Source organism: Chenopodium quinoa, unplaced genomic scaffold, assembly GCF_001683475.1.
Source record: "Chenopodium quinoa cultivar QQ74 unplaced genomic scaffold, ASM168347v1, whole genome shotgun sequence".
NCBI lineage: Eukaryota > Viridiplantae > Streptophyta > Magnoliopsida > Caryophyllales > Amaranthaceae > Chenopodium > Chenopodium quinoa.
The window spans coordinates 2,713,320-2,783,138 of NW_018744662.1; the positions used below are offsets into that span (position 1 = coordinate 2,713,320).

Genomic DNA, 69,819 nt, shown 5'->3' on the forward strand with positions numbered 1-69,819 from the left:
CATCCGTGTCAAGAATCATTTTTATATTGTAATTTAGAATATATGTATATCATGTAAGTTAAAATATATTTTGTTTAGTAAAGTTCTCTTATAATGTGTTCAACTCCTTTGATTTGCCAAAGGACAAGAGATCTTTGGAGATAACAAACACTTTGTATGTAGTTAGACTGTTAGAGCAAGTTTAGCCCCAAGTCTTAAAATTTAGATGTGACATCATTTTTGGTGGTCTCCATTGAAAATAATGTCATCAAATTCTTTTTATGACTCACTAAGACTTACACAAATTTATCACTTAAGCCCTAAGACTTAAATATTTGACATATTATATGTAAAAATGAAAAAAAAATAATAAAAATAAAAGTGAGGTGGGTGAAGTGGGTCCCAATTTTAAGTCTTAACTCGAGTCTTGAAATTCCAAGACTCAACTTGAGAATTGCTTGAGATTTTTGAAGAAAAATGGGAAAAGTCTTAAGCATATGTCTTAAGATTCAAATTGATGATGTTAGGGCTAAACTTGCTCTTAGTCAGCAATATCATTAATTGGAAAGTATAGGGAACGATAAAGAAATCTAACCCACTTTGAAAGTGGTTAGTATCATTAGATCAAGTACTACTTAGTTATATTTACGCTATTTTTTTAATCATATAATAAGGTAAATATGTTATATCAAATCAAAACCTTACACAGATCAACCTAACTCATAAGATACGCAACTTTTATGGTTGGATTGTTATATTGACAATTTGACAGGAATAATGGGAGGTTTTATTATATATTTACATGAATACATATATTTGTACTTGCATGTGCCATGGTACTCGTAGACCAACATGAGTTGCATGGTCCCAAGATCGAGATCAGGCATCGCACGAGGATGGTGCAGCAGCTTGTGAAAAGTGTGAATATTCATACACACACATTCTGCGCTTGGAGTATCCCCTTTATCATGACTTGCTTTACCTATTTTTGTTAGCTTCATGGGTACAATGGATCATAATATTTTTGATATTCATAAACTATACATTGAAATTATTTTAACAAGTTTTTTGAAATTTTTTCTACAATCATGTACATTATGATACAACATAATGTACATTCCGCAACGGATGTACCATACGGATCGTGCATCCGCCTGTAGGAACCACCCATTGTTTTCCATATAACCAAATTATGTTTCATATTCTATAAAAAGCATAAGGCAATCCTTAATTTTTTTTTTGGATATTTGGATTGCATATCTGTTATCCAATATTTGAAATCAGATGTCCCAAAATCCATAAATTGATATCTAGAATATTTGGATTAGATAAGAATTTGATCTTCGAATAGTTGTGTTCATCCCTAACACACTATACAAACATAAAATACAACTATAGTAACTATATTAACATGGATCAAATAATCATATGTACTAGCATGAGCAATTTAGGGTTGTTTAATTTCGGATATCCGAAATTTTCGAATAAAAGAAATTGTGATCCAATACTTTTTAGATATCTAGATATGATCTGATTTTCGTATTGGACCACCGAATTTTCGGATCGGTTAGTTAAAATTTTTTCGGACAAAATATGATCTGTATCTGATTCGAAAACCCAAATTTATTTTCGGAGATCCGATCCAAAATATCCGAAATCTTAAATCCGAAATATCTGAAATTCCAGGTCTGATCATTGGATTTTCGGATCGAATATTTCAAATTGGATATTTTTGAACCCCTGGTTTTTAAATTGGATATTTCAAGTCGGATCATCGAATTTTCTTAAATATAACACGCGTTAGCTCCTCTAGTTACTAAATAAAAATCTACTTGTACCTCTTAAACCTGGTACAATCATTTCCAAAAAAAAAATCAAGTAATCATGTAATATGATACACCCAAAAAAAATAATAAACCAATTTTATTTTTGTTTTTTTGTTTTAAAAATGACACATTGGCACCCACACCATAATAATATTTTATTTATTTATTTATTTTTGACACAAACCATAATAATTAACCAAAAGTCCAAAACTTTAATTTCTGATAATTACTTTATATTTCTGGTAATTACTTTATATTTCAACACACACTGACTCATTTTTCTCCACCATCTTCTCACTCTCTCATTTCCCTTCTCTCTCTCTCTACCGGTATACTCTCTCTCTTACTCTTCTTCTTCAACCCTTTTCATTGAATCTATGTTTCTTCTCATTTTCTTTTGATTTTGATTGCATTGTTTCTTGTTCTCTATTCATCTGCTGTTTTTTTTTTTCTTGATGATTTCTATGCGTTTTGCTTACTACATTTTGGATTTGTTTATTCAATTGAATTTTGTTTTCATGCCTAATTTGATCTGGTTTTCTCTCTGATTCTGTTTTTTTTTTTTTTGCATTTTGTTTTTGCATTTTTGTGCGGGGATATTCGAGTGTTTGTTGGCATTTTTTAGGGTTTAGATTAGATTGAATTTATAAGTACTATAATGGTTGCTTTTTGTGTACAGGATCATGGATCTATGATGTTTTTTGCATGCACATTTTATACTTTTCACATTAATTATATCATTACTTTTGTTTTTGAAGTCATGGGTACCTTTTTTCTTGTATTAATTACTTCTAGATTATTTTATTTTTATATTTGGGATTTTGGGTTGCTGCTTTTCCCCCTAATTATGTCCAGTTTTCAACGTGATTTGTAATCAACAGACAAAGACATTTTGATTACTACAATAAGGGGGTGTTTGGTTCGCAAACTGGTATGGGGTTGGAATCAGGAATGAAACCATAGTGGTATGGGTTTGGAACTTGATTCTTAATACCATATGTTTGGTATAATCATGAAATGCAATGTTTTTCTTTTATTTAAGCCTAAATGTATGGGAATGAGCCAAATCCACCTCCCCCCCAAGGTTTCTAAACCCCATACCTTGGGGGTTTGAGGTATGGGTTTGAAACTCATAAAATCATAAAACAAACATAAGGTATGGGTTTAAACCATTCTAAACCCATACCTTATACCTTAATTATGTGAACCAAACACCCCCTAAATTTGGGGACTTGTACTTTTGTTTGGTATAGCTATATTGTAATTTGGTAGGATATCTTAGGAGTATAGCCACATTATATTGGTGTATAGGGAGTCGCAAAGGATAGTGATGTACTGATGTTGACGAGATTTGATCTCAGGTTGCCACGATACCCTTAATCAATTAACCTAGTTGTCATTGTAGAGTAGTTTTCATTGGTGTTATGTCTTTGATTTGATTGAAAGAGATGTTAGGTCCTTGTAGGTGTAGCCTGGGAAATTTGGGCTAACAAGGTGAGAGGTTAAAAAGGGTTTATCTGGAAGATTTTGAATTAGATGTCATTGATTTGCTCCCTTTTCTTTGTGGATAAGTGATGCATGGTTGTGGTTTGATGTTCTTTTGGTTGAAGATTTATGGATTCAAATCACTGTATTATTCTTGTTATTATCATTTCCACATTCCTTAATCTCTTTTACTTGTGATTTGGGTTGTCCTCTTTGATTTTTTCACAAGATCCATCAGTCATTTGTGAATTATCTATGGTTTCATTGAAATTAATAAATGGTAATACTATAAAAGTAGGTCTTTGGTCAAACTAGCTCTGTAGTTTTGTTATCTGATGCCCAATGTAACTCATACTTGTAAAGATACAGTCAGCAGATCTGAAATTGTTGTAGAGTTGAGCTGATTTTATTTTTCTACTATAGTATGAAGGCAAAGAAAAAATTGTGTGTGTGTGTGTGTTTTTTTTCCTACTGGTTTGAGGTAAATTATGCTCCTTTGTAAACAAAATGTTCCGTTTGTGTTGGGCTGCTACATGGTTCAGTTTTTGCTATCCTTCTACATTCTTACCATTTTGGATAACACATATTTCGCCAATGCGGGATTGTTACGAATTGGATTTCTACTGTATAGAGTACTTTCATAGCTAGCAATTTAAAGTAGTGTTCTATACTTTGTTGCCTTTCAGTAGTGCTGCATATTCCTTGTATTGTCTGTTTTGGGTGTCAATGTTTCTCATATTTTAAGCCCTTTAAAGGTTAGGAAATAGAATTTTCATCCCTTTCTCTTATGTTCACTTCTTAATCTTAACATGACATTTTTCTTCACATGCACACTTATCCAAGAGGGAGGAATGGTTCTCGAAATAGGAGCAAATTTGGAGTAAACTTTTTATGGATCTTGGCATATTGTTTTCACGTTTCATTCTGTACATTTCTTTGGTGAAGTTTGTGTTACTTTTCTGGTAATAGATGTTTGATGAACTTAGTACAGGATAACTGGATAAGACATCCATATCCCGACCAAGTAGTTTTTACTGAAATTGAGCTGTAAATGTTGCATTATATACAAAGCAAGTACTATGAATTGACAGTTATGCTACACATGCACTCTGGGGAACTGTTTGACTAACAATTTGACTAACATTTTATCTGTATTATGTGCAGTTGAGAGGAGTACATCTTATTAAATATGTCCGAATTGGAGGTTCCTTTCCGCCCAAAGAGGAAGAAGACTTTGGTGGACTTCTTTGTCCAGTTCCGATGGATTATTGTTATATTTGTTGTCCTTCCAATCTCTTCCACCATCTATTTTCTTCTATATCTAGGCGATGTTAGATCTGAGTGGAAATCCTACAAAACACGCCAAAAAGAACATGATGAAAATGTCAAGAAAGTTGTTAAACGTCTCAAACAGAGAAACGCAGCCAAAGATGGTCTGGTTTGTACAGCCAGGAAGCCATATATTGCTGTGGGTATGAGAAATGTGGATTACAAAAGGGCTCGCCACTTTGAGGTTGATCTTTCAGCTTTTAGGAACATTATTGATATTGACACGGAGAATATGATAGCCAAAGTTGAGCCTCTGGTCAATATGGGGCAGATTTCAAGAGCAACTGTACCATTGAATGTTTCTCTGGCAGTAGTTGCTGAGTTGGATGATCTAACTGTTGGTGGCCTTATTAATGGTTATGGGATCGAAGGAAGCTCTCATATTTATGGCCTATTTGCTGACACAGTTGTGGCTTATGAGGTAGTTCTGGCTGATGGACGGGTTGTCAGAGCCACCAAGGACAATGAGTTTTCCGAGCTTTTTTACGCTATTCCATGGTCTCAGGGTACTCTAGGATTGCTTGTTTCTGCTGAAATTAAGCTTATACCAATCAAGGAGTACATGAGGCTGACATACACTCCTGTGAAAGGTAGTTTGAAAGATCTTGCCCAGGGCTATATTGATTCTTTTGCTCCAAAAGATGGAGATCAAGACAATCCCGAAAAGGTCCCTGATTTTGTGGAAGGCATGATATACAATCCTTCTGAAGGTGTGATGATGACAGGTAGATATGCTTCCAAAGAAGAGGCTAAGAAGAAGGGAAATGTGATCAATAGCTGTGGATGGTGGTTTAAACCCTGGTTCTATCAGCATGCTCAGACAGCCCTTGAACGAGGGGAGTTTGTGGAGTACATTCCTACCAGGGAATATTATCACCGGCATACAAGATCTCTTTACTGGGAAGGAAAGCTTATCATTCCATTTGGTGATCAAGCGTGGTTCAGATTCCTTCTTGGATGGTTGATGCCACCAAAGGTTTCCCTTCTTAAAGCTACTCAAGGTGAAGCCATCAGAAACTATTACCATGAGAACCATGTGATTCAGGATATGCTTGTTCCTCTTTACAAGGTTGGAGATGCTCTTGAATGGGTACATCGTGAAATGGAGGTAAAGTCACTTTGCCCTTTGCTATCATTTCTATTCCTTTGTTTATCCTGGAGATTTTCTAAACTTCTTTATAATCATCTGCTGACTGGAAATTTAATGCCTGCTTCTCTGTAGGTTTACCCTCTTTGGCTCTGCCCACACCGTCTGTTTAGGCTGCCCGTCAAAACTATGATATATCCTGAACCAGGCTTTGAGCAGCATAAGAGACAGGGTGACACTTCGTATGCTCAGATGTTCACTGATGTTGGTGTCTACTATGCACCAGGACCTATTCTGCGTGGTGAGGTGTTCGATGGTGCTGAGGCTGTCCGTAAGATGGAGAAGTGGTTGATTGAAAACCATGGATTCCAGCCACAATACGCTGTCTCTGAGCTAAATGAGAAGGACTTCTGGAGGATGTTTGATGCCTCACTTTATGAGAAAGCAAGAAGGAAATATGGAGCAGTTGGAACCTTCATGAGTGTATATTACAAATCCAAGAAGGGACGTAAGAGCGAGAAGGAGGTGGCTGAGGCTGAGAAAGAGCGAGCTGAAGTTGAGACACCCGATGCTGAGGTTGAATAGTTGTATTATTTGGCATGAGAGAAATTTATTCTGAGACACTTTATAGTTGGATTTGTTGCTTAACTTTTCAGATGGGCAGAAACACTTGTTTATCTTCCCCTTGTTTAATTTTTGTAGCTTGCATAATTTGGCTGTATCGACTCTATTGTGCTGCTAACTGGCTAGATTTGTGTTTGAATCATACTTCGTATATCGTTTGATTCATTTCCTGTTCTCGTTCAACTGATAGAAAAGTTCACATAGCTGCTATTGGGCACCCTGCACGAACTGCAGGTCTGCACCGGTACCCATACCCGTAGGACTGCAAACTAGTGAAGTCAAATTGTCAAAATGAAAAAATGTTTTAAGTTTAAATTCTATCACAGTACATTCTTTTTTGTTTCATCGTAGATGTCGTATGACTTTTTATTAGATTTCTTCAAAATTCATTTGATTGCAATTTCGTATTTTTTTTAGGCTAAGCTTGGATATTGAGCTAAAATACTCCCTCAGTTTTTTTTTTATAAGCTAAAGTTGAGATTTTTCACTATTCTTATGTCATCATTGACTTAATTTTTTTTACAAATATATAATATATAAATATAATCATATAATATGTTGTTGGATTTGTCATAATGTCTACTTTTATAAATTAAATTTTTTTTATAATTCTTACTAATCTTTCGTTAGAAAAATTAATGGTCAAAGTTGTGTGTTGTCGTGTTGATAAATGTGCAAATTTAACTCTTATCTTATTAAAAAAAAGGGTGTACAATTTAAGGGTGCCCAAACTTAACTTTTTCGGACCAATCTAATTGGGGACGTTTTAGGAAACTAAGCTTCGTTACGAAAGTAATTACAAAAATGGTTGCGTGGCAAAAGTATTTACAAAAATAAGCTTCTGGGGTAAACCGCTGCCTCGGGCAGCGTTTTACTTTCTATTTTTTTTAAAAAAAAAATTCTGCTACAAAAACGCTGCCCCAGGCAGCGTTTTTATAGTTTGACTTTTTTTTTTCCTCGTTTATTTTTTTTTAAAATTAATTAAAAAAAAGGCAACAGCATAAAACGCTGCCCCAGGCAGCGTCTTATGCTTGAACATAAGACGCTGCCTGGGGCAGCGTTTTATCTGTATATGTTTACAGGTAAAATGCTGCCCCAGGCAGCGTTTTACCTGGTTGGCAGCACCAAACCAGTTTCTTGCCCCAACCCTCAACATCCTTCCAACACCACCCCCAACCTCCTTCCACCACCTCCAACCCCTTTCCACTACCGCCCTCCACCACCACCGCCTTCCACCACCACCACCACCTTCCACCACCTCCAACCCCTTTCCACCACCGCCCTCCACCACCTCCAACCATCACCTCCACCACCTTCCACCTTCCACCACCACCGCCTTCCACCACCTCCAACCACCACCTTCCACCACCACCTCCAACCATCACCTTCCACCACCGCCTTCCACCGCCTTCCACCACCTTCCTCCACCGCCGTCCACCACCTTCCACCCCGACCTCCCACCACCACAACCACCTTCCAACAACCGTCCACCACCACCTCCAACAACCTTCCACCACCACCACCTCCAACAACCTTCCACCTCACACCACTACCTTCCACCACCACCGTTGACAAGTCAATATATACATAAATCAAAACATATTGGGAAACAAAGAACATAACACACAAATGTTGACCGAAAAACATTTATTATATTAGAAATGTAAATGTTATATACCTAATCTATACAAAAATTTTACTACATGAAATAACTAAGCTAACACTATCCCGATTCATCTATCCGGGGCAATTGATCTAGGTCAGGTTGCTCGGCCCTCTGTCTCCACCTCTCCGCGAGCGCAGTCACAAGCGCTCGGTCGATGGCCCTGAAGGCCATCCGTGAATTCCTCCAAAACCAGCGAGCTCGATGTACTCTAGGACGCGTGCCTCGACGGCCCACCCCACCATTACTCTGGCTGTGTGGTGCCTGCAAACAAGCGGCTTCGCGGGATCAACCTGCAAATGAAATACATAAACGTAAGTGTAAAACGATAATTTCAAGGAGCATTCTTAAGTATGTTGGCATAGGAATTAAATGTTACCGATTGATCCCATACGGCAGTGCTCCGGTGCGTGGCCTGGAGTGTAAGCACGGAAGGGTCAAGCGGTCCGGGCAAATGCACCTCTCTGTCCATGGTATATGTTCACTGACTACGGTATAGATTAAACACAAATATGATTTAACAAGTATTATCTGTTACAGCAAATGTTATTGTTTTATCTGTTACAGCAAACCAAATAACAACTCAAAAGTAATGTTCTGCCGTACTCGACGGCCCACCCCACCATTACTTGCGGCTGTGTGTTGTTACCGGAAATAAATGTAGAATGTGGTTCTGCCCTGGTACTTTGTTGGGTACAAATAGGCACCATCTCCACATAAATCTCGGTGGGAACACCCTTCAACGCTACAACGCTCCTTAAAGCTTTCAAATGCTTATTCGAGGACACAGGTAACACTTGAACCCCATTCCCGGTCTCAAACCTCATTTTAATGTTTAGTTCAACACTCCCCGGGTTTGAACTAACGCTACTATGAACCTCGTTCATGAAATCACTGAAGGTCATGTTCGGTTCAAGTGTCAGTGGTTCCATATTTCCACCATTATACTCGACACGAGGTCCGTCAAACAAAAATTCACCTCCCCACCGGCACAACAAAACTACATTATGTGCGGCCATATTCTACACAACAACCAAAACACATTACACTAAAACACACTAATCCATCTCTAAATCACATCCAACTAACCACTTTGGAACAACTAAGCATCACTAGGTCACCATTAACAAGCAATAATTCTAGAAATTCAAATACTTAACATCTTCAATATTTCAACACCAACAATTCTACATTATCCAAATTAATATTTAACAATCACAATTCATCAACTCAACCCTAAACCCCTAAATTCAACAAAAACCCCCAAAATTCAACATAAACCCTAGAAATTCAACAATTCAAGAAATTCAACAATAACCAATATTTCAACAACACTAACCAACAATTCAACAACACTAACCAACAATTCATGAATTCAACAACACTAACCAACAATTCAACAACAATATCCAACAATTCAATAATTCAACAACACTAACCAACAATTCAAGAATTCAACAAACATAACGAACAATTTGTAAATACTCAACTAATATTTAACCATACCTTGAATTGGATGTAATACGAAATTGGGTTGAAGAGGATTGAAGAGGAAATTTGGGAAGGGAAGGAAGAGGATTGCGAAGGAGGCGAAGGAATGAAGAGCAAACGTGATTGAAAACGAAGCTCGAGTTTCTGGTTTTACAACCAGACAGAAACGCTGCCTGGGGCAGCGTTTCATTAACAAGATAAGACGCTGCCTGGGGCAGCGTTTTATGCTGTTGCCTTTTTTTTTAATTAATTTTAAAAAAAAATAAACGAGGAAAAAAAGTCAAACTATAAAAACGCTGCCTGGGGCAGCGTTTTTGTAGCAGAATTTTTTTTTTTTAAAAAATAGAGGGTAAAATGCTGCCCGAGGCAGCGGTTTACCCCAGAAGCTTATTTTTGTAAATACTTTTGCCACGCAACCAAATTTGTAATTATTTTCTTCGGGAAGCTTAGTTTCCTAAAACGTCCTCTAATTGGGCCATTAAGTTGTACCATTGTTGATCACCTTTAACTTTTATCGACGGTCAAAGGATACTCGACTGATAATTCATTCTACATCTTAATAGAATTTATTATATACACTCGTTTGTACCGTACCCTCAAGATCATTTGCTCATTTAATCAACAAATTGAGCAAATAATACTTCTATTTATTTGTTGATTGAATGAGCAAATGACCCCGGGTGCACATAATAGGCTTTCACACCTCAAAAAGACTATATCACCCCTATTATCCATATTAAAATGTCAATTTAGCCCTTCGTAGCTCGTATGTCCGCCTAGTTTATCTAGATGATAAAACTTGAAATATCTCCAGAAAAACCCTTGATAAAACTCTAACACCTCACTCAATCCACTTCTCCTTGGATATCCTCTCTGTTCCTACTTCAAGTTTTCTTCTTTGATGTTCTTGCCATAATTATCTTACTGTAAGTTATATTCTCCTCCTTTTTAATCCTCAACTTTCTTCATTTATTATTGTTTTTGCTTCTTAATCATCAATTTTATCTAAATTTCAAATTTTTATGTTTTTCTGCTGAAATTTTTATCTGGGTATGTTGAATGAACTTGAAATTCTTAACTGAAACATGGGTTTGTGTTTTTTTTTTTATTGCTTACTTATTTGGGTATAGTTTCAAATTTCTTCTCAATTTTCATAGTTGTTTTATGTTTCCTTTAATGTTGGATGTTTTCATGTTTATTAGTGTTAACTTTGATTGTGAATAAGGTTTGTTCATGCTGTAAAATAAACCTTGACGGATGTTTGTAATGGAACCGTCTATTGGTAGTGCTAGTCAAAGAAAAACTCGAATTTTGGAGAAACTTATTATAGGTTAGTTTTCAATAATCTTTGATTAATACTAGATAGTTGTTGGATAATTTACTAAATTCACAATGTGAATTGTATTATTCTAAAATAAGTTGAAGGATTCATGGAAAATGTTTTCTTTACCTGTGAAATTTGAGTGTTATTGTGATGTGTTGTATTTGGAATCAATATAGTATGCCATGAATTTTTTTACAATTTTTTTTCTTGCTTTTTGTAGATTTATGCTCGCCATTGATCTTGCGTGTTCTTGATCAATTATTGCTTCATTTATCCAATTAGGAGGTGAATGATCAGATTTGTTCCAAATTATTTGAAGTTCGAGCATCTACGAAGATACCTTCTAATTTTTGTATGAGGTGTCTCATTAAGTAGATTAGTCCTCCCAGAATTAGCACCTGCCTACACCAATAAGCCAAACGGATCCGTTGGCCATATACTGCCTGTATAGAGCATTTTTCACTCTATCTGTGCTCTGATTTATTACAAAGATCTGGTGCAATGTCCCTTGTATACTCTATGTCCAGTGTAAATCCTATTACTAGTGGTCTTGCAAAAATCGGATTTCAGTTAAATAAATCCACTTTTCTTCGGCACCCTGAGTCTGGATTTATTCAATGTAGTTGTAAAATGTCAAGTGGTATTTATAATAGTTCTTGCTTTGGAAAGCCTTACAAATACGTTGTCCTAGCAACAAAGGCCTCGAAAATTGATGATGGCGAGTTATCATCATTAGATGATGATGAAAATGCAATTGAGTTTGATTGGGGTGATGAGGAAGATGATGGATCTCCATGGGAAGGGGCCATTGTCTATAGGCGAAACCCTTCAATATCTCACATGGAATACTGCACTACTTTAGAAAGACTTGGTTTAGGCAAAATTTCATCGGAATTGTCAAGGTCTAGTGCATCATCAATGGGATTACGAGTGACTAAAGCTGTAAAGGATTTTACGGATGGAACACCTGTACTTATTTCTGTTGATGTTACCCGAAAAAAGCATAAATTAAGGCTTGATGGCATCATCAGAACAGTTCTCTCCCTTGCTTGCAACAGGTACTTGATTCATCTATCTTTTTTATAATATATTGTTGTAGCTCTAATCTAGCAAACTTCTGTGAGTATTGTCTCATGTTATTCCCACCTGTTAAAATCTGACTACAATCAACATTGCTAAATAGATTTAAAGTAAAGAAAAAGAAAGGTCCTTATGCTGATCTGTAAGATTGAAAGCTTGTACTGCAGCAGTAATTCAGTAAGTAGCTGCATTATTAGATTTTGAGGTCCAATACATGGCCTCTCTCTTCCTGGGGCAAGGTTCATAGTGGGTATAAAAGCTGTATTCTGCATTGGAGTTTCAAGTGCTGCAACTGCTTACTAGGCATCATGAATGAGCTGAATTGTTTCAATGTCTGTGGACAGGCTATATGTCTTTCTGGTGACTGCTTTTGTTGGGGGGGGGGGTGTTTTGATATGCAAGAGCTGATAAACTGGCAGCTTTATTTGTTTTCAAGAGCATAGGTTGGCTATAAAGTGGATTCGTCTTTCAAATTCATAGTAAATGGAATATAATCACACTCAGTCACTATTGATTGCTTGGTTCCAATCACAAGTGTATACTTGGGCATGGATCTTTTGCATATCCACTCACACAATCATTTCAGAAGGTTAACATGTATTCATATTGTAAACTTTCAGCAAGTTCTTGGTAACCTAATCATATTTCTCAAATGATTTTTTTTAAGGTGTGGTGGACCAGCAGCTGAAAGTGTATTTTCCAACTTCTCTCTATTGTTAACTGAGGAACCTGTGGAGGAGCCGGAGGTCATAAACATGGGATTTATGTTTGGTGAAGATAAGTTGAAGAGTTCTGCTGGAAATGTAAATGAGGAAGAAGATGATGATGATGCATTGATTGATCTGGAGGATAGGCTTCATTTTCCACCAGAGAGAAAAGAAATTGACATTTCCAAGCACATCCGAGACATGGTACATCTAGAGATCACCATTAATGCAGTATGTGATCCCAAATGCAAAGGCCTGTGCCTAAATTGTGGTACGAATTTGAATACCGGTGTCTGCAGTTGCAGCAAACAGGAGACATATGGTGTGGGTTATGGGCCTCTTGGGGAATTAAGGAAGAAAATGCAGCAAACATGATTACTTCATTAGCTATAGAACTTATCCGAGGGAATACAACTGAAGTTATGAGTGTATGCTCTTTTTGTACCACCTGAAAACAGGGCCTTTTAGTTCCAAGAAATGAGAAAATAGTTTTATCTGTGAATATATGCTTGTTTATCTGCCACAAAATGAATAATTCTGGTTTTTCTTTTTCAACTTGAAAATTTACAAATTTTTCCATAATTAGCCTGGGTATATGTTTTTGTGTTATCAACTGAAATCGTCAATTCCATAATGCCTGTAAGTGTGCACTGAAACAAACGCTCTCCCTGACCTGCAAGTGTGCACAGAAGCATACGCTCCTGAAAAGAACAGCTGATGATCGTCAATTTCTTAATGCCTGCAAGTGTGCGCTGAAACATACTGTGCATTCCCTTGAAAAGAATGAGTGTCTTAGAGGCAATTTGAATTGAGTTGAAACAGAGTAGGCAGATTCAAAGCATTTCGTCTAACAGTGAACATGATGCAGTATACAATCATAGATGCACTTCAACTGATGTGATAATGGCAATCAAACACAAATCATAATAATTGGATTAAAGACATGTTCTCTTCAGCTTAATTTCATTTCAGTTCAATTCAGTTTAGCTCAGTTCAGTTCAGTTCAATTCCTAATTTTCTTCTCTCATAAACAGTTCAGTTCAGCTTAGCTCAGTTCAGTAAATCAGAACAAGCCCTATAGCTAAAAACTACAAGCCCCAGTATGTATCCAAAATTCCAATTATTAGGAAGCACACCTCGATGTTTCGTAAGCTAACTGCATTACCCATATCATATGTTGTCAACATAGTTCTCCTTTGACTCGTACATATGATAGCTTCATATCCTAGATAAGAATAGGAAAAACTGAATGATATCGATTCACATCCAGCATTCGAGATGCAATGAAAAAATGGGCCAACAATCCAAGTGACGAGCAACCTCTCTTACCTGCATAAGCTCATGCATATGGTACTCAGCATGATCAAGAGCAAGAATAGTGCAGTTTCTACACATCTGTGCAATGACCCTCAGTCATTTCCTTTTCCAAGACGTTCTTTCTTTAATGCCGTAACATATATGCAACTCTAAACATACAACTCGATATCAAGAATAATACTTTCTTACATCAATATTATTTGCACTCTTCTTGTTATCTTGATATATAGACAATTTAGGCTTAATCTATTCAACCCTTAGTTTCCATCAAACAAATACAGCATAAATGCACATTAAGCTAAATAAGCAATGTCTAAGCAAATTTCAACCAAAAAAAAAGGAAATTAAAGTCTCAATTCCACACCAATAGGCAATAGAGGTTCCTTAATGTCATAGTACAACTCTCTTTGTCTCTAAATGTCCTTATTTTGACGATAATTCTTTTACAAAATATAGACATTTTAGGCTTAATCTATTCACTAATAGGTAGTTTATTGAAGTTAAGTAGGGGTATGTTGGTAAATTCACACAAAAAAATTTACTATATTAGAAAATGTTGTACATAATGTGTAGTTTTCGTTTTGGAAAAATGTTGCAGATTTTATGAAATGGAGGTAGTATTTCAGATAATCGACTTTTACCATTTTTAAACAGTCTGGTAAATTTTTTTCAAAACAAGAGCCCACATCATGTGAATTTCACGTAAAGAACTTCTATTTCTATCCTTACTTCAAAAAGCCATAAAAATTGGTACTCGTATCAAATTGTCATCCAAATAATCAAATCCAAAGCTATAAAATCCAAATGCATGAAGAAATACAGTCCACAATTTGTTTGCCATGTGTTGGCATCTCTAAAGTGCCTTAAAATCTCAATAACAATTTGTCTTTGTGGACCCTTTCTTTATAGACTTTGGTGGTCCAACCAAACAAAGTCTAGCATGCGTAAATAGATCATTCTACATGTGCCTCATCTTGACTAAAGTAGGTGGATAATCGGTCGGGATTTTTAAGTGTTACAATTTGACTTATACGGAGTAGTGGAGACCACATATATAAGAAAGAAAAAAATTTATGTGAAAGTTTAAAAAACTTCACGATATATAATTTTAACAAAGAGTATCAACTTTCAATTCATACATATTATTACCTTAAAATCTACTCCGTAATAGATTAATAGGTCAAAGTTTCACATATAAACATACGTACGCACCCAATAACGAAATACGTTACATGATGAAACAAATGTCTACAAAAAAAACATAGTATGGAAATCCTGTCAAAAAAAAAAAAAAAAAAAAAAGAAAGTATGGAAAAGCTCCAAATGTATAACAAATATGAGAAAACCCTAGCCTCCTCTCTCTCTTCTCTCTCCTAAACTTTAGCCTCCATTATCAATTTTGAAGGGACTTCTATCGGATTTCACCGGTGGAAAGCCCCAATCTTTATTTTCTTTTAAGTTTTTAAATTTTTCTTAGGTTACAATAATGTCTCCCTCGAAAGAAAGGGTTTATCTCATTCGAAAGACAAGGTTTTTTCGATCTCCTTCAATTCGAAAGACAAGGTTTTTCGGACTCCTTCGAAAGACAAGGTGTTATTTGTGTTTAATTTGGTCTCTGGTTGTGTGGGGCTACTATTGATTATGGCTCGGATTTGGGTTACGGAATCAACACAAGAATTTTCTTTCTCACAAAATTGCGAAGCGGCAATGGATCCACTCAAAAAGTTGTATGAGACAACGAACCGAGAATGTGCCGAATTGTTATATTTATGTATTTGGATTCTTAGCCCTTCCCTGATTAATTCTTGTTTGATTTTGTTAAATTCGTTTTCATTATCGTTAATTGTCAATTGTAGATGTCGTATGACTATTATTAATGAAATTTAATGTCCTTTAGGACTTCTTTCAAAAAAAAAAATCCAAAATGTATCCATTTTATTGCTCGGAAAATCTTCGGAACAGTAGAACTTACTATAATTTGTCCCCACAAATCCAAAATCATGAATTTTTTGGTCGTCAACATGACAAAAGTTGCATGAATTAGTATGTGTTCCATAAACAACCACCAAAAAAATTGATCATTTTTCACGTGTTCCAAAGGGAGAAAACTATTAAGCTTTAGAGATCTTGCTAAACTTTTGGTACAATAATTAGTTGATAATTACATCCATTTTCGACATTATATATACCTTATTCCACTTAATTTGGAAAAAAATAGTTCAAATATGGATAAATAAATTCAAATAAGATGACTTCACTAAAAAAGAATTTCATTAAAAATTAATTAGGACTACCATGTTTGATTCACAATTATTTTTTTATACAGTCTAATAGCTAGGTTTAGATATGCTCACATACAATCAAATAACTAAAACAATCAGTTCAATACTTAAATAGAACACGCTTTTACTTATTTCAAATATCGAAATTATCAAGCACTAGTATTACAAAATGCTCACTAAATTCAATCTCTTTAACAATGTTGTATATTGAATATACTAGTTCCTCAATCTACCCAAAAAAAATTGCGTTGTATAACAATTTATCCATACACATACATACATGATACATGTACTTATATATGAATGTATGTACGTACGTTCTTTTCTCCGTACAAGAAAACCCAAATAAAACTCGTAAAAGATTAATCAATCAACAAAGAATTGTCCCAATATATCGAATAAATCGATCTCATTGCGCAAGGGCTCGTCGAAGGGATTGAGCCAAAAGGGCTGGGGCGCTAAGGTGAGGCAAATGACCTTCGGTATTAAGCATTAGGACAGTACTTTTACCACCAAGATGGTTTTTCATGTAGGTTGCTACGGATGCTGGTACTGACATATCTTTAGCTGTTTGGATGATGTAACAAGGGACTTCCACTAGTCCTAAAACACCTCTAAAATCACTATTAAAGACTGTCCTACAAACAAATAGGGATATATCTGGCCTCATGTTGAATAGTGTCCTACTAAACTCGCACACGGCTGTTGGCACGTCCGCTCCTACGGCTAGTGGTGCGAACCCGTTCACCCACGCTGTGTAATTTGCCTCCATTGCCGAGAACACAGTCTCTATCTCGCCTTCCTCGAATCCGCCGTGATAATCGTGGTCGTTCAAGAACCTACAAATTAAAATAGGTTTCTTTATTTTACTCCTTTCGTCTAATTTTAATAGTCACGTTACATATGTACGTGTTACTTTCATATATTATGAATTGAATAAGCAGTAATAAAAGTGGTTGCATTCCCTAAAATAATGGCGGAATATGATTAAATTTCTTGATACGCCACTAGTCAAAAGCAAGTACACAACTACTTGATAATAATATAAATGCAAGTACATCAATCTATAATATCGTAATGAAAAGTTGAGACAATGTAAAAATTGGACAGGCTTTCTAGGCATTGCATGTCAACTAGGTTGTTATAATAGTTTTAACCTAAAAATAAAAGTCACATTTGGTAAAATCAATTATACAAGGACAAGAAATATTACTCCATAAAAGATTGAGTTGAAGATTCACAAAATCTATATATTTTTGCCAAACCAAAAAAATGAAAAAAGGGCCAAAAAAAAAAAAAAAAAAAATTGGTTGTCAATCATTAAATGAGGTTTGACCAAGTCATTAAATATGCTTCATAAATGCATGAAAACAGTTGGTGGTATTGCATTGGCTAAGGTTTATTAGGTAGTTGTTTGATTTACCTTAAATATTAAATAATTCGAGCAATAAGCTCTATAAACCACAAGATTTGGAGGATTACACATTATATTGCCACTTCTATATCGTTTTATATACTTGTACAAGTACAATTCTTATAAATTTGTTTGGATTTTGATTGTTGCGTCTGTTTTCGAACTTGTGTAGTTTATTTGATCATCTCGTTCTTATTTTAAAGTTTATGTGGCTTATAAAATTTATTATTAAGATAAACAAATTTAACATATCACAAATACAAATATACCATATAATATACAGCTAAACTTGTTAAATACTAAATTTACAAAATAAAACCGTAATTCACAATTACTCAATAGTGATTAGACCTTAAGTCAACAAATAGTGAGCATGATTCACTAATCACTATACATCTAAATTGGTAAATTATTGTCGAAAAAGTTATGACACGAAAGTTGGGACAGTATTCTCTTAAGACTAAGTCACACTATGCAAATAAGTCTACCACGATGTTAGACAATCCTTCAACAAAGATTAAACTACTGGTAGAAAAGAAAGATAAGAGCTAATATACACTGTTACCTTTTTTTTTTGACCAAAAATAACATCATAAATAAAATAAAATGACTATAAATAAATAAATAAAATAGATAAATAAAGAATAATCTTTTTTTCTTTTTGATGCATTTTAATTTGTGAGGACCCAATAGAAGAATAGAGAGCATTTACCTAGGAGAAGCACCAATAAGAATGAGCTTAGAAAAAAGGTCACGACGACGTATGGAAGCAAGAATACCGATCATAGCCGAAACCGAATGACCAACATAAGCGCAACGGGTAACACCAAGCGCATCCAATATGTCGAGCAAGTCATCGACGTACGCGTCAAGCGTGGTGTATCGACAAAAGTCGAACAAGTCGGGGTTAACACTACCCGCACAAGCTAAGTCATAGAGTATCACACGGTAGTAAGGTGTAAAATAGGGTAGAATTCTTTGCCATGCGGATTGGTCCGTTCCGAACCCATGTGCTAATACCAAGTACTTCTCACCTGTTCCTTCAACTCGTACATTTAGTGCTTGTAATAGATTATGCCCCATATCGACCTAGGGAATAATTCACCAGATACCCTGAGTTTTTAAAGAATGCAAAATTTGATCGAGTTTTTGGATTGTTGTTATTTGTTGGACTAGTGGGGGAAGAGGGAGTGGTATATATATGGTGTGATGAAGGAAGATGAGGTGTATTGGATAAGATTAGTATGAATAAGAATTTAGTTTGTAATGGGAAAAGTAATGGTGGGTAGACAACTAAAAGGGGTGGGGGTGGGTGGGAATGTTATCTCATTTTTATTTAAACTTAAACTGTTGTGGATGTCAATTTTTGTAATTGCTGGCTATTCTTTGTCCTTTTTTTTACTCTCTCCGTTACTATTTGTTTTCCGTTCTGACTTTTATGGTCAAACTTTATAAATATGACTAAAATAATTTCATTAATGTGTAAAAATAAGGATCATGTGGAATATTATTAGATTTTATCCAATGGTTAACTATAAGTTTTGAAAATCGTGTAACATCAAATACAGTAAAAAAACAACAAAAAGAGATGAAGGGAGTATTTTTATCCTTAAAGTTTTCTAAACAAAATCTTTAAAAATATATACTTTGGAGACTAATAGGAATCTCTTGACTCTTCCATTCTTCTTTGGTTCTTTCTCCATGCTACAAATTAGTGAATATTAAATGATACATAGTGGGGGCAAAAGAATTGATGATATGACCAATAAGATTAAATATTTAAATTATACATTGGGTTGTATAATTGTACCTATTAGTGACATAGAATATTTACTCTTAGAAAAGTTATTCGTTCTTAGTTTCTACCATATTATATTAAAGCAACTCGAGCATCTCGAAATTATTATGTATTTTTAATACATTGCATGTATCCAAATGTGATAAGTAAGGCCCTGTGCCCCTATTTGATTCAAATTTTGGTATCGGATTCCAAGTTGGTTATTACTAATAAATCCATAAGATGACTTAACCTAAAATAATGGAACACTTGTATTTAAAAATAAAACTACATCCGTTATATGTTATGTGTAATTTTGAAATATTTTATCTCACAAATAATACCCCAAAATTGAACATAACAATTAACGGGGGTAGTAAACAAAATAATAAGAAAAGAAGAAAAAAAAACCAAAAAATCTGGTACAAATAATTAATTTTCCGTCATCTAACAATGACATTTAGGTGATTTAGGACATGCTTCGATTGAAGGTAATAATTTATATCATCCTACACTCCTTGGCTCTTCATGCCCTTGATGCATTACCCTGAGCATGTCACTAGAATTCGTGATTAATGGCACATATGGCCTGATGATCCATCTACAAACATAACAGCACTTTAGAATGATGAGAATAAAGACATACGTGGCACATTTTATAAATCACATGTACATTTCTTTTTCAGCTTTTTATTTTAATCATTTCCCAATACAAAAAAATAATGAAGTTTAACAATATTTCAACCTTTTTAGGATAGAAAGCATAATGGTCTACCACTCAAATTTTCATTAAATTAAAAAAAAAAAATACAAATGGACCCAAGAGGTTGTTCATAGTGTCCAAAATACAGAGGGGGGCGGGGTAAAGGGAGGTTCTCTTCTTTTTTTTACTGCCCTGCGCGTTGCAGAAGGCAGGAGATGCTGGCAGCAATGCTGCAACAGTAACTAAACTTCAAGAAACTACAATCAAAGAGAACCTCTAAAGTTTTGGAAGAAAAAACTCTGGTACATGGAAGCCAAAGACGAGCATAATTAACACAACACACTAGTGCTTCATTCCCAGAGTTGATTTTGGATGAAAGCTGTTCTCAGAGGTAGCAGACACATTCGAACGTTGACTAGAGGTATTCAGCAATTGTGATTCCTGTGCAGCACCCTCACCGTATTGAGCTCCAATGGCGCCGTCATTCGTGCATGCAAGCTTGTAACACCATGTAATTCAGCATACACAGCATCACAAGTACTTCACCATGCCCCGACCCTCCACACTGACTTTAGTTGCTTGAAGCTTCTTCTTTTTCATTTGCTTAAGTTGCTGCATCTTCTTGTTCATCTGTCATTAAAGAAATAATTTAGGTTAAGACTTAAAAGTTATAACCTTGACACTTCGTCCTTTTCACCTGAATTTTACTGAGCCCATATGGCTTCTCCAGTTCTTCCCTAATGCCACAAGTGTATACAGAATTATACACATTATGTATTGACAATTATTCTTAAACAGATACCACACAAAATGAGTTAACATATCAGAAAATCCTTATCTCGATCTCAACATTCTCCAGGAGGCAGTAGAACTATTTAGTGTCTCTAGAACATTTAACAAGCAAGCTTGCACAAAATAGACACTAAATCAGGATAGTTGTGCATTGGGATATCCTACTGATAAAACAAAACTCCACAAAATAAATTACCTTCAAACGACGTTCATCTACTTGGTGCTGTTTCGCTCGGGCTCTTATCTCATCTGGGTCAATCTTGGATTGAGGACGAATTATAAAGTCCATGGGAGTTGCTTCTGGCCTCGACGCATGTAGCCTAGAAGCAGATGGGCCAGCCTTCCGTGCCCTAAAACCAGGTTTGAGTTGCAAAATAATATTAGGTTTACACACATATAATAAGAGCATAGAAATTCGAATTTTAAAATAACTTACGATGAGAATTCATCAAGATCATCATCTCTAGATTCCATCCCTGAAGCTTTATTTGCTGGCCTGTAAAAATAGTTGTAGATATATATGAATGCAGCAAACAAAGTGGAAACCTAGATAGCTTAAAGCAAAGGATAAACACTAATGAATTCTTGGTTCTTAACATACTTCTTGACAGAAGGTCGCCTGAAAACTCTTTCATCCTCAACATTTCTCATATCCTCAAACCTTGTGCTCTTGTTAAAAATTGGACGACTCTGCAAGAGTCACATGAGCAGTTAGGAAGCATTTATATACATGAAAACCAAACTAAAGTCACAAAATTAATCAATAACCAGCAGTTGTCTTTCATAAATTCCTGAAGAATCTTAATGAACTCAGCTCACTATGGTGAAGCAAACCCCACAAAGGTAACAAACTTTAACAGAGTTCAAAAGTGAATGCCTGTTGTCTATCAGGGATCTAAAGAAGTAGCAATTGGAAACAATCTATAAAGTGTGCTCCTGTTTATTCATAAGAGATGAAATGATGTTGACTGAGGCACTCAGCCGAAATCACTCCCACCATAGATGAAGAGTTAATCAATTCACAACATAAACTTCTTGAAGTCTTTTAACTACCTCTCCTTCATCCCTTCCAAAATAAGAAAAATCTCTCCAATTGTTACTGCCCACTTATGTGCTGAGCTACTGGTTGACACAGTGATCAATGGATCATAGACTAAGTTGGCATCACGACTGATAACTCTTCTCTTTTGCTTGCACAGAGGGAAAAAAGGGGGGGGGGGGGGTAATGTCTTCACTTTTGCTTGCACAAAGGGGTAAAAAAAAGGTATGCGTGCGTGTTTGCGTGTGTGTGTGTGTGTGTGAGAGAGAGAGAGAGAGAGAGAGGGCTTCAGAAATATCAAAGTAAAAGGCCTTTAAGAGAATAAACAAAATTAAACCAAAGAGGGGCACATAAGCTAGTTGTGAAAGACCTTTATAACTCACTTTATAAGATGTAAAAATGGTGAAAGTAAAACAATGAAAAGCACAAAACTTCTGTACAGTGGTATGTCGAATAGGAAGATAAAAATATTGAACCAGTATCCGGATCAAAGAAAAAGGAAAGAAGATGAAAAGAGCAAGAGTGTGCATTGAAGAGTGTGAGAGAAGGCATAAGCCGTATAACTGCAGACAGAGTGATAGATAAGAGGTCAAAGAGAGAAAAAGACGGAACTCGCCACTTGCCATTGTCGGCTACCAGAGCTATGGTGCCAGTGATAACCAGAGATGGCTGGCCAGCGTTCTCTGTCATAGCCGGCAAGTTCAAGACCATCAATTGCAATTAAGTCGTGAAATTTAGGTTTTTCAAATAAGGGCTTTGAAATCGGGCTTCAAATTGATGCAATAATGCAAATTTAACCAGGGCTATAGGTTTAACTTGCAAGAAATGTAGGTTGGTTTCTCAACATTTTATGTCAGATCTACCCATTCAACCCAAAAGCGGTCAAAGTATGAGGTGTGCTTCGCCAAATGTGGCTGTGGGCACAGAGAGGTTGCTTGGCTTGATTTTGCAGAAGCAAATATTTTGTCTCCCCATTGCAATTCGCCTTTACAAACTAAGGCAGGTTAAGTCAAAGTTCTGGGTTCCACAGTCTACATGAAATGTCGTAATACTTTTAATTTGTACAATGAACCCCAACATAAATATTGCTGAAGTGCATAGGAAAATCTATCATTCAAAGGGAAAAACATGGGTGTAATCTTATCTTAGAAGGTTGTTTTGTTTTGGTAAAATTCCAAATATATCAGCAGAGGGCAAGGAGAGGAATTGTTCACTGTACCCAAATTAAATTGCCAAACACTAAAATCAACCTACCCATTTATCAACCAAATCCTTGGCAAGTTTCCTGTTTGATGTTGTCTCTTCTTCTGACCTTGATAGAAACATAATGACCTGCACAAAAAATGTCAAATATGTTACCCTTTTCCTCTGAAACTCCGTTTCTCAAGACACTATTACAGTCAAATAAGCAAGTTTAAGCTTTAGACCTTTCCAAGTCCGCTCTTCTTCAGTTGTTCTTTTCTATCATGTTGGTCTAAATCAATTGGATACTGAAATACACAAACACTAAGTGAGGATCTATATCAAAATTGAACCAAGAACCTAAAGAAAAGCACGAAAAAGTGCATTGTGTAGTACATCAGTCAAGATCCTCAGAATAGCTTCACGTATATTAATGTTGGGCAGGCTTCCATCAGGAAGTGGCTCGAGCCAATTTTTTAATAATGTTAAGACCCCATGATCAAGAAATTCAAGTTGGAGTTGTTTCCTACATCAATACATAAAGATGGATAGTGAGAAATTATTTCCCTTCCGGTAGAATTTCAATACAGAACAGTGATGAAGAAGTAACAAAAAGAGGAGAGAAAGATAATGTCATACTTGGAAAGAGCCTCAGTAAGAAGTGGTAACTTCCTGAGCTTATTGATGGCTGGTTTCCCTTGTGTATTTAATACAGCATCTTCTTCAGCTACAACTTCAAGTTCAGCCATAAGTGTCTCCACCAACTCTGCGATTTCTGCAGCACTTTTCTCATTCTTCTTCTTCTTCTTACCTGACTTAAACATATCTTCTTCCTCACCCTCCTCTGCCTGTCAAAAAATTAAAAAACTTAGAAATTAATGTCCATATCAACAAATTAGTCCTTTGAGAAGCTACATGTTGTACTACATATTGAATCAGAATAAATTAAAACGGTAGTCTGTGGGAAAGATAGGGACAGAAAGGGGGAGAAGGGTATTGGAAGTATCAGGTAAAATCATTTGCATCACTTGGGATTTAGGGCCAAAATATTTGGATGCCTTCTAGGAATTGACCATGCCAAATTCACTATATACATGATCCACACAGTGTGCACCAGTATCAAGAGCATACCTGAGCAAAACGACTGGGCGAAGCTGCCTCACGATCACTGACATACCTGTCAGCAGGATCCACGCCGGTATCATCAATGAAATTATCATCATCTAGGGTCTTCATACCCTCTTGGTCATCCTATTGATGTCAAAAACATAAATTAATTAATATTTGATGTTAAACAGGTTTAGTAAGAATCCTTACAGTGAATCTAAAAGATGTAGTAAAGCTGAGTACTGAATTCTTTATCAAAACAAACAGTTACATCCAGATACAGGTCAAGAACATCACAGATCCCAAGAATAAACTTCATCTCATATTCTTAAGGAAAATTTGTTAATTACTACATCAAAAAAGGGGTTTTTGTGAATTAATACCCCTAAACCCACCCTCTCGTTCCCCCCCCCCCCCACACACACACAAAATCCACCCCTTCCTGTTCCCCCACCACGATTTCCACCTCTATTCCGATTCCCCGACACACAATTCCCACCCCTTCACCTTCCATCACCAGAAAACCCATCCTCCTCCCATTCCCCACAACAAAACAAAGCCCTATCAGGTGGCTGGGCTGTTTTGGGGGGCTAGAAGAAGGGAAGGGGCGGTAATCGGGGTTGAGGAAAGGGGAGGGGAGGGGATGGGTTTTAAGGGTTGGGGCAAAAGGAGGGGCGGTAATTGGGGTTGAGGAAAAGGGAGGGGATGGGTTTTAAGGGTTGGGGCAAAGGGAGGGGCGGTAATTGCAGTGGGTTTGGCGGTGGGAGTAGTTTTGTGGTGGATGACCAAGAGAGGGTGGATTTCGTGGTGGGGGAGCTGCCGGAGGTGGTGGGTAGGTGGTGCAAGGGTTTATCAGATAAATTAAGGTTTAAAAGCTATTAAATACTCTTTAAACAAATAATGGATGTCATTAAGAGCTTAAGTAGGTTGATTAAGAAAAAAAGGTAGTAGTTAATAGAATTAATCTGTTTTAGGTGTAGTAATTAACAACTTTTTTTTAGGGGTAGTAATTTACAAAGGACCCCTTTTTGAGATAGTAATTAACAAATTTTCCTATTCTTAAGAAAGCATATTACTCTCATCAACTAAGGGAAGCAAATCAAATCTAGCTATGATTTGCCATATACAAGCAATAAACCACCAACGAATAAACTTCAAAACATTATTGCAATAAAATACGGAGTACATTGAAGGGTGAACTGAAAGACCAATACCCATTTTGCGTAGAAAAGACATGAATCTCAGGAACAAGAAGAATAGTTCAAATGATGACTAAAAACAACTCACATGATTTGAACCCCATAAAAAATGACCAAACATAAGTACATAACTAGTTCTGGAAGGGGCAACAATCCTATCAAAACCAATATCCCACACTAAGCTAGCACACTGAAGTGCAGCCTAGAACAAACCTTTAATCTTCTCATACTGCCAAAATTAAACTGTTTTTATGTGGATTCATAAGTCTAGCAATCGCATATGCAAATTATAACTCTCTCTATCATCTCTACATTAACAAAGTAAAACCAAGTTCCATTTTACTCCAACTTCGATATTTCAATCTAGACTAGACTTCATAAGTATTTAGCAATTGGTATTTTCAAGCTCGAACAAGCGCCAAGGAAATGGAAACTACAGAAGCAAGCACAGTTCAATAGAGGAAAGACAATAACTTCAAATCAAGAGCAAACCACAATTTATCAACAGCTAAAACAATAACTCTAAAGCACAAGAATATGAAAAAACATAAACACTTTATTTATCCAGACCTCAGAATTACCACCAGCAATGGTATCCCACATCTCCCGCATCTCGGGATCGCCCTCATCGCCACCGCCTTTCTTTCGCCTCAAGCTCAATTTCGCCTTACTATGATCCCTCCCACCACCACTACTACCACCCCCACTTCCATATTTATCCTTCCTCAACTTCTTCTCTTTCCTCCTCTTCTCCCCTCCTTCCCTCATCATCCCTTTATCCTTCCTCTTCTTCGACATCATCGACGAAGACAGTTCCTCCTCCTCCTCATCAGGGAAAGACCCATATTCAGGCTCAACCCCATCATCTTCATCAGCAAAATCATTGAATTCAGGAGGCAAAGAAGCCTGATCATCACTCTTCTTAATAAGCCGCTTTCGGGTTTTCGCCTTCGGCTCCTGACTCCAATTCCCATTCTCTTCATCCTCTTCATCATTGAAATCCGGAACATCGTCGTCCATTGGTGGCAACTGCGGCTGCTCATCGTCTTCCGATTGGATATCATCAAAGTCCATCACCGGCTCTCCATCATCATCACGATATCTGAAAACAATAAACCAGAAACAAAAATCAAAGATTAGATTTTGAAACCCTAATTCGAGAATTTGCAATCGAAAAAAGTAGGAGAAAGGGGGGAAATAGTAGAGAAAAACTTACGGATCATCTTCAAACGCCATTGATGAATGATTTGACTGAAGATTAAGCAGAAATTATGGTTCGATTGGAAAATTGTGGACAAATGAAATCGAATTTGCAGAATTTAGGAGTTGAAGAAGAAGAAATTGAGGGGTTTGGGTAGATAGATAAATAATGTTATTTATTTATGGAAAGTTACGAATTCACAATGAATATGATTTTTTATGTATCTTTGAAACTTCAGCAGTAAAAACCTTTTTACTAAACCTTGCCAATTTGATCCTTGTTTGGTTGCAAATCTTGCAATGGAAATTACTGTACAATTTTTGGAAAGGAAATTATTTTTTATTTATGGAAAGTTATTTTCCTTATTAAAATCCTAAAATGTTTAAATGCGTTTTGTAGAGAAATTCCAATTTCTATGAAATTTCTACATTGTTGAATGTTAATTAAACGTAAAAAAAATATGGTTATTTAAACCATTTGAGCCAACTATCAACTATGTCATAAACATAAAAATAAATTTATATAATTGATAATCACAGGTCTAAAAAAGGGACAATATAAATATCAAATGCACATATTCACAAGGAATAATTAAAGTAATAACTCGGTACAACGCTCGGGCTATACACTAGTTTTTTTTTTTAAAAATCAAGATCCATAATAATATTATTGTGAATTAGGTCTAAACTTGGTTTTTCAATAATATTTAAATAGAAAATAATCCAAAGTTTAATTTTCATGTTATAATTCTTTCATTTTTTTTGGGTAACGTGGAAGTTTATTTTTCTCGATCTTAGCTAATTTTTTTTAATACTTCGTAATTAAAACCCTGTATTCTTCACCTTACAAAAAATAATATTAAATACAAAGTAAACATTATTTCAATTAATTATAATTAATTTAAATTCGTTAAAAATAATTTGAATATAGTAAAACTAATTTCACAAATTCTTATATGTGGCTGGTCACACTATGTAACAACCATAATGGTCGGTTAGTGTTCTAAGAGTTACTCAATCATTTTTAAAGGGTTATTCGATATGTGTGACAGTGTGAGTTACTCAATATTTTTAAAGGGTTATTCGATATGTGTTATAGTGATTTTTTTTTTTTTTTTTACAAACGGTTACATGGTGTGGATACTGCCGAGCCGTACACGACTATTTATTTATTTATTTTTAAGAAAAGAAGCTTGTACGTAGTAATTTTTGAAACCGCCAAACTTGAACATCTATATGAGTATTACGAGTATATATTTTTGGCATTGAGAAGTAGAACTAAGAAACTTGTTCTCTTAAAACTCCCCATTTCACACCGAACTTAGGGTTTCTACAATTCTTGCTGATCTTCAAAATCTCGATTTATCTCGGTAATCATCTCTTTTGTTTTTGAATTTCTCTTTCATCAGTTTGTACTCAAACAACTTATCGTTTAATCTTTGTTATAGATTTTCGTTCTTCAAATTTTACTTCATTTCTTGCTGAATAATTGTTCAATTTTCAATTAATGTCGAATTAAACCCTAAGATTTTGCAATTTGAAAAAAAATGATTTGATTTTCGTGAAATTTGCAGGATAAAATGGCAATTCTTGCAATTACCGATGTTGTGATCTTGCCCCTTAGTACCGTATCCAGTTCGAAGAATGAGCTTAAGCTCGAAGGATCAGTGCTTGATAATACTTTTATCATCACCCTCGCTTCGTCTCTAAGTAATTTCTTTTACATTGTTTTTTGTGTGAAGAATTGATCTTTGTTGTGTATGCAATTTTATTTTTTTTCCTAATGTGTAATTTTTGCAATTTTTCAATACAAAGTTGATACAGAATATTTGTAAAATCTTATGATCTATTACTCAATCCTTTTTATTAAATTTTCGATGTATCAATTTGTCGATTTGATATTCTTGATTGTTCAACAGTTTGGAAATGGGGGATCATGCTTATAGAGGGTTTCTAGGGTTTATGTTATTGGCGTTGGGAAGGTTTGATGCTATTGGGAAATTTATAACTGCAATATTGTCTTCTTGGGATTATTTCTTGTATGTAAACCGATTATCTTGGTTTAGTATTAGAATGAGAGTCTCCTATTCAGTTGCTTCAAATAGTGGCAATGAGACGTTGCTGACTTGCTACAGGTGGACGCTTTTTTGCTCTGAATTTCAAATTAATGTATTTATTTTCATCTGTTTGCTGTTGCTTGTCTGATCTTGAATATGTGATGCAATGTTTGCAAAACATTATCCTTTTACATCCTGTGTAGAAAATCCCTCGTTTATTGCACATTATTTTTCTACCAGTTTTATAATGACATGAACTTATCAGGTACACTGCCTTTGGAATCGTCATCTATGGATACTGTTATTGGTGTTTCCAAAACACGAGACTTTCCTGCTGCTCCAATGCTTGCTGAATTGTTCAGAGTTCTGAAGCCAGATGGAAGAATTCTTATTTGTCTGTCTGAACTTGCTGGTGATCTACCTTCAGACAATGTAATATCTAACTATTTTGGAATTGTTGGATTGCTGACGATATTGAAAGTTGACTTTACATGTGTTCACTTGTCCATTGAACCCTGATAGATATTTATGGCAATCTGCAGATTCTTTCTTCTCTGGAGCGGAAAATACTTGTAGCAGGATTCTTGGAACCAGAAGCTAGCCAACAGCAACCGGACGCTTTATCAGGAGTTCAAACTATCCAAGTTAGTTGCATGTCATTAGTGTTAATTACTTAATCCTCATAGCATATGCAGTAATCTTCAATTTATTCTGAAAGTCTTTATAAGAGTTTCTCTGTAAGGTCTGTTTGAATTTTGGTTCAACAAAAAAAAATCAATGTCCTTCTAAAATGTGGTGATACAGAACTGGTTACGTGTACTATTTTTTTTCAAGAGATGGGAATACAAAGCATGCTTCTCTGTGATAACTGATAAGCTTGACCGTCTGTTTCTAACTTGTTTATGCTGGTGTTGGATTTGGGGGTTAGCATAAGCTATTTGAAAATTTGATTGTAGTTTCAAGGTAAATCAACATTTTATGCATCTCTGGAGTGGTGATTGGGTGAGATATAGTTTTAAAAATATTTTTATGGAGCAAGGGGAAGTTTCAAGAATTTTTGTCTTTGCACTTTTTATCATCATATTTTTATAGTTACCATTACACATGACTGTTTATGGGGATTGATATTGTTTGTGGGCTCCATTTATTTCTTGATTGTTGCACGAGCATAATAATATTTATGCCACTTTTCTTGAATAAGAGACTGTTAAGGTTTTGTCATTTCACAGTTCTTTCTCAAAAACTTTATATATGTATGACTAGAAGAAGTAGCTTGAATTGGCATTGTGAAAGCTTGCTTTCTTGCATCGTATTGCTAATTTTTAGGCTCTACTAAACTGCTCTCATCTAGTCATAATTGTTTAGCACTGAACTACTTATGTGGTTCTCAGTTCTCACTGCATTGTCTATTGAAATATGAACCTATTTTAGTGTTAGAATTTCATATCCTATTGATTGGGAATCAATTCTGCCATATTTTTATCATGATCAAAAGTTATTTCAAACTCTTTTAGGTTTCTTTATGACCATCAGGAACCCTTTGTTTTTGCTGTTCCCCCCCCCCCCCCTTTTTTTTTCATGGAATAATTTGTACATCTTCATCTGTAAATTAGGATGCTTAGTAAGTACTAAGTAGACCTTTCTAGATAATTTGGTTTTCTCTCCAGTTTAGGGGTTGGCACTTGTTATCATATACTCCTTACATCCCAAATTACTTGCCCATTTTTCCTTTTGGCCACTTTTTTTTCCCCATTTCCTCAATAAGAAGGCTACAAATGACAATGAACGCAACTTGTTACATATGGATCATCTTTTTAAGGTGCAACTTGTTTAGGTTTTTGTTCGTTTGTTGATAGCAAACAATGTTTTGACCTAAACATGCTTTGAATTAAGTGGATTTGTCAGCTTTGATCAATCACATAATCTAAGAATTCGTGACCACTTTGATTAAGCATCAAGATTAAAGGCTATGCTTAGTTCATCTTATATAAGTACTTTATTACTTATTTCAAATCAGGGAAAAAAAAGTTCAGATCATATGTTATCATTTCATGTGCAATTTTTTATCGCTAACAACCGTAAATCTGATAAGACCCTACTCGATTTATTCTTACCTTACGGATTAGTGTGCATAAAGTCAAATTTTAGTCAAATTAGGCAATCAAATCAGTTTAGTTCAGATGAGAATTAGATCACATTAGAAAAAATAAGAACTAAACATAGCCTAACAACATTCATTTACCAGTTGTCCTAATATTATCTTATTAATTGTGGTGGAACTTTTGGTTCATGTAGCCGACCCCACTTATGGGATTAAGGCTTTGATTGATTGATTGATTTGTGATGGAACTTTGAATAAGTATGATTAAAAATGTCATTATTTTAGAAAAAAAAAATTATAATGATCCAGTAGTTCTTTATGAATGCTTACAATTTTGAAGTAGGAACTTATCGGACATGGTGATTATTTTAAGCTAGAGGTAAAAGAGATTCAAATCCCGGCCCCTCTATTATTTTTGGCCAAGATCCGCCTATGTAGATAAGGATTACGGAATGAGGACAATTTATCCTTGAAACAAGATGATTGTTTTTTTCCACTGTTTACGTAGGATTTGTTTTTCTTTTTATTTTATTTTTTTATTTGATAAAAAATTGAGAAGTGTACTTCAATTACAGGTTAAAGCCAAGAAGCCATCTTGGAAAATTGGATCATCTTTTTCCCTCAAAGCCTCAAAAGGTTTACCCAAGGTTCAAATTGATGATGATATGGATCTGATTGATGAGGACACTCTATTAACTGAGGAGGACTTGAAGAAACCACAACTTCCTGCTGGTAAGATCTTGGAAAAATAAGGATGTTCCTCACTCCCCCCCCCCCCCACTCTTTTCTCCTTTTGTCCTGGGAATTTGCTCTCCAATATATATGCATGATGATCCAAATTATCATTACAGCCGGGGATTGTGAAGTTGGAAGCACAAGGAAAGCCTGCAAGAACTGTTCATGTGGTAGGGCTGAGGAAGGGCAGAAAGTTGCAAAATTGGGGCTAACAATGGAACAGCTAGATAATCCTCAGTCTGCATGTGGAAGTGTATGTGTTGTAGCATCATATTTACAATTGTGGTATCTTAATTCAGAGTATCTTGACTTTTGAAGATGGTTATGCATGTTTCATTATGTTTTTTTAATTAGGGGTGAAAGTTCGGTATTCGGTTTGGATTTTACTCCAAACCGAATCCAAACCGAATTATTTCGGTTTCAGATTTTTGAAACCGAATCCAAACCGAATTTGGATTCAATCCAATCCAATCCAAACCGAAATAATTCGGTTTTGAAAAATGAATCCAATCCAAACCAAACTTAAATTTGGGCTTTTATTTGGGCCTTAAATTTGGGCTTTTATTTGGGCCTATTGTTTTAGTCATTTAAAAGGCCTAAATTTTGTACGTTTCCTGAACAAATTTTTAAGAAAAAACTAAAGTCTTTAAGACTAATATTTGTCACATTAAGTAATAGCATAATAATAAAAAATAAAAAAACATTCCAGCCATTAGAATAAAATTACAGACATAATAGAAATCTTAAAAATGAATTAACAGTCCAACTAGCAGCAACTTAATTCAATTGGCAGCAGCTTAATGAAACAATGGCAACAGCTTAATTGGCTGGCAGCTTCAACTCTTCAACCGTTCAATCAAGCTCAACCAAGTCTTGGTTATTTTGACCACCACCAATTGTGTCAAATTTCTCAAGTCTAACAACAGAAACAAAAAAACAAGTTACATAATATATATGAAATAATGAAAAAAAATATCATATAATAATTGTTGTTATTAAAACATATCAAACAGAGGCTATGGGTGAACATCAATTATCACCAAACAATCAATCTATCACCAATTCGAACATCAAATATCACCAAACAATCAATCTATCACCAATTCGAAGTTTTCGAACAAAATAAAGGAAATCTAGGGACAATTAGACAAAGGAAAATTCACCAATTCGAACTATAAAACATCAAATTCACCAATTCACAAAGGAATATTACCATTTCGAACATAGCAAAACATCAAATTCGCAAAATCGAAGAGAAGCAGGAAAAGAGAAGTGAAATCTGAAAAGAGAAGGTATTCTTACCTTTGACTGAATCAGAACGTGGTGGTGACTGGTGAGCGTTGAGCGGCGGTGAGATACCGAAGTACCGGACTGGTGGTGGACAGACGGAGTGAGGTGGTGAGGGAGAGAAGAGGGAAAATCTAGGGTTTTGGTGAGGGAAAGTGAAACCGTGAAAGGGAAATGGGAAAAGAGGGGACGAAAAGATCTAGGGTTTTGGATATATATATGTCATAAAATGGGCTGGATTAGTGGGCTTATAAATTTCGGTTCGGTGTTCGGTTTTCGGTTTTTCGAATTCCAAAACCGAATCCACACCGAAATATTTCGGTTTCTATTTTTTCAAACCGATCCAATCCGAAAATCGAAAAAAAACCAAACCGAATTGCTTATTCGGTTTGGATTGGTTCGGTTTTCGGTTTTTATCCAATTTACTTTCACCCCTATTTTTAATTGATGCGAATCATCTATATTGCTTGTTTGCTCATTATTGGTTGCCATCCTATCTGAAACTCTCCTGTTGGGCTTCCTAAAATTACAGTGTGGACTAGGAGATGCTTTTAGGTGCAGCACATGCCCATACAAAGGTCTTCCAGCATTTAAACTTGGGGATAAGGTACACCTTTCTCTTCCTTACTTTAATGCTTTACTCATTTAAATAATTGTTATTACTGTTTTTCCTGCCTTTGTTCTACCAAAGTGGCTATCCATCGATCTATATATATGAGCATTTGGGCAGTTTAAGGTACGGAGTATCAAAGAGTGGGTGGAAAGCTGAGAACTTTTGCGGAAGTTAGATTTTTATACTACCTCCGTTTCAAGTTAGTTGCAACTTTGGGAGGTTTGCGGACTCCTAGGCAAAATTTCATAATGTGTAATTAATGAATTAAATAATATACAATTAAGGGTAAGAGAGAGAGTGGGGATGTTTAATTATTCAAACACCACCACCAGTTCACTGCCAACACCAACCAGTCCACCACCACCCTCATCAGCACCACCCACCATATAGCCACCAAAAACCCACCCCACTCACCTTGAACCACCTCGAACCCACCCCCACTAACATAAACCACCACAAAGAACCACCGTGAAATCCACCCCTAACCTTAAACCACCTGAATTCAGCCTCACTCACCCACGAAAACCACTCCCTACTCTAAACCACCTCTAAATCAGCTTCACCCACCGTAAAATATAACCCGTCGTCACCTCGAACCAACCCGAACCCACAAAAACCACTCCAAACCATCAGATCTAAACGATTAGAAGAGAGGGAGAGGGAAATAAGAACACTGGAGGTAGAGGGGGTGGTCAGAGGTGGCGAAATCGAAGGTGGTCTTCAGTGGTGGCGAAATCGAAGGTGATCTTCAGTGGTGGCAAAATCTAAGGTGGTCTTCAATGGTGGCGCCATTGAAGGTGGTGGCTAGAGCCCTAAAGGTGGCGCCGTGGCGGCGACATTGAAAGTGGTGGTTGGATGAGTTCGTGGAGCTAGGATGAAGATTGATGGAAGTTGAATGATTTATGTTGATTATGTTAGGTTATTATTTAATGATTCATGATGTAGTGAGTTAATTGTGTTTAAGTAAGGATATTTTTGTAATTTTATTAAAAAGAACTTACTAAAAAGGGGAAAAAATGGAAAGTTGCAACTAATATGTAACGGAGGTAGTAATTTATATGGTACTAAACTATTTTCAATGGGTTTGTAGAGGTTCTTACCTAGAGTATGGGAGTGAGATAGGGGCTTTATGTCAGTTATTTCCGAATGATGTTTTTAGTCTTAACCCTACATTTTAAAAAAGACAGTATTCTTAGCATCTAGCCCAAATTGTATTATATTCTCCCGATGAATGGCAAGTAAATAATATTTGGGAAGATCAAGCTACTGAACTCTTGCACCAATAAGGTGTCCAGTTGTGCAGTGACTGGTTTGTCCTTTGTTTGAATTTTATTGTAGGCACCTTATACTTTTCTATTTTTTTTTTCTTTTTTTTTTTTCTTTCAATTGTGGAAGCCAGTTAAAAGATCTTGTAACAATATTACTGCTGAGAAAATATTTGATACTCATAAAGTTGTTTGAGAGAGCTCTAGCTTTGGACTGTTGTCAATCTTGTCATTGCTTTTAGCCTCCAACTATAGGTGCACCGTGCAGTGATGTTGAGTTATAGCTCAAGTTCTCTGTTAGGTATTCTATAGACTTGGAACTTGGGTAGTGAACATTCTCCATGCAAAAAAGCGCTGGTATTTTTTGCCAAAAATCTGGATCATTATATATCCTGAGATACCCTCAGTTTTGGGTTCCATCAGTGTCTTAATAGACTAGTAGTTAAATGTCACTATACTTACGTAGCTTACTCCATTATTAGTTTCTATATCAATTTTTGAACATGTCCACCTCTGTTACTGTATCCTTGTAATGTACTTCGCATTTGTTTGCTGAGAAGGAAATGGATGGAAAGGAAAGGGAAATGAAATAAGTAGCTTTCCTACACTATTTATTATTGAAGACCTCATATTAAAATCATACTTTCTTTCCTCCTAAATCAGTGGAATTTGGATCGAAGGAAAGTCGAGAACATAAAGTCCCTCTATCGCTTAACTAAGGAATGTATGCAAATCCTGCAAAGGAATATTATATTTCTCCCTATCTTTTCCTTTCCCTTCCCTTGCTCCAGTTATTATTTAAAATAAAACGTAAATTATGAGTTAATTGACTGTCTTGTTTATTTAAAATCAAAATGGTAGAGCTTCTGATGCAGTTTGGTGAAGACTAGTATATTCTTTATAATCCAGTTTGATTTATTTCTGTAATTGTTTTTTTTCCTAAATGGTGCATCTTCCAATGCATAAAACCCTGTGAGGTAGAATCCAAAATTCACGCAGATTTCAGCTATATAGATGCATGTCTAGATAATTTTATCTCTCACAAAACTATTAAACTTCAATGTTTGATTATGAATTTATGCTTATAATGTATCTGTGCTTGATTGTTCAATGTTGCAGGTTTCTTTGGCGAGTAGTTTCCTTGATGCAGATATCTAAACTGGAGCAGGATTCATTTGTATTTTTTGAGAGCACCGTGTTTGTTTTAAGGGTCATGATCGTGCAATGTTTAGAATTAGAAATGTAACTATTCTTTCAAGGATACTATAGTTTTCCTAAATTTTGACATATACTTCGTATGTAATATGCGAACTCGTTGAACTAGAAAGAAATATAGTCATGGTCTTCTGTGATGTAATCTGTTTTGATAAAGAAATCATCTATGCCTCCATTGGCCATCTAGTCTCGAGCTTTCCATTTCCCATTACAGGCAACATCTGCATTTTATTGTAAATTTCTGCAGTTGCAAGAAGTTTAATAAGAAATCCTATTTTATGGTGATTGAATAGTTGAGGATGGTGATAGTAGACTAGCAGATAATTGGTAATGTGCAGGATGTCAATTGACACAATTTATCTTATTTGGAGATTATGCGAAATTCTTGACGTAATTGCTGTGAGACAATCTTTTTTTTTTTTTGACAATCACCTGTGAGACAATCTTGCAGTAGATATAATGAGCCAAAATCTTGCTCTCTAAATAATAAGGCACACTTAAATATTCGTCTTTAAGAAATTTAATAAATATTCTGTCAAAAGGTAAAATGAGAATTTTTTTTTAACATGATATCAAAAATTGGCTTTTTATTTTGTGTTGAATGGAGTACTCCATATTACTCTGTGGTTGCTGTCATGAATATACATTACAATACCATTGCTCATCATGCGACTAACCAAAAAAAAAAAAAAAAAAAAAAGTAGAGTTTTCAAAAATTTGTAAATACACAAATTGTTAAAAGTTATGAACCCAAAAATTATAATATAGGCACCAAAGTAGACTGATGACCATCTACTCTTTCAGCCGTGTTAACTACTTACATCTGCTGAGAAAGGAGGACCAGAAGTCCTTGAGGTCCTACTAAAATCTCATTTAAGAAACTAAGTAATCCAAACCAAACCACAGGTGTTACATCCACACCGCCAAGGGGTGGAATCACTTTGCGCGTAGGAACCAGAATTGGTTCTGTAGGTGCATAAGCAAGAACATATGGGAACTTACCCACCGGAAGTCTTGGATACCATGACATGACTATCCTTAGGATGAAAAGGAAGGAAAATGCCGAAAGGAAAGGTCCTATAAAGGGAATGACAGCCTTTGCTGTGGCTGCATCCAACTCTATTAACAGTATATTGTGCTTCAGCTCATTGAAGATATGTGCTGTTTCGAGCATACTGATGTTGTTAGTTGTAGCAAGAGCAAACATATCAGATATTGGTTGAGAGTTGGTTATTCCTTGATGCGAGATTTCAGTGACTGTTTGAGCAGAAACTCCCAAGACACACCGGGGACTAAGTGTTATCTGTGGGCTGTGATCTAGGTTTCGTCTTGTGGGACTCCTGAATCTTTTCTGCATAGACACAACAGATGGGTCATAAGTATCTACAGAATGACAAACTATAAGAACAAGGACATCCTGATCAGTTGTCAAAGCACTCATTCTAGATGATTTGTCAATTTTTTCATAGATGAAACTACAAGATATAGGATCAGATTGACTGGTTGTCTCCCTCGTATTGGGAAAGCCCTTCCCTCTAAGTCGACTGCAATCCTATTTATTATCATTTTGTCAGACGACTTTCCAAGATCTTATCAGTGTACACAACAGAGAATTCAAGAAATATTCGGAACATCTAAAGAATACGTACGAGCAGCAAAATATGCACAATTCTCTGATTAAAATTGTCCTGAATAGAAATGAAGGTAGCAGCAACTTAGGTGTTGCCATTCAGACTGAAGTCACTAAACCTGCCAATCTTCAGGTCTGCTTTGGACTACAACAGTTTGATATCCAAAATTAACTACTCGTATTACAGTTATCGTTTTTCTCATTGCTGGTTCTGCTACTAGTACATGAATTTCGTTACGCAAAGTTGATCAAATCCACATCAAAAAGACAAAGTCATTCAGGGAAGTAAAAAAAAGACGATATCTTCAATGAATTAGTAATACATAAGCATTTCTTTAATCTATGTGCTCACCTAATAGATACAGGACTAAGGAAACTAAGAAAGGAGAGATTAGTGGTCATAACAAGTGATTAATTACTAGTAATTATATTTATATATGGACTAATTTACTGCCAAAAAAATAAAAATAAAGAGCACTTACTAGCAAAAGGGGGTAAGATTTGCAAAGGGTTGCCATCAAACACTGTAAGCAAGCAAACCAATGAACTGAAAATTGAAAAAATGAGGATAAAATTAAACTCTGCTTATAATTTTGATATACACTAAAATCTGAAATGAACTTTGAGGTTGCAGAGAGAGAGAGAGAGTGAAAGTGAGTGTGGATTGTTATTTGGTCTAGAAGCTGAAAGGAAGGAGGAAAGAGTGAAGGAGATGGGATTAAGGAATGGATAAGACTCCTATTGCATTTCTCTTCCTTTTTTTTAAAGGAGGGTACTTCTTCTGTTTTTTAAATTGACACGTTTTGTTCTTTTTGTGATTTAAATCTAACTAGGTTAAAATTCCGTGTAATACACGGTTGTAAAATATTTTTGACAATAAAATTACAAAATACTACATAAAGTATATAAAAGATATTGAAAAATATTTCATTTTGATATATATGGATTTTATATTTTTTTTTTTTTTTTTTTTGAAGAAACGTTGTAGGTGTCTCTTATATTGATAATTTGTCCAACAAAATATAGGGAGAAACCTCACAAGTCACAAGGGGCATGGTTCTCCAAAACTTGTTCAATACCAAAAGGTAAACGAGCTAAATTATGGGCAACAACATTACCGTCCCGTTTAACCAAACACCAAGCAACAGAAATTAAAGAAAATTGCATCAAGGTCAGTAAAGAAGTGAGAAGCAAGAAGCGAAAAAGGCAGGAAAATTTTTCACAAGGTAATGAGAAGTGTCATGGAATTTTTCACAAGGTAATGAGAAGTGTCATGGAAGGATTTGCTTTTAGTATAGGTTAATAGATGAAAAATTTAATCATGTGAGATATTGCTAGGTTCGTTACTATATTCTCAAAATAATAACTTTTTATACTTTTTGCTTATCATAATTAATGATATTAATAGTTGAATTCGTGCATTCACAAGAGGTATTAGCTCGTGTGTTAGCTGTCCGCACGACGTTAGCTCGTTTTTAACTCAATTAGGGGTTACTCGGTTGGTTAGGGGTTACTCGTGTGTTAGTCGGCCACACGGCGTGACCAACATTACACAAAAGTTGTTGTTAGAAATTATGTTTATCTTTTCAAATACTACCTCCGTTATAGGTTATGTGCAACGATTAGACATTTTTCCTCTCTGCTTTATGTCAAATTGTTGCACATAACCTGTAACGGAAGTAGTAGAAAAATATTTGACATCCCATATTTCCATTTCACACAAATTATATCATTGAAAATTGCATATGTTCATAACATTTTTTTAAAGAAGCATAATTTCATAACATAGTGAATCTCTTTTTTATTTTTATTTTTATTTTTATTTTTTATTTTTTATTTTTTATTTTTTATTTTGTGGTGGTTGAAAAGGTAAGAAAGACAATAATTATATCATTGGAAATTGCATATGTTCATAACATTTTTTTTTTGAAAGAAGCATAATTTCATAACATAAGTGAATCTCTCTCTCTCTTTATATATATATATATATATATATATATATATATATATATATATATATATATATATATATATATTTATTTATTTATTTATTTATTTTTATTTTTTATTTTGTGGTAGTTGAAAAGGTAAGAAAGACAATAATTAGAAAGTCCGGCTTACAAGGAATTTCTAATGTATTAGAAGAGAAATTGGTAAATAGACTAGGATATTACTAAACATAATACTTGTACTATCAAGAATTAAGTAACCTACTGTTTCAAAAAAAAAAAAAAAAAAAAGAATTAAGTAACCTACATTAGCGATCCAATTTAGCACACGATTTATCTCTGATAGATGTGATTTATCTCTGGTAGATGTGATGGATGATCCAATTATAAATTTGATTGAGGAGAAAATGAATGTCATTGCAATTTTTTTTTTTACTTGTAACATGAATGTCTTTGCAATTATATCATTTTTTTTACTTGTAAAATGAAGAAAATGAATGTCTTTGCAATTATAAATTTTTTTTTACTTGTAACATGAGTAAAGCATATTAATTAATTAATTAAATTAAATTATTTCGAGTGTATTACTACTATTATTAGTTATTGAAAAACCTTGACTTTCTTTAATTATTCATTCCTTTCCTTTCCATGGCTGTGTGGAGGTGGTGTCTGTCTTAATTCTCAACACACCGACTTCCTCCGCCGCCATGGCCGCCATCAATGGTGAGCTCACTTTCTCTCTCCTCTTTCTTCTCCTTCTCCATCTCACTTTCTCTCTCTTCTTCTGAAATTCTCTGTGATTTGCTTTTGCAGTGCAACGTTCTCCTTCTCCTCCTCCTCTCGAAGAATCCAACAATGGCTTCCTCTCTCAATCACTCGCATCTACTTCTCCTCCCTCTTCTCAAACTCTGGTAATTTTCTTTTTTTTTTTTGTTCGTGATTATCAAATTTATAGGTTGAATTTTACTAAGAAATCGAGTATTTGACTTTTAAATTATGCTATTTTGAAGTAGTTTAAGTATTAAATTAGTTGATTGTATGCTTGATTTTCGGATGGTTGACCTAATTGAAGTTGGAATTGGATTTGTTTTTTATTTCAATGGATTAAGTTAATCTTTTCATGTAATCAAAGCAATTTAATTTGCATTGAAGTTGCTTTGATTTGAATTTTTCACTGGTTGACTGAGTATAACTGTATGAATTGTTTGTACGAAAATGTTTGAATTAATTGGATATTTTTTTGTTTGATTTCTCTTTTGTGTGATTGTTCTTAATGAATGATTGATGCTGGAAAGAAAGACTTGAAATTCTACTGTGATCAGGGTATTCCACATCTCCAAATATTTGAATCAATGACTTGATCAATTTATTTTTGCTGATAACCTCATACCTTTTAATTTCATTGATCCTCGAAAATCGACTCTTGAGAATCAATCAATGTTGGTACACTACCTCAGGGTAACTGTGTCTTAGTCTGAAAGTCTCCTGATTATTCTACTCCAACTGTATATGCATTTGTGTTTAGTCTGAAAGTACTAGGCTGTAGGAATGTCCTAAAGCAAAGTGCTCTAATGCTAAGGAATGATAAGACGGTTTTAGGGTAGATACACTTCTCGGTAATGGAATCCGTAGATAGCCAATGCGGTCCTTTATCTCTTCACAATAGAATAGGAAAAGGAAAGAGGAAATTTTTTATCATAGCTGTATATCATTATTTTTGGGCTTCATGGATATGGGGATTTAGAAAACATGGTATATATGTCAGAACGAGCGGATTAAATTAAAAATATTTCATATATATTTTCGAGTTTGTTTTCAATCTGGCAACACCTGCAATTTTGACAAAGAGTTGCTTAATCATTGGGTTCATTCTGCTATGGCCATCCCCAAAGCCATGTGCTTCTTGTTTATCTTGTGATACCAACTTATCCGAGTTATTGGATCCATATCATTCTAGGTTTGAGTTTGCTTTGTTTTGGAAAATGTTGTTTTTTGCCGTCTTCCCCAAATTACCTATTTTTTCAATGAATTCCATCATCTTTCTCTGAAAATAAAACCGATTCAGGTTGTATTGGGATTGATTTTGTATGTCATGTGTTGAACTTAGAACAAAGTTACACTCTCTATTGAGTTGCTATTGTGGTGTAGCGGGGAGACTGGTTAGAATTGTGTTGGTTTCAGGAAAAATGAGTTATTTAGTGAAATACTACTGAGCTGCAGTATTACGCGTCTATGGTCCTGCCTTGATTAAACAATTGATAATATGTTTCATGGTTAGCGTTTGGCATATGCTGGTCAGAATGCATATCTGGAGGATTGCCTTACACACAGTTTAACTAGATAGATATTCTTGCCTGATGGCATTATGCCCCTTCGTACTTGATTACTTCTTCCTCCTTGATTCTGATTCTGTCCCAACTTAGGAAACACTGTAAGGGCCTCTTATAAATTGCTATCCGAACTCGTAATTGGCTTGTTCATGTCCAAGATACAACATAATATGTTGACTGGTGTTGCTTGTTGAATGTGTCTTATCTATGTGTTATGTTGTTCAATATCAGAAATCCTATTCTGAATCAAGGCACTTCGTAAAATCCTGTGTTGCCTCAACTTTTCAGGAGCAGTACCCATCTTCCATGGAACATGATTATGAATCGATATGCTGGGGCTGTGGATTGCGACTTATTCTCCCATCAAATGCACCAGTTTTTAAGTGTGGTTGGTGTGGGGCAATAACCAAACAAAATGAAAGCAGACGTGAAGGCAAAAAATTGCGGTGGAGGCGTTTACGTGATCGTTGCTTTGTTTCTATCCTCCTTGTATTTGTGTCATTTGTTATATGTAAGCCTCATGCCCCTTTTAAAATCTATTTTTTCTGGTCGTTCATAGGATCATTCCTGCTCTTTGTAGTTTCTCAAACTTGTATATGTCAACACAAGAAAGCCTGTTCACTGCTTTAAATTATTTTCCATTGGTGCTGGCTTTGCTTCCTTGTGAGATTGGGTTGCATGTAGGAGTGTAGGTCTTCTCGTTTCTCCTTGGGCTATGATTTATGCCATGTAGTATGTCCTATACTATAACCTCTTTCTCAAACTGCCAATTCAAACAGGGATGATGATGCAGGCTTTTATAAAGGCACATATTTACTTAAATTTATATTCCCTTACACTTCTTGCCCCTTCCCTCCCCCCTTTCTCTAAAAAGAAGAAATAAGGGAGACAGAGAAAAAGGCTACCCCTTTCCTAATTGGTGAGCTGTGAATCCATTTAACCTTTTGCTATCACTTTTAGAGCAACTATCTTGGTGCAATATCATTTGGTGGCTTGGAGTCTTGGACTCCTTGGAGATTTTATCTCTCTTGTAGCTAAGCAGTTGACTATTGTCTATGTGTTTGCTTACTTGCAATTTCAGTGGCTTTGATTTCTACAATTTCAGCTAAAATTCGATCATTATCCTTTTTATTTTACCTTTTAGTATGTATGATGAACTAGCCTAAGGGGAGGGGTAGTCTAGGCAATGCATGACTAATTTTTAGAATTAAGTTTGAGGTAGCTTGATCAACAAGAAGAGGGGAGTTGGTCTATACGTAAAGGAGTTGAGCAACAGGAAAACTATGTTGAATAATGATTAAAATTTTAATTTATCATAATCAGCTTTAAGATCTGGGTTTTTGATCTCCTAAGTGCTGATTTTGTATTGTTAATACAACCATTTATCAATTTTTCCTAATTCTCTTCCTTGTTTCTACAAATCTGACTTTCCTGCCTATAACAGTATTTTTTTCTTGCAAATGATTCTTATGGATCTTATTGAAAAGATCTCTCTAATCTATGCTTTGATAACTAGTGACTCTGTTTCACTGTCTTATATGGATATGTAGGTGGTGGTTTGTGGGCTGTATACCCAGTTATATTTTCAGTGAGCTTATTTTGTGGCGTATTCCACAGTATAGTTACTTTCCTATTGTCTGTGTCTACTGTTTCTATGTTCGGCCTGGCAGCCATCACTGATGCTGGCACTCCGTCGCCAGTTGTGTGGGGTAGCTATCCAGCTGTGAGGAAAGATGAATTACAGGATTATACTTTCTGCCAGTACTGCTCTAAGCCTAAATCACCTAGAGCTCATCATTGCAGTTCGTGTGGGTCTTGTGTGTTGGACATGGATCATCACTGCCCATTTGTAAGTTTGCAAGATCTTGCTTTGCTTTTGAAAGTTGCTTCATATTCTTGTTTTGGTTACTGTTTTTTTTTTTTTTTTTTTTTTTTTTTTTTTTTTTTTTTTTTTTTTTTTTTCTTGTAAGTTGCTTTGCTTTTGAAAGTTGCTTCATATTCTTGTTTTGAAAGTTGCTTCATATTCTTGTAAGTGGTTGTCTGGTTAGTGGCTAGAGCGTAACTCTGGCTGTCTGATTACAATGTCATGCTTCGTTTAATGGCTAAAATGCTCTTACAGCTAAACAGTGAAGCTTGTTGGACTCTTAGCTTTAAAATTTCCCGGCTTGTGAATACATGGAATCAAACAATCCTACTTTTGGATGCTTTAAATGATGTTATCAATTTCATTACTATTTTGCAGATTGGAAACTGTGTTGGTGCAGGAAATCATCGTTATTTCATCGGCTTCCTTATTGTAGCTGTTATTAGTGTAACGTATGCTGCCATCATGTCTGCTTATGCAATCCTCCATGTATTACCATCTGTGGGTGAGGGATCTTTTCAGGAGATGCATGGACTCAACAGCAACATTGCATTCATGGGCATCCTAAAAGACATATTTATTGCATTTGTGACTTCTGCTGTGTTCTTTTCGCCAAGAGGGCTTGTTCTTCTTTATCTATTTGTAGCTAGTATTTCTGTGGGGATAGGCTTAACTGTGCTTTTATGGCAACAACTATATTTCATCTACGAGGGAAGAACGTATTTAACTAGCTTAAGTTCACAGGATGATGCAGAACGGGACTGCAGAAACCTGTACCGATTTTTTGGTTTCCCACATTCCTTTTCCCTATATTTTCGTGTTTGTTGTAATTCTAAGAAAATTCACAGAAAGTTATGATTTCCCCCCAATTTCATCCCACTGAAGGGTTTGGGCGAGTATATCCGTCATGTACGAGTTTTGCTTGTTAGATAGGTAGGAAACAACCTTTGTGTGGTTATTTCAGGGATCATCTTTGGAGGCATTGGGGATGATACTGTTTTTATAGTGTTGTTGATTAGTGTTGTAAATTAGTAATTCATTGAAGATCTCATTAACACAGATATAACTTTAATCTCTATTATTGTCTTACTAGTTTTTTTCCTTTTGATGATTTTGTTTTAGCTGTTTATATTCAAGAATTTAAGCACCAAACCCTTCCTTTCACCTTTGATTGTCAGTCTTGTGATATTGTGAGCAGGATCCTCTGAAGTCAAATTCATTGTTAGTCTTGGAAGAAAGAGTTACAGATTTTTATTTTTTATTTATTTATTTATTTATTTATTTATTATTATGATTATTATTATTTTTTCACAATCTCTCAAAAATAGAAAAGGTTTTGAGGAATTGGATTTTAAAAAATGATTTACTACCTCCTTCCCTAAATAAAAGCTCTATCTTCCCAATTTCTTGTTCCTAAAATTCTTGTTTAATTAATACATTTTATATAACCCTACAATGTTATTATTTGTCACTTCTTCTAAAAAAGTACACTATTCCACACCATTTTTTATTCAACCAGATTTAACAATACCATGTTATGATTATTTTTTTCCCCTTCCTAAAATCCCGTGTTCAAGAGAAATGAAGTGTATATTTAGGGACGAAGCGATATAAATACCAAAGGTAATTGGTTGCGCCACGTAAGATATATTGGGTTGTAAAGTTTTCTAGAGAGGAAAAGGAGAGGCCGAGACTCGAGAGAGGATCAAAGTGTGAAAAAAGAGGGCATAATATATATATATATATATATATATATATATATATATATATATATATATATATATATATATATATATATATATATATATATATATATATATATATATACGGATATACCCCTCCACATGCACATCACGTGAGGGAAAGAGAAGATACATAAGCCACATATTATGTGATAATGCCTTTGTATCAGTGACCTCAGAACTTTGTTGAGAACAAAGATGGCAGGTGCCACCCATCTGAGTTCAGCTAAAACATCAACACATTAAAATCTCCAATATTTCCAGCAAAATCAATACCTTCATTTCCTCAAATCATCAAAATCAGAGCTTCAAGAAAAAATGAAGAACCCCTGGTATAATATATAACATGCTATTATATCAAGTTTATGATGTTATATTATATACTTATTCCTTGTGATTATGGTTGAATCAGATAACCAGAAAAGCTTCAAAGTCACCACGACGTGTGATCAGTATACCTGCATCCACTGGAAGATGGCCTGGTCAATGGACTTGTGAGTACCTAGTCTCCCTGAAGGATCTTCAGTTGGATGATTTAGCTGAGGATGGTCGAAAAGATACTGAGGTTTTTGTCAGTCTTTCCCTTCAGAAGGTAATCTGTCCTCCCTTTCTATATACATTGCAACTACTTAGACTTTGCTTATAACTAACATCAAGCTGCACGTAAAATCGCTTCGATTGCCAGCACGCAGGATTTGGCCTGTCTGTAGATGGAAAGGTGGTTACAACCATTGCCAGGAAGTGCAGCAGTTGCTCTTCTCCTTACTGCAGAACGGTATTATATTACTATTTTTTTTTTGTTTAAATTAGCTTATTTATAATTTTTTTTTTACATGTTTCAGAAAAATGTGACATATATATATCTGTGATTCTGTGGACAATATAATGCAATTCCTTATCCTATAATTACTTAGCTTGCACAGGACAAAATGTAGTTGATAATACCAACAATCGTTTAATATTGTTTTTCATATACTTCATTTAGAAATAGTGGTCAAGTTTCGACTTTTATACTATTCACACACTCTACTTTTGACATTTTTTGGGATTATGTTAGATGAGTCTCAACATGTACTAGAAAACATCAAATCATTATAATATTTATTTATGTATATTGAATGGTTGAAGTTATGCATTGACATTGACAAACATGAATAGAGATGCTGCAACTTTTTCTAAACAGAGGAAGCAATAATATTTTCACAGATTGACACAAGCATACGTGTTTGGGTTCTGCCTGATGACAGAGATGATTCGTCGACAGAGCTTCCAGAGATTGGAAGTGATGATCCATCAGTAAGAAGTTCAACATTCCTCACCTGATTTCTAGACCGCAGACATAGACTTTAGATGTATTAACATGGATATAATGGATGCAGGTTATCTATGTAAGACCGGGGTATGAAGCCGACTTAGGCTCTCTTGTACAAGACACAATAAGACTCCAAACAGCAGTTAAGGTATTATAAGAAAAATTAAGCATAACTTTGTCTCTTAAATAGGCAAATTTGGTTAGTTTATCAGTGAACTGTTTCTGTTATCAGGAGACTTGTTCTGAATCATGTGAGAAATCTGAACCAAAACTTCACTGTAAGCATTCTTTTACATACCATCATGTCTAAAACGAAGTATCCATCATTTGTTGCCTGAAATTTGCATCTGACGCGTAAAAATTGTCTGCAGATATAGGTGATCAAAGGACTGCTTCTCTAGACAGGAGGTGGTCTAAACTCTTACAGCTTAGGAACGCAAATCGCTGATGCACAAACTAAATCATAACATATAGATGACTAGCAAAGATTAAGGTCATGTTATCTGTTTTCTTTTTGTAGTCATAGCAAGATGAGTGATGCTACATTGTCACTAGTGGATTATGCTACATTGGGGGTCGAATGAATTGGGCAATATACTGTTCTTGTGCTTCATAGTATCATAAGTATATAAGAGAGAAATGATGTCTGTCAAATATATTAATGTATAAATTATTAATGAACATCATACTATGAACATAATGTCAAAATGTCATATCTTTGGGAACAATATACTATGAACATAATGTCAAATATATTAATGTAGAAATTGATTCTAGATTTTTAGTAAATGTTCCCAAAGATTTACCTAGAATGGACTGAAAGGGTTGTGATATGTATTTTATACTCATTGTACATCATCTGTTTTAAGAACATCATCTGTCATTTTACACAATCAAGGTAAACTAAGCTACTATCTCTGTAAAAGAAAATAGGTTAATACTTATTACTTAATAGTAATTCAAGGAGCCTTACATACAGGGTTGACCCTAGTGAGGTCGAACCGAATAGCAGCTACTTTTAGAGACAAAATATTTGCCAAAAGGCCAAATTTTTGTAGTGTACCAAGGAGGACCTTAAAATCATATGGTAATGAGGGGAGTAGCCCCCTAGTCTTATAAAATGGACACAACTTTTTAATTTCTTCAATGTAAAAGTCACTTTCCAACACTTTTATACTCTTTTAATGTGGGACAACATTTTTACTCACATGTATATGGGTTTGCTCATGGGCTCAACAATACTGAAATAAATGCAAGGATTTCCCATTGCGTTTATGACGGTGCATCTAATCTTTGGCTAATTATTTTTGAGGCCTTGATTGAGACTATACAAAGTTACAAGCTCTTTTGCTCAAGTTTTTGACCATTATTTTTTAAAGGTAGTGCTATAATGGCCTTAGAGCTAAAAATAAACATTTAATATTTTTCCTAATTTGATACGAAGTACAATATTAATTAAACTATGCATTATAAAAACACGCATTAATCATTTTTACGTAATTAATGTTATATTTTCAATTTTAGGTTTTTTTTGAACAAAATTTTCATTTTTAGTTTACCCCTACAAATTATGTACTCCGTATATTACAATAACAATTTCCTTTTTATTGGCTGCGGATTTGGTGTCAAAGCACTCATGGACTGTGACACTTGAACACATTTTTTTGCACTTAATTTGAGTATTATTATTCTTTAATTACTTATCTCTAATTTCTCTATAATTCATATATTGTACTCCGTACTGTATTGAATTTCAAACAAAGTTTCTTGTTTATTTTTTTGACCTTGCATATTTTGATGTCCTGAAACTATTCAATATTTCAATTTTCAAAGACGTAACTTATCTCTACTTGTTTAGTTTCATTTTTTGTACTGAATTGAATTCCAACTAAAGCTTCTTGTTTATTTTTTTGACCTTGCATCTTTTGATGCCCTGATACTATTCAATATTTCAAAGACGTTACCTTTTTTTGGCTTTGGTTCTTCACAATTAACCTTGGCATTTTTATAAATTTTTTTTGCTAGTGTATCATACAGTAAGTTGGAAGATCGATCTTTCACGTTATCCTAAGTTGATATTAGCTTATTTTAGAAATAATCGATCAAACCAGATTAGATAGATCTTTTGCTGTTTAATTTATGTTTAGATTCTATCAAAAATCAATCTTTAACTTTTTTTGAAGGCAAATGGGAGGGGTAGAATTATTAATAAAAAAAGAGTTACACAATAATAACAACTTAATTAACAAGCTCCACGTAAAAATAGTTAGATTATGTCCGTCTCCCTATGGTGGAGCCGTTAATTGTTGTTAGGGCTCGTTAGTCAAACTTATTAAAATCATGATAATTTCAAAATTTGATAAAAGGTGGAAAAACCCCTAATGTATGGTTGGTGCACCCGGGTGCACCATGCGCATGGTGCACCCGGAAAGAACATAAGGTATATTTAAAAGAACATGGGCAAAAAAAGAACATTATATATATTTATAAAGAACATGAGCATAATATGTTCTTTAAGTTTGACGATTATGTTCTTTGAGTTTGAACTATATATTCTTTATATTATACAATATATTCTTTAATGCATGTACATTAAAAAAAAAAAAAAACCAACCAATCACTCGAGTAACCAGAAAAAAGAACATGTTCTTTAATGTATTATCATGTTCTTTTTGTAAAGACTTTATGTTCTTTGGCTAGAGGTGATCAAAGTTAGAACGGCCCGACCCGATTTTGCACGTGTTTTGGGCAGAATTTTTTTCGCCCCCAAAATCGGGTCGGACCCTGCCCTTAAATTTAATTTTTTGGGCAGGTTTGGGAATGCATTTTAGTTGATTTTTTTACTCGACCCGAAAAGCCCGCATGGCCGGACAATTTTGGGCACAAAAACTTCGGCCCAAAATTTGGCCCGACCCGAGAAGTGAGCTGATTTTTTAATCTTGGCCCGGCCCACCCAATGATCGCCTACATCTTTGTCAAACACGAACATGTTCTTTTTTGTCAAATATAATGTTTTTTTTTCAAACACGTTCAACACCTAAATAACCATGAAAAATAATATGTTCTTTTTGTAAAGACTTTATGTTATTTGTAATGTCATGTTCTTGTCAAACACAAACATGTTCTTTTGTCAAACATAGGTATGTTCTTTTTCTAACACTAGCATGTTCTTTTTTTTGCCCATGTTCCTTTTTTTGCCCATGTTCTTTAAAATATGTCTAATGTTCTTTCCGGATGCACCATGCGCATGGTGCACCCGGGTGCACTATACTATTTTTATCCTTTCTTGTTTCTTGTTTTTGATTTTCTGTTTTTTTAAAAAAAAAAACTAAAAATAAGAAACGCAATACCAAACAAGCCCTAAGGGATCTTCAAGTATTATTCATTTAAGTTATTATTAATTTAATGTAATGTTGTTATGGGATAAGTTATTATCAAAATGCATTTATTAATTATCCCATTAAAGCTATTTTTATATATTTTTTTTTGGATAAAACTATTGTATTTTATTTAATTATTTAAACACTACAATCTAACATAATACAAAATAGAAAATAATATGTACTCTAAAAAAAGAAAATTATTGTAGTATTAAAATCCAAAATAAACACCGTACAAATCGATCTTTTACCCACATTCTTCCACAAAACAATATACAGCAACCAAACCATCTATTAAACCAAGGACCCCAACCAAACCATCTATTAAACGGATTTTTTACGAAAGTAAGCTTAATTGGCAAACAATTTACCAATCTAGACGCGTGGCCAAACTATTTACGAAACTGAGCTTTTGACATAAAACGCTGCCTCGGTCAGCGTTTTACCTTTGGTTATTATTTTTTTTTATAAAATTTCGTATTATGTGAAATACAAATTTAAAAAAAAAAAATTGGAAATACAGTAAAACGCTGACTCAGTCAGCGTTTTTCTTGTATCCATAACAGAGAAAAACGCTGACTGAGTCAGCGTTTTACACCTAAGCATAAAACGCTGCCTCAGTCAGCGTTTTATCTGCTGGCTGAAGGCAGCAACAGCAGGCCCCCAACAGCAGCCAGTGCAGCCCCCTTCCACATCCACCAACACCACCACCCTCCTCCTCCACATCCACCACCACCATCACCCTCCTCCTCCACATCCACCACCACCACCACCACCCTCCTCCTCCATATCCACCACCCTTCTCCTCCAAATCCACCACATCCACCACCCTCCTCCTCCACATCCACCACCACCACCACCCTCCTCCTCCACATCCTCCAACACCTCCACCACCCTCCTCCTCCACATCCACCACCTCCACCACCCATCCTCCTCCACATCCACCACCTCCACATCCACAATTTATTTTGAACGAAATGAGTCAAACGTGGACAAATAAGGAATTTGAAATTCAAACAAGACATAAATTCATTCAAATAATTATTAAAATAATAATGTAATGTAAGTGTTATGTACAACAAACTAGAGAAGGTCATTACAGCAAATAAATCAGATAATTCTATCCTATTCTGACTCATCAATTTGGTGTAACGGCTCTCTATCCTGTATGTCCACTCTCGGCCTTTGACGACGGCTGTAGTGACGGACCATGGTAAATGGGTTCGGGCGTACTGGCGGAGTCAGCTGGCTAGAAGATGGGTCATCAGGATGACGTAGGGGCGCGGAACTGCGAATGTCGTACTCCTCTGCGCCCGTGAATGACGAAGGATCACCCCCACAGCTACTCTGGCCAGCCTCGAACTGTGAGTGACTAGAGTGGCCGCCATGATCGTCCCGGGGGTGGACGAGATAGGCGTGACCATATCTCTGCAAGGTAGCCATGCCCATATCTCGCACCCGCTCGACCTGTGCTCTGGGCGGCTCAGGTATGCCTGGAAGGACGTCCGACAGTGCGTCAACCATCGCCGTCATATCCAACGCCTGCAGTAATTAAGGATGATTTAGTTGAATGATATACAAATTTAAAATTGATAAAGATAAGTTAATCAAATACACTTACATATCCCCTGATCACGTCAAAGGATGGATGGTAATGTGCGGATGGCGGTGCGTAGCTGGGGTTGATGAAACGCCGTGTAATTCGCATGTACCACTCCATGTATGGATCGTATGGATCCATAACGCCGTGGATGGGGTCACCAGTGACGACGAACTCCAACCGTCGATGCCACAAGTCAATGTACTGGGCATGCTCCGTCCGCCAGTTCCTGTCGCTCTTTCCCCGACGGTCAATGCGGTGCAGCCGGGCACTAGTGTCACACTGCTGGGGGACAGTCTGTCGTAGTCCAAACTGTCGCATGACTCGATCTGGTAGGTGACCCTCGACGACCTCAAAACAGATCAGGGGGACCCTAGAACGCCACTGCGCCTGATGATCTAGCAGATGTGGAGGCATGGAAGCAACTAAATCAGCTTCATACGGGTCCCATGTCATCTGCGATAACACATAAAAGTAACATAATAAACAGGTTAGTGCATATTAAATATGTTAAGAGTATACATAATAAATAACAATTTCATAAACAAATTAAAGATTTCACTTGATCCTCGGTCAGTCGATCAAGGGCGTCTCGGTAGTACGGCAGACCCCTCGCCGCATGCGCATATGTCAGCTTGGGGACCGCCCATCTGCAAGCGTACGCCTCGTCAGCAGAAGGTCGTGGTGGAGGAATGTACCGCTCATACTGCTGGTCCTGATCCTGCTGCCCCTGACGATGTATAGCAGGCCTACCTGGCCTGCCTACATGGATGTGCTCCCAAGACCAATACTGGACATCAAACACACAAAACTAGGTTAATTGTAAACTAAGTAAGAACTTTCCGAATTAAATTGTTAACAGATAGGTAGGTTACCTGAAGCAAAAATAACGGTTCGTTGATCTCACGAGAACCCCGGCGGGATGCTCTACACAGATGGCGATACAACATTGCTAGACAAGCACTGCCCCAGCTGTAGCCACGAATATGCTCCCAGTCGTGGTCTACCAGCTGCAGGTAAATGATCTGTAAATGGCTGCCACTCTTGCCACCGAACAACACACCCGAGATGAGCAGAAAAAGGTACGCTCGAGCATGTCTCGCAATAGTGGCCTCATCAGCACCATCAGGCAACACACGAAAAGTGTCGTGTATCCAGCCGGTCCTCAATCCGCCGCCCCTGATATCGTCCAGTCCTGGCTGAACCCCGAGAACCTGAGCTACATAACCAGGGGGATCGGCCAACGCAGATCCAGACACCGGACTACCATGAATGGGAAGCTGTGTGAGTATCGCCACGTCTCGCAACGTCACGGTCGCCTCCCCAACAGGTAGATGGAAGGAGTGCGTCTCCTGCCTCCATCTCTCCACAAGCGCAGTAACAAGCGCTGGGTCGACCTCTCTGAACGCCATCCGATGTATACCCATGAAGCCAGCGTACTCCACGAAAGGCAGAATGCGGGGATCGATAACCCAATCGCCAAGGAACGCAACAGTGTAGTGCCTGCATGTCAGTATGCCCGCCGGATCAACCGACTGACTCCAAATGTCAACGCTACAATGTGTGTCATGTAGTGTAAGGACAGAAGGGTCGGTGGGTCCGGGTGTCCTATCTCGGGTGTCCATGGTATCTGTTCATAAACAGTTATAATCCAACAATTATAAAGTAAAAATTACATATAAGCGATAACAAAATACAGAATTTCAAATCTCATACTTCAATCTAAAAATCCAACTGTTACAATCATTTGAAATGTAGAAATACAATCACCGTACTATTCTACTACATCACTCTAGATAACAGAAAAAATAAAAAATTAGTGCCCGGTCGATCTAGAGGGACACGATCTCTTGTTGTGAACCTGCTGGTGACAGAGGCTGCATTTGCTCGCGGGACGGTTGGTCTCATCCATTTCATTGCGTATGCGTCTTGACTTAGGGCGACCTTGTCCTCGTACCATGCTGTTGTCGGGAATGAGTTTAGGCCCTCCATTCTCTCTCCATGTCGTCTCACAAGGGATAGGCCAGAATTGGGGAGCGTATGTGTTTGCGTAGGCCTCTGATTGCAGTACCCGGTCCACCCATGGCCGCTCTGATATCGAATAATTCACACAAACTGCTAGAACATGAGAACATGGGAGGTGGAAGATCCGTGGTTTATTGCATGTGCACATTCTTAACTGAAAGTTAACAGTATGTCTATGGCCTCCTTTTCTACCAATTCTATCTCCCCTCTTTGTTTCAACTTGATATATATGCAGTCGACGGTTATACGCTTCCACTTTGTGATATCTAGCCTTTGCAATGTTTTTCTCCATAATGGATGTGACTTTGGGGGAGTATGCAAGTCCCTGTTCAGATCTAGTCTGAGATAATTCCTTTCTATCAGTGAAATACTTATTGACTCTGTGGAATGTTAATTCAACAAGGGACATGATAGGTAGAAATCGAGCACCCTTTCAACACATTGTTAAATGTTTCTGAGAAGTTCGTAGTACATATCCCATATCTGCGACCAGCATCGTGAAACAAAGACCACATAGGCAAGGGCACTTGGACAATATACTGTATGGCCTTGGTACACGCCTGACCGATCAAACTCATATCAGCTACCAGTTTTCTTTCCTGCCTTTGGTACGCAGCAGCCTTGAACATATCTCTCATGTCGTTTCTTCGCACGTGAGTCTTCAAGTTAGAAGTCAAGTGCCGAACACAAAACCTGTGATAGGCTCGCGGCTCGGTGAATCCAACATTAGGGTCATTCATTGCTGCAATGATCCCAGCATGTCGATCAGATATAACACAGAGGTCATCCCGTTGAGTGACATGAACCCGAATGCAGCCCAGAAACCAAGACCAGCTGGAAATGTTTTCCCCTTCGACTAACGCAAATGCAAGCGAAAATACTTGGAAGTTTGCATCCACACTTGTAGCAACCAACAATGTTCCTTTAAATTTCCCGTACAAATGCGTCCCATCGATACAGATGACAGACATACAATGTTTAAAACCTTCAACATAAGGGCCGAAGGCCCAAAATACTCGTTCAAACACTTCCATGTTGCTGTAATAAACATCGTCTACCAGAGCTTTGTGTTTCCATACAACAACGGTTCCCGGGTTTGACTGTTTGAGTGCTTCCATGAAGTGCGGAAGTCGGCCATAAGAACTCTCCCAATCTCCAAATACTTCAGCTATGGCTTTCTCCCTAGCATACCATGCTCTTCGATAAGTAACGTCGAACTGAAAATGCTTGGATATGAGTTCCTGTATAAATTCAACTTTCAAGCATGGATCTTTCTGCACAAGAGACTTCACAAAATCGGAAATTAAGGATGAATCCAAGTGTGCATGATCTGTAGATAACACTTCAGTGACATAGGTGTCCCGGTGCGGGCCTTTGTATGTGACTATGGTAAAGGTATCTGAGTGCTCACTTTTTTTGGTGCCTCGTAGCGACCAACCACAATTCTTCTTGCACCGCAGATGAAGGACCTTCTCATTCGAGGTCACTGTGGTGTAGAATTGGTTCCTTTGTATAGAATACTTCTTCACCATTTCCTGAAGCAGTTTCTTAGATTCAAAGAACATACCCTTCTCAAACTCCCCCCCCCCCCCCCCCCCGATCACAAATGTTGTATGACTACCTGATTCGGCCCAATATTGATCAACCTCATAATTCTCATTTACTTGACTTAACCAAGGAATAGGAGTTCTAACCATGGCCTCCCCACCTTCCATGTCTGTAGAATCAACATCCATGTTTTCCAGAATTGGTTCCTCCTCTTCGCTCTTAGCCTCATCATTTGTTTCCCGGAGCGCATCATACAGAGACAACTCGTTATTCACCATATGTTGTAGATTTTCAAGATGATTCACCAATGGTTGAGACGGTGATGTATGATCATCATGCTGCGTAGGTGAATAACTTTGGAGTTGCATGGGAGAAGATATAACTGTGTTCGATGTCGAAGGCCCAGATTGGCCAAACATTGTCGTAGATGTTCCACCATATACAGGTGAAGCTATATGTGAACTCAACGGCATCTGGAACCGATCGTCATGAAGCAGTTTGCTGAAGGACCCCATCCCATATTCAGTTGATGGAATGTCTTGTGAGGGCATTCGGAAGGACTCTGTGTAACCGGAAAAATAGGTAGCTTGTTGATCTGGTCGAGTACTTTGTTGCGTACACATAGACACTATTTCTACATATATCTCATGTGGATAACCCCTCATTAAAACAGCGCTCCTCAAAGCTTTCAAATGTCTATCGTTAGAACAAGGTAACACTTGAACCGCATAATTAGTCTCAAACCTCATTTGAATGTTAAGTTGTACATTCATTCGGTTTAAGCCAATAATGCTATGAACCTCGTTCATCAGATCGTTGAAAGTCATGTCTGGTCCAAGTGGCAATACTTCCATATTTCCACCACTATACTGGACATTCGGTCTATCAGACACAAATTCACCCCCCCCATCGGCATAACAAAGCTGCGTTTTGTGCAGCCATATTCTATACAACAACCAAAAACACATCTTAATTGCATGCAATCTCCACCAATTCGCACAATAACAACCAAGAAATTCACACTACAAACATAATTAACCATCATTGTTCCAATTCACATAGGAACCAAAACAAAGTACACAACGAACATATTCACACTAACAACCAACGTATTCTACATAACATAATTTTCGTAATTAAACGACAATGTAGGCTATTTTATCAAATTAAAACAACAATTTCATCAACAATATCAACAATTTCATCAACATTTTCAACATTTTTACCAAACATTTCCACAATTTCATCATAAACTTTCTTACTAAACTAACATCAATTTAGGGCTTTTATACTAAACTATTATCAAATTACAACAAACTAACTTAGAATTATCAACATAATTATCAATTTACATCAAACTAACTTAGAATAATCAACAACATTATCAAATTAAAACAATGTACTATATAATTATCAAACTAACCTAGGTTTTAAAATTTTAAAAACAAATAAGTGAGAAGTACCAAAAATGTGATTATAAAGAAGAGGAGAGGCGCGGCGGCAGCAGGCAGTAGGCGGCGGCGAAGGTGGCAGGCAGCAGGCGGGGGCGGCAGCGACGGCGACGGCAGAGCTTTGAGGAAGAGTGAATGCGTTGCGTGAGGAAGAGTGAGTTTGAGTTTTTAGTTTTGAGGAAGAGTGAATGCGTTGCGTCTGCCTGGAAGAATATACCAGGCAAAACCGCTGACTGAGGCAGCGTGTTTCTAGTATTAATGAAACGCTGCCTCAGTCAGCGTTTTAAGGCCTGTTATAGCCTAACACAAAAACGCTGACTGAGGCAGCGTCTTTGTGTATTTCAGTTTTTTTTTTATTTTTTATTTTGTATTTCACAAAATACATAATTCAAAACAAATTAAATAAATAAAAATGAGGAAAAACGCTGACCGAGGCAGCGTTTTACCTCAGAAGCTCAGTTTCGTAAATAGTTTGGCCACGCGTCTATATTCGTAAATAGTTTACTAATATCTTTAAATGAAACGCTGCCTCAGGCAGCGTTTAATGTACAAGCATAAAACGCAGCCTGAGGCAGCGTTTTTATCTGTACATTAAACGCTGCCTCAGGCAGCGTTTCTTGCGGGAATTATAACGAATTCCAGGCCTTTTTTTCTCAATATCTTTCCCGCAATTTACACTCTCTCTCTCACTAACTCTCATTGTCAGCAACAAAGAACCACAACCGTTGCCAACGCCTCCCCTGCCGTGCCGCCGCCCCTGCCGCCGCCAAAGTGAACGGAAGTTGTTGCCGGCATTGTCTCACTCACTCTTTAAATCCGGGTAAACCCTAAATTCGTAGTACATTGTTGAATTTTACATTGAATAGTTGGTAGTAGATAGTTGCTGTATGTTGTAGCAAATTGTGATGTAAATTGTATTAATTTGTTGCTAATTAGTAATGAAATGTGATAAATTGTTGATAATTATTGATGATAATGTGGTACATTGTTGAGGAAAAATATAGACGAAATTTTTGATTAAATTGTCGACGAAATTGTTGATGAAATTGTCAATGATAATGTGGTTTGTTTTTGATGAAATTCTTGATGAAATTGTTGATGGTAATGTGGTCTATTATTGTGAAAAAAATGATAAAATTGTTGATGGTAATGCGGCATTAGTATGTTGATAGTTGTATGCGGTACTAAGAGTTTATGAAATTGGTGATGAAAATGTTGATAATGAGAATGGACTTGTTTCATTGTTGTCATATTAGCTACACATGTAGGTTCTCGAAATTTGATATAACTTTCCATTATCAAAGCTATGTATGTTATGTATTGTTAAATTAGGGTTTTTTGACGTTGTTTTAGAATTCGATTATCCTTAAATGTGTTTTGGTTGGTATGTAGAATATGGCTTCACAAAATGTAGTGTTGTTATGCCGGTGGGGAGGTGAAATTATGTGCGATGGATCAAATGTTGAGTACAGTGGAGGGAATATGGAACTTATAACACTTGAACCGAACATGACTGTGAATGATCTGATGAATGAGGTTCACAGTGAACTGAACACACTGTTAACTTCCAGTTGAGAACCTGTACATGCAACAAACCCCTGATATTCCACCTTCCATGCTCTCATGTTCTAGCAGTGTGTGCGACTTATTCACTATCCGAGAGGCCGTGGGTGGACCCTTTCCTGCAATCGGATGCGTATATGAACACGTATGCACCACAGTTCTGGCCTATTCCATGTGAGACCACTTGGACGCAGTACATAGGACCTAGACTCATCCCGGACGCCAGCATGGTAAGAGGAAAAGGTCGGCCAAAGTCAAAGTGCATACGCAACGAAATGGATGACACTAACCGACCTAGGACTAAATGCAGCCGCTGTCACCAACAAGGTCACAATCGCAAAACGTGCCCAGCTAGATCAACCGAAACATAAGCTTGTAATTGTTTAGCTATAGTAGTAGAATAGTAGATTCATGTAGTAGTTGATTAATGACGTTATGTAACATTTGTAACGCTTGGATTATATTTGAGATTTGGTGACTTATATTTCGTACTTGTCTTTTACCTGTGACAGTCATGTCAATTTCATTGACTAGTAATTCTGTTTTTTAATTGGTTTGTCCATATTGTTTTGAATGAACAGATATCATGGTCGGACACGATCGGATACCAGGACCACTTGACCCTTCTGTCCTTACACTGCAGGATAGACATCAGAGTGTTGACATATGGGAGCAGACGGTAATTTCTCACCAGCCTATCCCCATGCCCTGTGACACTAGTATTCGCCTCCACGGCATTGACCGTCGTGAAAAGTTGGAGACAAACTGGGCACTGGAGCATCATCAATTCATTGAGCTTTGGGACCAGCGGTTGGAGTCCATCGTTGACGGTCACCTGTTTCAGGGTGTTATGGATCCGCGTGATCCTTACATGGTATGGTACAGGCAGATTACATGCCTTTTCATCAACCCTACCTACACCCCACCGTCCACGCACTACCATCCAGCTTATGATGTTATCAGCGGACTTGTGAGTTTTTTCAGTTTCTTGTTTTCCAAAATTATTTGAAATTCTATATCATATTACTAATTCATGGATGATTACTGCAGGCGGGGGATATGGGTGCGATGGTTGATGCACTTTCAGATGCCTTAGCAGCCGTACCCACCAGAGCCCAGGTTGAGCGGGTGCGAGATATGGGCATACATAGCTTGCAGAGATATGGCCATGGCCATCTTGTCCACCCCAAGGACGATCATGACCCCAACTCCTTCCATTCACAGTTCGACTTCGGACAGAGTAGTGGTGGAGGTCATACTTCGGGCTCTACACAGGCAGAGGATTACTTCATCCATAATACCGCTCCCGGCCACAGCCAGGATGACTCATCGTCTCGCCAGCTGACTTCTCCACCGTCCCGAGACCCATTCACCACCATTCAGCATTACACGAGGCGTCCGAGGCGTGTTCGTAGACGGACGGAGGACACACAGGATGAAGATCAGTTAACTCCAATATATGAGTCCGGATAGTATTAGTTAGTTGATCCTTTTGTGGTACTCAGATATTTAACAATGTTGTATATAACGCTTACATTATAAATACAAGAAATGTTTTCTAAATGACTCTCTGTACAATTTGAAGTTTATTTCCCTTATTTGTCCGAATTTGACTTTTGTTAGTGAAACTATATCTTTTATATCCGTTATATGTATCAAGCAGCATATATTTGGTCTCCTGCACTTAAAGTGCTGTTTCACGATGGTTATCATGTTGTTGGGGTTGTTTCCAGTGTTTGATGGTTGTCGGTGGTGGTCGATGGTGGTGGAAAGGTTGGGGCTGGTGGTGGGATTGCTCTTGCGTTGTTTAGGGTGTTTTATGGTAGTTTATGGGTGGTTGAGAGTGGCGGGCGGTGGTGGTGGGGGAGGTGGTTGATGGTGGTGGGGGTGGTGGTTAATGATGGGGGTGGTGGGAATGTCCTTGCGTTGTTTAGGGTGTTTAACATTGCATAGGGGTGGTCGAGAGTGGCGGCCGGTGGTGGTGGGGGAGGTGGTTGATGGTGGTGGATGGTGGTGGGGGTGGTGGTTCATGGTGGGGCTGAGCTGATGCTGTTGGGTGAGGGTTATGTGTAGGGGCAGCAGCAGATTGCAGAAACTGCTGGTGATGCAGTGTAGCAGATGCTGCTGGTAATGCAGTCTAGCAGAAAAACGCTGCCTGAGGCAGCGTTTTATGCTTTAACATAAAACGCTGCCTCAGGCTGCGTTTTATGCTTCAAATAAAACGCTGCCTCAGGCTGCGTTTTATGCTTCAACATAAAACGCTGCCTCAGGCAGCGTTTTAAAGCCCATATACATATTCCAGTATAATTTGGCAAAATATACTAGTATATTTTGCCAAAATACATACCAACAGGTCAACAAGGTAAAACGCTGTCTGAGACAGCGTTTTACTTCTTGAATTTTTTTTTTAAAAAAACTGGGTGTTAAACGCTGTCCGAGACAGCGTTTCACCCCAGAAGCTTAGTTTGGGAAATACTTTTCCCACGAGACCAATTTGGTAAATAATTTACCAATAAAGCTCAATTTGGGAAAAAATCATGATTACGTTGCCATATATAAATTCATAACTCCTAGCATCAATATAATCTAAGAATTCTTAGCTTTCATTTAATTAATTATAAATCCTAGCTTCAATATAACCTAAGAAAATGGGTTCTATTTATGAAATTCCAATGCCTCCAAAAGCAAATGGTCCGGCCACTATCCTGGCTATGGGCACAGCCAATCCACCAAATGAGTTTATTCAGGCAGACTATCCTGAGTACTACTTTCGTATTATCAATAGCGAACATTTAACCCGTCTCAAGAGCAAGTACCAGCGCATGTGTATGCCCTTATTTGCTTTTTATTCTTTTATACTCTATCCCGTTGCTTTTTAATTTATTTATTTGTAGATAACATGAATGATCTAATTGAACTTAATTTAGTTGGCCAAGTCCTCTGGAAGCAACAGTGAACGGGAAGGATATATAATGAAAACACTACTTCAATTCTAATTTAGTTCTCTAATTGGGTTGTATACAATCTAGAGATCTCGAAGTCATAAGGGATAAGGTTTAATATGACAAATAAACTGATAAGGCCTTGTTCACCTCACATTAATTATTGTTATTGAAATGAAATCATTTTTTAAGAAGTGTAATTATTTTTGTTGAATTATCTTTGCTGAACTTCAATTATTTTTACTTAATTGAAATTAATTTTACTGAGTTAAAATTAGTTTTAGTGATTTTCTATTATATTTATTTTTTAAAGTTACCGATTTTTATGAACTGAAATTAGTTTTACTGAACTGAACTTATTATTAATGAATTGAAATTTTTTGCTGAATTGAAATTATTTTTACTAAACTTAAGTTACTTTACTAAATATTATTTTTTTAAAGGTGAAGTGAATTTGGCTTAAGTGTGTCCTCTTTTTTTTTGTTAAATAAAAATCGCTAGACTTCAGTAAAATTATTTTGAAAATAATAAAAGTGATTGCACTAGTGTATTACTGATTATAGTTAAATAAATTAATACTACATCAAATAGTTAGAAAATCTTATTTTTCATGAAAAGTATTACGAGTAAAAAATAATGTAATTTTTAATGCATTGAAAAAGGGTAATGCTACTTGTACCTTTAATGGCTAAATATAAGCATAAAATACACTCTTGAAAAATTTATAAAATTAGAAATTCATGACAAAAACACGCGCAAATCAGTGTAATTAATTAGTGTTTATATTTTTATGATTTCCTAAATTTATACGATTTTTTAGTGTAGATTTAATGCTTATATGTAGCCCTAACTCCTTAAGGGCTATGTATAATATTTTCTTTGATAAAATAATGTATTTAGATAGGATAATTTTGGTTCATTAAAAGTGTATCTGATATGTGACCATGTACCCAATTCCCACAATTTTGGAACCCCATTGACTAGCTTGAATTTTATTCATGAGAATCACGACTAATTATTGCAGGTGATAATGATTAGGAAACAACATGCTTAAATGTATCTTATACTGTACTTGTATTCTTCGAATAGTCGTACCACTTGTAAAGAATAAGACCTTTTTCTTTTTGGTAAATTTGTACATGACTAATTATATCTAATTACTGCATATTAATTGCAGGCGATAAGTCAATGATTAGGAAACGTTACATGCACGTAACCGAAGAGACCTTGAAAGAACACCCTAAAATGTGCGATCGCAAGGCTTCTTCCTTATCAGCCCGTCAAGCAATCCTCGCCAGTGAAGTCCCCAAACTCGGCAAAGAAGCCGCCGATAAGGCCATCGCCGATTGGGGCCAACCCACGTCTAACATCACTCGCCTTATCTTCGGCACCAACACTTTCTGCGACACCCCCGCTGCTGACCAGTACCTCGCCATGCTCCTCGGCCTCTCGCCTTCCGTCAAGCGCTTTGTTCTCCTCCAGGGTGGCTGCCACTCTGGCGGTACGCTCCTTCGTATAGCAAAGTCCATGGCTGAAAACGAACGCGGAGCTCGTGTCTTGGTCGTATGCGCGGAGTTGAGTACTGTTATATTTTACCATGCTCCCGATGACACTAATCTTTTACCGCACACCTTATTCGCAGATGGTGCTGCGGCTTTGATTGTAGGTGCTGACCCTGATGAGCCTCTTGAGAAACCTATTTTTCGGCCAGTGTCAGCCGACCAGACCACAATTCCCGGTACAGACGGGACTATACAGGCCCGTCTGAGGGAAGAGGGTATGGTCGGGGACATTAGTCCTGACATACCTAAACTTATATCCAAAAATATCGAAAATTTGTTGATTGAATCTTTTGAGAGAATTGGGGTCAAAGACTGGAACTCCTTGTTTTGGATCCCTCACCCTGGAGGTCGAGCTATATTGGACCAGATTGAAACTGAACTCGAACTTGAGCCGACCAAACTGAATACTACTAGGCATGTCTTAAGCGAGTATGGGAACATGTGGGGTGCGAGTGTGATGTTCATATTGGAAGAGATGAGGAAACAATCGTCGATGGAGGGCAAATCGACAACCGGAGAAGGGTTGGAATGGGGTGTGTTGTTTGGTTTTGGTCCTGGCCTTACTGTTGAAACCATTGTGCTTCAAAGTGCTCCACTTAATTAATTGGGATTAAGCTGTTATACTAATTAATTATATATGCATTTGTTTTAATAATGTTGAGTTGTTTTAATTTATGGTGTGTTTACTAAAAGTTTACACCAAAATAAATAATTTGAGTGGTATACTTGTAATTTTTTTTCATTTGGTCGAGGAGGAGCTAAATGCAATACACATCCTCCAACCATAAATTGTTGTAATAATGGGTGTTGTTAGTACACCACCATTCAAGAGAATACACGTATAATTTTGTTTGTGATACACATTATATATGCTACTCCCTTTGTATTTTATTAATTGCTCCATTTTCCCTGACATTTATGTGGTACAATTATTTAATTAGTTATATCTTAATTAATAATCTATTTGTTGAAACGATTTCAACAAGTTCCTACAAGATTATATTTTATCTTATGCAAAAAACAAACATTTGTCAAAATAGATCAAATGAATAGTACAAAAAGTACAAATAGAACAAATAATAAAACACATGAAGTACTAAATTAAGTGTTACTACTGTATGTCTAATTTTTAAATTTTTTTTAGATATACATCAATTATTTTATTGTAAAAGTTATTAGAAGTACGTTATAATTTATAAATTAATTTTAATACAATATGTAACGGATGGAGTAATAAATTACAATAGTTGTTAAATTAATTCAACTATCGTAATTTGATTTAGTAAAGGAGATTTATTCAATGTTCAATCATATCCAAGTTCTTCATTTATAATTAGATGAATAATATCATGTCAAAAAAAAAAGTAGAAAAAAAGGATGACTAATATCGAAATTATATATAACAATGTTATTTGTAACTTGAAATCTAAGAGAAGTAACGAAGGGCTAACTCATATACTCATATACCCTCTGATCTCAGTCTAGAAGTGATCTTGATTATTCAAGTTGGAAGTGATAGCTTGTTTAAATTAACAAAACGTTTTGTGTGAGACCGGACTCATGTGAATGAGACCGGGCTCAACAATAAAAGGCCAACAAAAAGGCACGGGCTGACTAAACCCGATCGTGAGGCCCGTGACACCGTACCAACTCCGCATTACTGCATTAGTACCGCTTAACATTTCAACGAGCAGTGCGAAACATCCATATTTTCGCCTCACCAGATTCTCTCTTCGTCCTCCTTATTTAGTAAGCATATTGAAAACATAGACAAGGCCCATATTGTGTATTGGGTCTGACTTATTATATTTTCATTGTATATTAGGGCTCCGTAGTTGTGTAGCCTATATAAGGCATGTAATAAACTTAAGTGTGAGATAGAAAAATACAGACAGTCAAATATTTCCTCTTATTTTAACATGGTATCACAGCCTAGGATTTTAAGATCCCTTTTTCTTTCTTCCGCAAGATCAATTATATAATTTTTTTTTTCCTACAATAGCCGTCATCATCTAATCAATTTTTATTTTATTTTTGGGTTTGCTTGGTTGCTGCACTACATCCACCAATTTCCTAATTTGTTTTGTAGGTGTACGTGGCTTTCTCATACTCCTCCACTAAAACACCTACTTTTTTATTTTTTTTTCAATTGGATTTCATTATTCAACCTCTCTTTTTCGCCATGGTTGGAAGTGAAAGCAACACCAAGAAACCACAATTGATTCATGATGCATCATCATTCTACTATTTGCATCCATCGGAAAATTCAGGTATGTCCCTCACAAAATACTTGTTAACTGGCAAAAATTACGATGTATGGTCAAAGGCAATTATCAATGCTTTAGAAGGTAGAAACAAAGCAGGATTTATTAATGGTGATTTTGGTAAACCTGAGGATGACAAATCTCCTGAATTTGCAGCTTGGAAAGCTAATAATTCTACAATTTGCTCTTGGTTATTTAATTCTGTTGCTGAGTCCATACAACCTATTGTCGTGTCTCTTAAAATTGCAATTGAAATGTGGGTTGATTTGAAAGAACGATACTCTACTGTAAATGGACCTAGAATTAACCAATTGAAATCCCAATATCATCTTCTTCGCCAAAAAGGCATGAATATTGTGTCTTATTACAATAAATTTAAGGAATTGTGGGATTTGATTTATGGTTCTGAGGATGTCACTTGTGGGTGTACTTGTGCTGCTGCTCCAAAGCTTCGTGCTCGGGCTGAAACAGAGAAGATTCTTGATTTTGTGATGGGTTTTGACGATGAGCAGTATGGTCCTCTTCGTACTCAAATTCTGAGCATGGATCCTTTTCCAACTCTCAATAAAGCTTTCTCTTTGGCTACTCAGGAAGAGAGACACAAAGATATCATTCGAGCTCGGGATGACAAAACCGATGCTATGAGCTTCGCCGTGCAGGCAGCTACCCATACTCCATCAAAACAATCTATTCCCCCTGCAATCACACCTATGGTGTGCACTCATTGTGGTAGGCAGGGACATGAAGTTCAGTTTTGCTATCAACTTCATGGCTATCCATCTAATTCTCGTGGTCGTGGTAGAGGCCGTGGCTCGGGCCGTGGTAGGGGAGGAGGACAAGCTGGTCGTGGGCTAGGTTCTTCATCTAATGCGGTGGCTCATAATGCTATGTCATCAACCCCTCGCCGAGGCGACAACAACAATAGTAGCTCCTCAACCGCAGCATCAGTTACATCCCTTCCAGGGCTCAATGCTGAGCAAATGCAGCGCCTCTTGACCCTTCTTGACACATCTTCCACCAATGATAAATTAAATGGTAAGGTTGATGTTATAGGTGATTGGTTACTTAATAGTGGAGCTTCCCACCATATGACAAGCAATTTGGATTTAATGTTTGATTGTGTTGACTTACCACCATTGCCGGTTAGTTTGCCGGATGGAATTCAAACCTCTGCTCTTAAAACAGGAAGTGTGCAATTGATGCCAGAACTGATCATACACAATGTTTTATATGTTCCCAATCTCAAATGCAATTTGATTTCTATTGGTCAATTAATTCTTGATATATCTTGTTTTGTGACATTTACTGAACGTTTGTGTATCATCCAGGACCGCACTACGAGGATGGCTATTGGTCTGTGGGGAGCTTAGGAATGGGGTGTATGTGTTTCGGCCTGTTACTTAGAAGGTTAGCTCGCATCTCAGCACATTGGATGATACTTTGCTCCTGCATCAGCGTCTTGGTCATCCTTCTAGCCAAGCTTTATCATTTATTTCTAGTTCTAGTCGTAGTAGCAAGGTTAAAAAGGCCTTGGATAATTGTGATGTATGTTTTAAGGCCAAACAAACTTATTCTGTATTTCCTTTAAGTGATAATAAAGCTGAGAATTTATTTGATATTGTGCATTGCAATTTATGGGGTCCTTACACAAAGTCTACTATATCTGGAGCACATTATTTTCTTACTTTGGTTGATGATTGCTCACGAGCAGTGTGGGTATATTTGATAAAGGAGAAAACTGAGGTATCCTCATGCTTCAGGAATTTTTTTGCTATGGTAAAAACCCAATTTGGCAGGGTTGTTAAGATTGTCCGTTCTGACAACGGTACTGAGTTTACATGTATGCTACCATTTTTTGGTGAACAGGGAATATTGTTTCAATCGTCGTGTGTTGGAACACCACAACAAAATGGAAGAGTGGAGCAGAAACACCGTCACATTTTAGAGGTTGCTCGTGCCTTGCGATTTCAAGCATCACTTCCCATACGTTTTTGGGGTGAATCAGTTCATGCCGCAGTCAGCTTGATTAATCGTACTCCGACAAAAATCTTAGAAGGTAAAACTCCATATGATATTCTTTTTAGTTCTCCTCCTCCTTATAACATGCTCCGTGTTTTTGGATGCCTTTGTTATGCTCATAACAAACCTCGTCAAAAGGATAAATTTTCCTCTAGAAGTCGAAAGTGTGTATTCCTTGGATACCCTTTTGGCAAGAAAGGGTGGAAAGTAATGGACTTAGAGACTAGTGAGGTGTTTGTTTCAAGAGATGTTTGTTTTCAGGAGGATGTGTTTCCGTTTGCCCCAGTCCTTGATGCTTCACTTGCTGCTCCTTCATCACTTCCAACTACTGGGATGTGTGACTGGGAGTTTCAGATAGAATATGTTGCTCCTAATTCCCACATTCCACACTCACAGCCTGTTGTAAGGGGGAGCAATGACCAGGCTGCTGCCAGCAACCTTTGATACCCAATTCTAGTACAAGTGCTCCTGCACCACAACTTACCTCATCCCAATCAGTTCTTACCCCGATTTCAGTGGTGCGAGAAGATTCTGATAATGCTACTCAACAAAGTACCTCTTCATCGAGTACCGCCTCTCCATTGTCTCCTGAACCTACTGGTCACCCACAGCGTGAATGTCGTCCACCATTCTGGATGACTGATTATATATGTCACACGGCTCGTCTTTCACACCCCATCTCCTCCAAAACCCTGCCAATGTCTTCCTCAGGTATGCGGTATCCTATTGCAAACTATGTCACATATAAGAATTTATTTACTGACCATAGAAATTTTGTTGCTGCTGTTTCTTCTAATGTTGAGCCTAGGTCATATAAAGAGGCTGCACGGGAAGCACGTTGGCGTGGTGCTATGAGACAGGAAATAGATGCATTGGAGAGGAATGGCACTTGGGAAATTTGTGACTTACCTCCAGGAAAAATTCCAATTGGCTGTAAATGGGTCTACAAGACCAAATGAACAATAGAGCGAGATAAAGCTCGTCTCGTTGTTCTTGGAAATCTGCAACGGGAAGAAGAGGATTTCACAGAGACCTTTGCACCTGTTGCTAAAATGGTGAGCGTTCATACTTTTCTTGCTGTTGCTGTTGCTAAGAATTGGGAGATACACCAGCTCGACGTGAATAATGCATTCTTACACGGGGACTTGCATGAGGAGGTTTACATGAAGTTGCCTCCCGGGTTCTCATCCTCTTCTCCCAACAGAGTATGCCGTCTCAAAAAGTCTTTGTATGGGCTGCGACAATCTCCTCGAAATTGGTTTGCCAAACACCAAACTGCTCTTCGTCAGTATGGTTTTCAACAATCACATGCTGACAATACTCTTTTCACCCTTCGAAAAGGGGATGATTGTATCTCAGTGTTAGTTTATGTTGATGATATCCTAGTAGCAGGTAACAATCCCACATTTTGTGCTTCTTTTAAAAAATACTTGGATAAGTGTTTTCAGTTGAAGGATTTGGGTCCGTTGAGATTTTTTTTGGGTATTGAGTTTACTCGGTCTGCCGAAGGATTGTTCTTATGTCAAAGGAAGTACACTATGGATATTCTCTCTGAGACAGGTCTTCTTGGAGCACAACCTGTAAGTACTCCACTTCCTCAAAATCACAAGCTTGCAGCTTCAACTATCCCTTTCTTCTCTGACCCTGTTTTATATCGGCGTCTTATCGGACGTCTCATCTATCTTACCTTGACTCGTTCGGACATCTCATACCCGGTTCACATTCTTTCACAGCTTATGCATGAACCACGCCAAGATCATTATGATGCTGCCATTAGGGTCTTGCGTTACCTGAAAGCTCGTCCAGATCAAGGTTTATTCCTCCGTGCAGATAGTGATCTCCAGCTTTATGCCTATTGTGATTCAGATTGGGCAAGCTGCCCAATTTCACGCCGATCAGTTTCAGGTTATTTTATTATGTTAGGGAATTCCCCCATTTCATGGAAAACAAAGAAACAAACAACTGTTTCACGATCTTCGGCGGAAGCTGAGTATAGGTCTATGGCTTTTGCTTGTGCGGAGGTAAAATGGTTAAGGAGTTTTCTTGCTGTTCTTGGTGTGTTTCATACACAACCTGTTCGATTATTTTGCGATAATCAAGCAACTTTACATATAGCTGCAAACCCGGTATTTTATGAACGCACTAAACACATCGAGATTGACTGTCATTTTGTTCGTGAGCTTCTTGTGGCCGGTGTCATTACCACAGCTCACATTCGTACTCATGCACAACTAGCGGATTTGTTTACTAAAGCTCTTGGAGAAGCCCAATTTATGACGTTATTGTCCAAGTTGGGTGTTCGGGATCCTCACACTCCCACTTGAGGGGGAGTATTGAAAACATAGACAAGGCCCATATTGTGTATTGGGTCTGACTTATTATATTTTCATTGTATATTAGAGCTCCGTAGTTGTGTAGCCTATATAAGGCATGTAATAAACTTAAGTGTGAGATAGAAAAATACAGAAAGTCAAATATTTCCTCTTATTTTAACAAAGCAATTCTCTTATTTTTAAAGAATTTCTCTTGTTTTTTATTAAACTTCAACTTTCTCTCTCATACAACTAAAAATGAAGTTTCAAAAATCTGAATGACTAGAAACTAGAACAACAATGGTTGCAATTTAATAAACAAAGTAACAGTTGCCTACTTACCAACTTTATTGTCTAATTATTACTAAAACAGGGTAGGAATTCAACTTTCAACCGTAGAAGTAAGATTTGAGCATTTAACGGTTGAAGGAGATTGTTATGTCGGT

The 69,819-nt window shown here is 36.7% G+C and overlaps 10 protein-coding genes across 12 annotated transcripts; 7 read left to right on the forward strand and 3 right to left on the reverse strand.

The window, feature by feature from the left end:
• Nucleotides 1-2,024: 2,024 nt before the first annotated feature.
• Nucleotides 2,025-6,495, forward strand: LOC110702045 (delta(24)-sterol reductase-like). Its single transcript, XM_021879687.1, has 3 exons — nt 2,025-2,134; nt 4,455-5,727; nt 5,842-6,495. Exons 2-3 carry the CDS (start codon nt 4,480-4,482, stop codon nt 6,289-6,291), a joined length of 1,698 nt encoding a protein of 565 aa, XP_021735379.1. The 5' UTR covers nt 2,025-2,134; nt 4,455-4,479; the 3' UTR covers nt 6,292-6,495.
• Nucleotides 6,496-10,186: 3,691 nt separating this feature from the next.
• Nucleotides 10,187-13,150, forward strand: LOC110702047 (large ribosomal RNA subunit accumulation protein YCED homolog 1, chloroplastic-like). 2 transcript variants are annotated; one of them, XM_021879689.1, is made up of 3 exons: nt 10,187-10,410; nt 11,029-11,866; nt 12,556-13,150. In XM_021879689.1, the coding sequence occupies exons 2-3, from the start codon at nt 11,310-11,312 to the stop codon at nt 12,968-12,970; spliced, it is 972 nt and encodes a 323-aa protein (XP_021735381.1). In that variant the 5' UTR covers nt 10,187-10,410; nt 11,029-11,309; the 3' UTR covers nt 12,971-13,150. The 2 variants fall into 2 exon arrangements, with proteins under 2 accessions (XP_021735381.1, XP_021735382.1); XM_021879690.1 differs by having other exon boundaries at nt 11,091-11,866.
• A 3,143-nt stretch (nt 13,151-16,293) lies between these two features.
• LOC110702048 (probable strigolactone esterase DAD2) lies at nt 16,294-18,915 on the reverse strand. The gene is made up of 2 exons (XM_021879691.1): nt 18,321-18,915; nt 16,294-17,033 (listed from the first exon to the last, which is right to left on the reverse strand). Exons 1-2 carry the CDS (start codon nt 18,689-18,691, stop codon nt 16,604-16,606), a joined length of 801 nt encoding a protein of 266 aa, XP_021735383.1. The 5' UTR covers nt 18,692-18,915; the 3' UTR covers nt 16,294-16,603.
• A 1,227-nt stretch (nt 18,916-20,142) lies between these two features.
• On the reverse strand, nt 20,143-26,802 carry LOC110702046 (protein IWS1 homolog 1-like). Its single transcript, XM_021879688.1, has 11 exons — nt 26,624-26,802; nt 25,978-26,509; nt 24,233-24,352; nt 23,741-23,949; nt 23,498-23,627; nt 23,347-23,409; nt 23,174-23,251; nt 21,482-21,570; nt 21,317-21,376; nt 21,077-21,230; nt 20,143-20,718 (listed from the first exon to the last, which is right to left on the reverse strand). Exons 1-11 carry the CDS (start codon nt 26,641-26,643, stop codon nt 20,620-20,622), a joined length of 1,554 nt encoding a protein of 517 aa, XP_021735380.1. The 5' UTR covers nt 26,644-26,802; the 3' UTR covers nt 20,143-20,619.
• Nucleotides 26,803-27,736: 934 nt separating this feature from the next.
• LOC110702050 (anamorsin homolog) lies at nt 27,737-36,172 on the forward strand. Its single transcript, XM_021879692.1, has 8 exons — nt 27,737-27,977; nt 28,182-28,317; nt 28,930-29,096; nt 29,207-29,308; nt 31,341-31,497; nt 31,617-31,753; nt 33,320-33,394; nt 35,785-36,172. Exons 2-8 carry the CDS (start codon nt 28,188-28,190, stop codon nt 35,821-35,823), a joined length of 807 nt encoding a protein of 268 aa, XP_021735384.1. The 5' UTR covers nt 27,737-27,977; nt 28,182-28,187; the 3' UTR covers nt 35,824-36,172.
• A 473-nt stretch (nt 36,173-36,645) lies between these two features.
• LOC110702051 (protein COFACTOR ASSEMBLY OF COMPLEX C SUBUNIT B CCB3, chloroplastic-like) lies at nt 36,646-38,352 on the reverse strand. The gene is made up of 2 exons (XM_021879693.1): nt 37,993-38,352; nt 36,646-37,231 (listed from the first exon to the last, which is right to left on the reverse strand). The coding sequence occupies exons 1-2, from the start codon at nt 38,026-38,028 to the stop codon at nt 36,698-36,700; spliced, it is 570 nt and encodes a 189-aa protein (XP_021735385.1). The 5' UTR covers nt 38,029-38,352; the 3' UTR covers nt 36,646-36,697.
• A 1,677-nt stretch (nt 38,353-40,029) lies between these two features.
• Nucleotides 40,030-44,758, forward strand: LOC110702052 (protein S-acyltransferase 11-like). Of its 2 annotated transcripts, none has more exons than XM_021879694.1 (5): nt 40,030-40,182; nt 40,273-40,370; nt 42,078-42,300; nt 43,340-43,638; nt 44,032-44,758. In XM_021879694.1, the coding sequence occupies exons 1-5, from the start codon at nt 40,167-40,169 to the stop codon at nt 44,509-44,511; spliced, it is 1,116 nt and encodes a 371-aa protein (XP_021735386.1). In that variant the 5' UTR covers nt 40,030-40,166; the 3' UTR covers nt 44,512-44,758. The 2 variants fall into 2 exon arrangements, with proteins under 2 accessions (XP_021735386.1, XP_021735388.1); XM_021879696.1 differs by having other exon boundaries at nt 43,460-43,638.
• An 835-nt stretch (nt 44,759-45,593) lies between these two features.
• Nucleotides 45,594-47,388, forward strand: LOC110701818 (large ribosomal RNA subunit accumulation protein YCED homolog 2, chloroplastic-like). The gene is made up of 8 exons (XM_021879442.1): nt 45,594-45,600; nt 45,660-45,727; nt 45,808-45,987; nt 46,081-46,170; nt 46,602-46,691; nt 46,775-46,855; nt 46,940-46,985; nt 47,079-47,388. The coding sequence occupies exons 1-8, from the start codon at nt 45,594-45,596 to the stop codon at nt 47,153-47,155; spliced, it is 639 nt and encodes a 212-aa protein (XP_021735134.1). The 3' UTR covers nt 47,156-47,388.
• Nucleotides 47,389-60,922: 13,534 nt separating this feature from the next.
• On the forward strand, nt 60,923-63,390 carry LOC110702053 (chalcone synthase 3-like). The gene is made up of 2 exons (XM_021879697.1): nt 60,923-61,100; nt 62,394-63,390. Exons 1-2 carry the CDS (start codon nt 60,923-60,925, stop codon nt 63,380-63,382), a joined length of 1,167 nt encoding a protein of 388 aa, XP_021735389.1. The 3' UTR covers nt 63,383-63,390.
• A 1,223-nt stretch (nt 63,391-64,613) lies between these two features.
• LOC110702054 lies at nt 64,614-66,658 on the forward strand. The gene is made up of 2 exons (XM_021879698.1): nt 64,614-66,077; nt 66,371-66,658. The coding sequence occupies exons 1-2, from the start codon at nt 64,961-64,963 to the stop codon at nt 66,628-66,630; spliced, it is 1,377 nt and encodes a 458-aa protein (XP_021735390.1). The 5' UTR covers nt 64,614-64,960; the 3' UTR covers nt 66,631-66,658.
• The last annotated feature ends 3,161 nt before the right edge of the window (nt 66,659-69,819 follow it).

Coding starts and splice junctions, on each gene's coding strand:
- LOC110702054 (XM_021879698.1), top strand. CDS start 64,961: ATGGTTGGAAGTGAAAGCAACACCAAGAAACCACAATTGATTCATGAT. Junction 66,078..66,370: donor CACCAATGATAAATTAAATG/GTAAGGTTGATG, acceptor TGTATCATCCAG/GACCGCACTACGAGGATGGC.
- LOC110702047 (XM_021879689.1), top strand. CDS start 11,310: ATGTCCCTTGTATACTCTATGTCCAGTGTAAATCCTATTACTAGTGGT. Junction 11,867..12,555: donor CTCTCCCTTGCTTGCAACAG/GTACTTGATTCA, acceptor ATTTTTTTTAAG/GTGTGGTGGACCAGCAGCTG.
- LOC110702050 (XM_021879692.1), top strand. CDS start 28,188: ATGGCAATTCTTGCAATTACCGATGTTGTGATCTTGCCCCTTAGTACC. Junction 29,309..31,340: donor CAGGAGTTCAAACTATCCAA/GTTAGTTGCATG, acceptor CTTCAATTACAG/GTTAAAGCCAAGAAGCCATC. Junction 31,754..33,319: donor CTCAGTCTGCATGTGGAAGT/GTATGTGTTGTA, acceptor CTAAAATTACAG/TGTGGACTAGGAGATGCTTT.
- LOC110702045 (XM_021879687.1), top strand. CDS start 4,480: ATGTCCGAATTGGAGGTTCCTTTCCGCCCAAAGAGGAAGAAGACTTTG. Junction 5,728..5,841: donor GGGTACATCGTGAAATGGAG/GTAAAGTCACTT, acceptor GCTTCTCTGTAG/GTTTACCCTCTTTGGCTCTG.
- LOC110702053 (XM_021879697.1), top strand. CDS start 60,923: ATGGGTTCTATTTATGAAATTCCAATGCCTCCAAAAGCAAATGGTCCG. Junction 61,101..62,393: donor GAGCAAGTACCAGCGCATGT/GTATGCCCTTAT, acceptor TATTAATTGCAG/GCGATAAGTCAATGATTAGG.
- LOC110702048 (XM_021879691.1), bottom strand. CDS start 18,691: ATGGGGCATAATCTATTACAAGCACTAAATGTACGAGTTGAAGGAACA. Junction 17,034..18,320: donor CTTATTGGTGCTTCTCCTAG/GTAAATGCTCTC, acceptor TTTAATTTGTAG/GTTCTTGAACGACCACGATT.
- LOC110702046 (XM_021879688.1), bottom strand. CDS start 26,643: ATGGCGTTTGAAGATGATCC. Junction 23,628..23,740: donor CTTACTGAGGCTCTTTCCAA/GTATGACATTAT, acceptor GTATTGATGTAG/GAAACAACTCCAACTTGAAT. Junction 23,252..23,346: donor AGAAGAGCGGACTTGGAAAG/GTCTAAAGCTTA, acceptor TTTTTTGTGCAG/GTCATTATGTTTCTATCAAG.
- LOC110702052 (XM_021879694.1), top strand. Junction 40,371..42,077: donor CTCCCTCTTCTCAAACTCTG/GTAATTTTCTTT, acceptor TCAACTTTTCAG/GAGCAGTACCCATCTTCCAT. Junction 43,639..44,031: donor TGGATCATCACTGCCCATTT/GTAAGTTTGCAA, acceptor ACTATTTTGCAG/ATTGGAAACTGTGTTGGTGC.
- LOC110702051 (XM_021879693.1), bottom strand. CDS start 38,028: ATGGCAACCCTTTGCAAATCTTACCCCCTTTTGCTA. Junction 37,232..37,992: donor AATCTTACCCCCTTTTGCTA/GTAAGTGCTCTT, acceptor GTGTCTATGCAG/AAAAGATTCAGGAGTCCCAC.
- LOC110701818 (XM_021879442.1), top strand. Junction 45,988..46,080: donor TCAGTCTTTCCCTTCAGAAG/GTAATCTGTCCT, acceptor TTCGATTGCCAG/CACGCAGGATTTGGCCTGTC. Junction 46,692..46,774: donor TTGGAAGTGATGATCCATCA/GTAAGAAGTTCA, acceptor TAATGGATGCAG/GTTATCTATGTAAGACCGGG.